This window comes from Oncorhynchus mykiss, chromosome 13 (genome assembly GCF_013265735.2).
Source record: "Oncorhynchus mykiss isolate Arlee chromosome 13, USDA_OmykA_1.1, whole genome shotgun sequence".
NCBI lineage: Eukaryota > Metazoa > Chordata > Actinopteri > Salmoniformes > Salmonidae > Oncorhynchus > Oncorhynchus mykiss.
In genome coordinates, this window is record NC_048577.1 from 12,099,517 (window position 1) to 12,171,605 (window position 72,089).

The window sequence follows — 72,089 nt, forward strand, 5'->3', positions numbered from 1 at the left end:
GCAATAGAGCCCCCTTCATCTCTCCACTGGCCCTGTCACTCACTGCAATAGAGCCCCCTTCATCTCTCCACTGGCCCTGTCACTCACTGCAATAGAGCCCCCTTCATCTCTCCACTGGCCCCGTCACTCACTGCAATAGAGCCCCCTTCCTCTCTCCACTGGCCCTGTCACTCACTGCAATAGAGAAGTAGAGAAAACAGCCCCCTTCATCTCTCCACTGGCCCTGTCACTCACTGCAATAGAGAAGTAGAGCAAACAGCCCCCTTCATCTCTCCACTGGCCCTGTCACTCACTGCAATAGAGAAGTAGAGCAAACAGCCCCCTTCCTCTCTCCACTGGCCCTGTCACTCACTGCAATAGAGAAGTAGAGAAAACAGCCCCCTTCATCTCTCTACTGGCCCTGTCACTCACTGCAATAGAGAAGTAGAGCAAACAGCCCCCTTCATCTCTCTACTGGCCCTGTCACTCACTGCAATAGAGAAGTAGAGCAAACAGCCCCCTTCATCTCTCCACTGGCCCTGTCACTCACTGCAATAGAGAAGTAGAGCAAACAGCCCCCTTCCTCTCTCCACTGGCCCTGTCACTCACTGCAATAGAGAAGTAGAGAAAACAGCCCCCTTCATCTCTCTACTGGCCCTGTCACTCACTGCAATAGAGAAGTAGAGCAAACAGTCCCCTTCATCTCTCTACTGGCCCTGTCACTCACTGCAATAGAGAAGTAGAGCAAACAGCCCCCTTCATCTCTCCACTGGCCCTGTCACTCACTGCAATAGAGAAGTAGAGCAAACAGCCCCCTTCATCTCTCCACTGGCCCTGTCACTCACTGCAATAGAGAAGTAGAGAAAACAGCCCCCTTAATCTCTCCACTGGCCCTGTCACTCACTGCAATAGAGAAGTAGAGAAAACAGCCCCCTTCATCTCTCTACTGGCCCTGTCACTCACTGCAATAGAGAAGTAGAGAAAACAGCCCCCTTCATCTCTCTACTGGCCCTGTCACTCACTGCAATAGAGAAGTAGAGCAAACAGCCCCCTTCATCTCTCTACTGGCCCTGTCACTCACTGCAATAGAGAAGTAGAGCAAACAGCCCCCTTCATCTCTCTACTGGCCCTGTCACTCACTGCAATAGAGAAGTAGAGAAAACAGCCCCCTTCATCTCTCCACTGGCCCTGTCACTCACTGCAATAGAGAAGTAGAGCAAACAGCCCCCTTCATCTCTCCACTGGCCCTGTCACTCACTGCAATAGAGAAGTAGAGAAAACAGCCCCCTTCATCTCTCCACTGGCCCTGTCACTCACTGCAATAGAGAAGTAGAGAAAACAGCCCCCTTCATCTCTCCACTGGCCCTGTCACTCACTGCAATAGAGAAGTAGAGAAAACAGCCCCCTTCATCTCTCCACTGGCGCTGTCACTCACTGCAATAGAGAAGTAGAGCAAACAGCCCCCTTCATCTCTCCACTGGCCCTGTCACTCACTGCAATAGAGAAGTAGAGCAAACAGCCCCCTTCCTCTCTCCACTGGCCCTGTCACTCACTGCAATAGAGAAGTAGAGCAAACAGCCCCCTTCCTCTCTCCACTGGCCCTGTCACTCACTGCAATAGAGAAGTAGAGCAAACAGCCCCCTTCATCTCTCCACTGGCCCTGTCACTCACTGCAATAGAGAAGTAGAGCAAACAGCCCCCTTCATCTCTCCACTGGCCCTGTCACTCACTGCAATAGAGAAGTAGAGAAAACAGCCCCCTTCATCTCTCTACTGGCCCTGTCACTCACTGCAATAGAGAAGTAGAGAAAACAGCCCCCTTCATCTCTCTACTGGCCCTGTCACTCACTGCAATAGAGAAGTAGAGCAAACAGCCCCCTTCATCTCCCCACTGGCCCTGTCACTCACTGCAATAGAGAAGTAGAGAAAACAGCCCCCTTAATCTCTCCACTGGCCCTGTCACTCACTGCAATAGAGAAGTAGAGAAAACAGCCCCCTTCATCTCTCTACTGGCCCTGTCACTCACTGCAATAGAGAAGTAGAGCAAACAGCCCCCTTCATCTCTCCACTGGCCCTGTCACTCACTGCAATAGAGAAGTAGAGAAAACAGCCCCCTTCATCTCTCCACTGGCCCTGTCACTCACTGCAATAGAGAAGTAGAGAAAACAGCCCCCTTCATCTCTCCACTGGCCCTGTCACTCACTGCAATAGAGAAGTAGAGAAAACAGCCCCCTTCATCTCTCCACTGGCGCTGTCACTCACTGCAATAGAGAAGTAGAGAAAACAGCCCCCTTCATCTCTCCACTGGCCCTGTCACTCACTGCAATAGAGAAGTAGAGCAAACAGCCCCCTTCCTCTCTCCACTGGCCCTGTCACTCACTGCAATAGAGAAGTAGAGCAAACAGCCCCCTTCCTCTCTCCACTGGCCCTGTCACTCACTGCAATAGAGAAGTAGAGCAAACAGCCCCCTTCATCTCTCCACTGGCCCTGTCACTCACTGCAATAGAGAAGTAGAGCAAACAGCCCCCTTCATCTCTCCACTGGCCCTGTCACTCACTGCAATAGAGAAGTAGAGAAAACAGCCCCCTTCATCTCTCTACTGGCCCTGTCACTCACTGCAATAGAGAAGTAGAGAAAACAGCCCCCTTCATCTCTCTACTGGCCCTGTCACTCACTGCAATAGAGCCCCCTTCATTCCTTCATTGTCTGAGGCTAACATGCTAACTGGCTTCCAGTGAATGGGAAACCTAGTTTTGGCTATGGGGGCTATGGGGAAGATCCCTGGTCTGCACTCTCCCTGCCTGGGCTGAGCTCCTATTGTTCAGCCCTCTGGGTACCAGGGTTACATCCATCCTGGTTCTTAGGGAGGAAAGAGCTCCCATAGTTCCTGACCAATAGATTGATTTGGTAGATTAGGCAATGAGGATACTGGACTGGGCCATGGGTGGTTGATGGAATTAGAGAGATAGATTGGGCTACTCAGACTGGGGTGGGGGTAGTGTGTGTGTGGGGGGGGGGGCTTCCTATGTGTGTGTGAGTGTCTCTCCAGTTTAAACGGTCCCCCCTAACTGCACCACCAAAAAGCTTTCTCGCTAAATGGGGCGGTTAAAATGTCAGAGTGATGTGAAGTGGGCGGATCATGAGGCCTAGATGATGATGTCGCTGTTGTCTGGGGCAACACTCCGGCTTTAGAATCCTCAGAATGATTAATAGCTACCCAGACCGCTTCACTCCCACCACTGACTGGGTCAAAGTAACTGCAAGATTTTGGAGGGGGACTCGTTCTGATCTCTTGTTTAGATTATTCAATTATTTCTGTATTTGTATTGTGTTTGCCAGACATTCTACTGTTCCATTGGAGCTGGTAACATAAGCACTTCACTGCAACCGCTACAACAACAGCAAATCTGTTTACGAGACCAATAAACTTAGATCTGATAACGGACTAAGAGATCCGTCAGCGTACTATAACTAACTCATTCTAAACGTTAGTGCTGTAGTTCCAGAGGTGTTACAGTCGGATGACAGTCGTATTACAGCCTGATCCAGCTGAAAGCTTCCTCCAGACAGAGGAAGTCCTTGGAACTGACGACCCATTGGTTGGTAAATATGGGATCATTTGCATGTCAATCTCTTTCTCCAGACAGCAGCGCTTAACTTTGGGCCTCTTCTTCTCCCTACCCTTACACACCTCGACACACACACACACACACACACACACACACACACACACACACACACACACACACACACACACACACACACACACACACACACACACACCCACACCCTAAACACACACACACACACCCACACCCTAAACACACAGCCAGGCTGGCTGCTTGCATGCTCGTCCTCCCTCCCCTCTCCTCTCCCGCTGGGCTGAGTCTTAACCTAATGGGATAGCCATGGTGGAAGTCTCTCCCATAATGGAATAATGAAATCAGAGAGGAGCCAGGGAAAGGTTACCACTCTACAGCGTCCTCAATCTCCAGACTGCAGAGTCTGTCCTTCACCGGGGACAGGAGGGGAGAGAGATATTGGAGAGAGAGATATTGGGAAGGAGGAAGAGGGTATTTAGGTGCGACTTTTTGTCCTGTGTTTCAGAGAGAGGGAGAGAGTAGAGAGAGAGAAAGGGTGGAATGGGGGAGGAGGAGCTACACGCTCTCACAGTCTCACGTCAAGATTAGACGTTCATCCCATGTTTCTCAAACATAACATTTCTAAGTTGTTCATTACATTACATTTCTTAGTGTTGAAGGTTACGTTCAGGCATTAACTTTGAATTTTTAAGGTTAGGGTTAAGTATAGGCAGTAGCTCGGAATTCTTAAAGTTAGGCATTAAGTCCGAATGGTTAAGGTAAGGGTTAAGGGTTAAGGGTTAAGGATTGGCTTAAAACAAAAATATATAAAAACAACTTTCTATTGCTGGATTTGAACACAAAACCTTTGGAATCCACCATCCCCATCCACAACACCCTAGAAAAACCGAAACCTACTTGAAGGTAACAGCGCTCACTGTTGCCCCTGGTGGCCAGTTCCCACCTCATCTCCCGACGTCCCCAGACATGGATGGACGTGGAATACTGACTTGTATCACGGGGGACCTGGCTGGGAGGAGTATGTTGAGAGAAGGACAGAGGGATAGTGGGAGAAGGAGTGAGAGAATGGGAAAGGATAAGTGTGGGTTGAATGTGTTGGTTTAATCAAATCACCACCAGCCAGCCATCTTCCATGCATTGACTCATCACCATTAGACTGGTGAACAGGAATTGAATGTACCCATGGAAAGGCCAAACTTAACATCATTGAAGAGCATAGCTTTCCTAGATAGACTCACACTGCAGCAGTTGTTTTTCGTCTGTACTCTAGTGAGCTGTTTGTCATGAAACCTGAAAATGGACTGTGTTTACACTAAAGGAATAAAACGAGACAATGGAAACATTGAGGGAGAGAAACACATAAAGGTACTTGGCCCAACTGGGAAATAAGAAGAAAACGCCACCAATGGCACGATGGAGGATCACGCTCGATCCGTGCTTGCGTGTGTGGGTGTGCCGATGTGTGTCTGTGTTCATGCGTGTGTGTGTGTCTGTGTTCATGCGTGTGTGTGCGCAATCGTCAGGATTTCATAAGGGACAGGAAGTGGGAGTGGTGACGAGTGGAAGGGCTGTGAAAACGACAGAGGGAGGATTCCCACAGCACTCCTCCTCTCCTCTCCTCCTCTCTTCCTCCTGTTCTCATGTGGGTCCACTCAGCACTTTAAGAATCACACCATATATGTCTCAAGGGCCACCGACTCTAACTCAGGAATTACAGAGAAATGAGAGAAGGAAAGAGAGGAGGAGGGGAAGAAAGAGATATAGAGACAGACTGAGACAGAGACAGACAAAAAGGAGTCTGAGCAAGGGAGACTGAGAGATGACAGTCTCCCTTTCCTCCCTCCCTGCCTTCGCTCTTCCATCCCTTCCTCCCTCCTTTCCTCCATCCCTCCCCCAATCCATTCCAGGTCATTAGCAGCTCTTTCAACCTGTTCTCTCTCTCTTTAATCTTCTCCTCTTCCCCTCTAATTTGCACAGAGAGACACACCGCCAATGACTTCCTGGTTAATTCTGCTGGACAGGACAGGAGGAACATTTTAAGGAAGCGCACGGTCAGTAGGGAGAGAGAGGGGGGGGGTGAGAGGATCAGAGAGAGAGGACAGAGAGAGAGAGCGAGAGAGAGAGGGGGGGGGGGTGAGAGGATCAGAGAGAGAGAACAGAGACAGAGAGAGAGAGAGAGAGAGAGGAAGGAGACAGAGAAGGAGAGAGAGAGAGCAGTCTGAGGGCAATGTAAACATACGTTTCCCATGCCAGTAAAGCCCTTAAATTGAATTGAATTGAGAAGGAAACAGAGAAGGAGAGAGATATAGAAAAAGAGAGAGAGGGGGGGGGGAGATAAAGACAGCAGTCTGAGGGCCTGTGGCTGTTGGTTGATGACAGGTTAGCTGAAAGACCAAAGCAAACCGTTTCATTATGAGAGGAGAGGTGACATGCTGAGTGTGTGTCTGTTCTTTATGTCTCTCTCAGTGTGTGTCTGTGTCTCTTCTGTATTGCACTCACTTTATCTAGGTCTCTGTCTGTCTGTCTGTCTGTCTGTCTGTCTGTCTGTCTGTCTCTCACTCTCCCTTGAAAGTGCTTGTATGTGCGTGTTTGTGTGTGCTCTTGGACATGCATGCGTGACTTTGCCTTTGTGTTTCTCTCTCTTTGTGTGTGTGTGTGTGTGTGCGTGCGTGCGTGCATAAGGGTGTGTGTGTAAGGGTGTGTGAGGGGCAGGGTGTCTTTCTTTCCTCTTTCCCATTGTCACCAGATGTCACTTCATGGGAACATACTGAAACAATGGTCACCACAAGCAAAAGGCCAATTGCCTGGGGACAGAGAGAAGTCACTCTCTTCCAACAGGTTTCCATTTTCTACAGGTTGGGGGTGGGTGGGTGGGTGGGTGGGTGTGTGTGTGTGTGTGTGTGTGTGTGTGTGTGTGTGTGTGTGTGTGTGTGTGTGTGTGTGTGTGTGTGTGTGTGTGTGTGTGTGTGTGTGTGTGTGTGTGTGTGTGTGTGTGTGTGTGTGTGTGTGTGTGTGAGTGAGTGCAGCGTGTGTGACTGTGTCTGTGAGAATGAACATCGAGTCACAATGAAAACAGTCGTAATGAAAATAGAGTCACAATGAAAATGCGAGTTGTAGCCTAGCAGCAGAGTATTGGGGACTGGAGTTGTAGCCTAGCAGCAGAGTATTGGGGACTGGAGTTGTAGCCTAGCAGCAGAGTATTGGGGACTGGAGTTGTAGCCTAGCAGCAGAGTATTGGGGACTGGAGTTGTAGCCTAGCAGCAGAGTATTGGGGACTGGAGTTGTAGCCTAGCAGCAGAGTATTGGGGACTGGAGCTGTAGCCTAGCAGCAGAGTATTGGGGACTGGAGCTGTAGCCTAGCAGCAGAGTATTGGGGACTGGAGTTGTAGCCTAGCAGCAGAGTATTGGGGACTGGAGTTGTAGCCTAGCAGCAGAGTATTGCGGACTGGAGTTGTAGCCTAGCAGCAGAATATTGGGGACTGGAGCTATAGCCTAGCAGCAGAGTATTGGGGACTGGAGCTGTAGCCTAGCAGCAGAGTATTGGGGACTGGAGTTGTAGCCTAGCAGCAGAGTATTGGGGACTGGGGCTGTAGCCTAGCAGCAGAGTATTGGGGACTGGAGTTGTAGCCTAGCAGCAGAGTATTGGGGACTGGAGTTGTAGCCTAGCAGCAGAGTATTGGGGACTGGAGTTGTAGCCTAGCAGCAGAGTATTGGGGACTGGAGTTGTAGCCTAGCAGCAGAGTATTGGGGACTGGAGTTGTAGCCTAGCAGCAGAGTATTGGGGACTGGAGCTGTAGCCTAGCAGCAGAGTATTGGGGACTGGAGCTGTAGCCTAGCAGAAGAGTATTGGGGACTGGAGTTGTAGCCTAGCAGCAGAGTATTGGGGACTGGAGTTGTAGCCTAGCAGCAGAGTATTGGAGACTTGAGCTGTAGCCTAGCAGCAGAGTATTGGGGACTTGAGCTGTAGCCTAGCATCAGAATATTGGGGACTGGAGTTGTTTTAATACTGTATCACAAGGAAGAGAGTGAGAATATCCTTTAAGCCCAAGATAATATACAGGAAGTCTTTCAGGAAGACCTATTAGCCAAACAAAAGAAAATGGGCCTGACTGACTGATATCTGATAGCTAGCAGTCACATAATTGGAGAGATTAACATCTAGGGTACAATCCCTGACAAATCAGAGAGACCCGTAGGTCTATAGCTTGTTGGGCCCATGGGAAAACAAGCTACATTGATTAGCTGACGTAACTGTTAGCTAGCTAGCTGGTGTCAACGGGAGGTCATGTGAAGTGAAAAACTCCCACCAACAAAACACTTTGTCACTCCCACTGTTGTGTTGCTTTTATGAGAAAGCGCCGTCATGACGGACGATGTCTCTGAATGCCCGTGGGATAGAGTACACACAGACACCTGTACAAGCTAGCGTGTATTGGCTTTACTTAGTGTGGGTGTCAGTCAATGAAACAAACAGAGACAAATCATGTAACTTATTTGTTTTCAGGAATGGGCAAACAAGATTTGTGTGTGTGTGTTTGTGTGTGTGTGTGCTTCTTTACGCGTGTGTGTGCTTCTTTGAGTGTGTGTGTGTGTGTGTGCGTGCGTGCGTGCGTGTGTGTGTGTGTGTGGAGTAGACCTCCATCGTCCATCGCTCACACATAAGCCGGGTATTAAAGTCAATAATCATTACAATCATGTAATTAAGCATATGGACAAAACAACAACACAACGACTAAGAGGAAACCTTGTGCTTTTTACAGCACGAGATAGTTATTTTTACCCGGTACATAGTCTACATGTTGAGACATGTACATGTTATTTTAAATCTACTTCAAACACACACACACACACACACACACACACACACACACACACACACACACACACACACACACATACACACACACTGAGGGGTTAAACAGGGTCCCTGTTAACAACACTAGTGGACAAGAGGACAGACCAAAGAGGAAGAACAGAGTTGATTTACACACCTGTTTTAAATGGGCTTTGGGGTCAAAGGGTGTTGGGAGTGTGACACTAAAACAGAAGAGTACTTTTGAGGGCTTGTGTGGGGTCAAAGATAGGACTTTAGGGATGTAAAAAGGCCTGTTGAGTGACAGCTCTTACGTGTCGTAACTGAGGTCAATCTGAAGGGTCATGTTTTCCATCAGAAGACATCAAATCAAATCCAATGCTATTCGTCACATGCTTCATAAACAACAGGTGTAGACTAACAGTGAAATGCTTACTTACGGCCCTTCCCAACAATGCAGAGAGAAAGAAAACGGACAAAGAAAAGTAAAACGTAATAATAAAAGTAATAATAGTGTAGATACACAGTAGTGATAATGTGTCTATATACACAGGTACTAGTGCCGAGTCCATGTACGAGGTAACTGAGGTAGATATGTACATATAACTCGGAAACAAAGCGACAGATCGTAAACAGCAGCAGCGTCATGTGACATGTCATGTGATGAGTTCTCTCTCTCCCTCTCAGTGAGTTAAAATGTCGGTAGCTAGATAACTGACGGATGTTAGCTAATTACCCATAAACAGCCAGTGCTGTAGGTGTCCTCGGAGGAGAATGATGTGAATCGCTGACATTTACCAAAATGTCACTGAGGTTTTGCAGGGAAGTAATAATAAAGTTTGTTTTATATTGTGTCAGTGTATCTCTCTTTCTTTCTTTCTTTCTTTCTTTCTTTCTTTCTTTCTTTCTTTCTTTCTTTCTTTCTTTCTTTCTTTCTTTCTTTCTTTCTATCTATCTATCTGTCTCTCTGTCTCTCTGTCACTCTCTCTATCTCTCTCTCTGTGTCTTACCCTCTGTAGAGGTTTCCTCTTAGTCGTTGTGTTGTTGTTTTGTCCATATCCTCAATTACATGAATATAATGATTATTGACTTGAATTCCCTGCTATGTATGAGCGACGGACGATGGAGGTCTAAACATAGACACATACACACACTCTTTCTTTCTCTCTCTCCCCCCTCTCCCCCTCTCTCTCTCTCTCCCCCTCCCCTCTCTCTCTCTGTCTCTCCCTCCCCACTCTCTCTCTCCCTCTGTCTCTCTCTCTCGCTCTCTCCCCTTCTCTCTCTGTCTCACCCTCCCCACTCTCTCTCCCTCTCTCTCCCCCCCCCTCTCTCTCTCCCTCCCCACTCTCTCTCTCTCTCCCTCTCTCTCTCTCTCTCTCTCTCTCTCTCTCTCGCTCTCTCTCTCTCTCTGTCTCTCCCTCCCCTCTCTCTCTCTCTCTCTCTCTCTCTCTCTCTCTCTCCCTCCCCTCTCTCTCTCTCTCTCTCTCTCTCTGTCTCTCTCTCTCCCTCTCTCTCTCTCTCTCTCTCTCTCTGTCTCTCTCTCCCTCTCTCTCTCTCTCTGTCTCTCCCTCCCCACTCTCTCTCTCCCTCTCTCTCTCTCTCTCTCTCTCTGTCTCTCCCTCCCTCTCTCTCTCCCTCCCCTCCCCTCTCTCTCTCTCTCTCTCTCTCTCTCTGTCTCTCTCTCCCTCTCTCTCTCTCTCTCCCTCCCCACTCTCTCTCTCTCTCCCTCTCTCTCTCTCTCTCTCTCTCTCTCTGTCTCTCCCTACCCTCTCTCTCTCTCTCTCTCTCTCTCTCTGTCTCTCCCTCCCCTCTCCCTCTCTCTCTCTCTCTCTCTCTCTCTGTCTCTCTCTCTCTCTCCCTCTCTCTCTCTCCCTCTCTCTCTCTCTCTGTCTCTCCCTCCCCACTCTCTCTCTCCCTCTCTCTCTCTCTCTCTGTCTCTCCCTCCCCTCTCTCTCTCCCTCCCCTCCTCTCTCTCTCTCTCTCTCTCTCTCTCTCTGTCTCTCTCTCCCTCTCTCTCTCTCTCTGTCTCTCCCTCCCCACTCTCTCTCTCTCTCCCTCTCTCTCTCTCTCTCTCTCTCTCTGTCTCTCCCTACCCTCTCTCTCTCTCTCTCTCTCTCTCTCTCTCTGTCTCTCCCTCCCCTCTCCCTCTCTCTCTCTCTCTCTCTCTCTGTCTCTCTCTCTCTCTCTCCCTCTCTCTCTCTCTCTCTCTCTCTCTCTCTCTCTCTCCCTCTCTCTCTCTCTCTGTCTCTCCCTCCCCACTCTCTCTCTCTCCCTCTGTCTCGCTCTCTCTCGCTGTCTAACCCTCTCTTCATTCCCAAACCCATAACTGTGTGTTATTGTGAGCCATATGGATATTATATGTTCAATGTTGTTTTTTATGCTCCTTTCCTGCAAAACCAATTGCCCTCTGGGACAAATAAAGTTGAAACCTGATTATTACTGTGTTTTATATTGTGCCAATGCATCTCCCCTCTCTCTCCCCTCTCTTTCTCCCTGCCTCTATCCCTCCTGCCCCTCTCTCTCTCTCTCTCTCTCTCTTTCTCTCTCCCCCACCTCTCTCTTTCTCTCTGTATCTCTCTCTTTCATCAATGCTTCTAATATGTCCCTTCCACAGAGACACTGAAGTGTGAGGATGACAAAAAAATGATGCAAAAACGGGTCAGGAAATAAGAGGCTTCCGGTAAATTCACCAGCAGTGGACAAAATGATGGGATCCTGAAACTAAATGCTAACCACCTACTCAGACATTAACAGAGATTGTTTCCCCAACATTACTGAAGGTGTTTCATGCCCCCAGTTTCCATTACAGCCCACTGTTTTTAATCAAAACAAGTTAACTGATATGACGTGACTCATTTAATGTGTTTTGACAAGAATTCCGGGCTGCAATTTTCATTACAAAAACAGCCCTAATATCCCCAATTGAGACATTAGTCTTGGCATAGCATTTCAACATGTTTAGGGACAATCTGAAATGGCCCCCTATTTCCTAGTGTACTAGTATAACCCCTATAGTGCACTACTAGGATGCCATTTCAACAGTCTGAGTCTGTCCTTAGGGCTCGCTGTAAGGGATGAGCTGGTTGTTATGGTCGCCAGTTAAGCCTAGAAGAATGAGCTGTAGTTATTGGAATAGTTGACCTGGGTTATCCACTGGTGCCCTGGTGTTGGGGGACCCACCCTGCATGGTTTGTTAGTCATCATCTATGGCTTAAAGCAAGGGTGTGTGTGTGTGTGTGTGTGTGTGTGTGTGTGTGTGTGTGTGTGTGTGTGTGTGTGTGTGTGTGTGTGTGTGTGTGTGTGTGTGTGTGTGTGTGTGTGTGTGTGTGTGTGTGTGTGTGTGTGTGTGTGTGGTGCGTGCGTGCGTGCGTGCGAGTGTGTGTGTGTGTGGGAGTGTGTGTAAGCTAGGCTCCCTTGTTTTGTCACGGGAATTACCCTTTAATTAAAGAACATAGAGCTTGTTTTAATTTAAATGATAACTTGGAGGGGAAGGGTTGACCCGTGTCATAAGAGGAGGGTTGGAGGGTTGTAAACAGCATGACTCCACCCCTTGGTGGTGGGTCAGGGGTGTGTGTGTGTGTGTGTGTGTGTGTGTGTGTGTGTGTTTTGTAAGGGGCATGGTTCCACCCCTTAGTGGGTCAGTAGTGTGTCTTTGACACCACTCAATCAGCCCCAAGCTATGGCCTTCTCATAAGCCTTTTTCCCACAGCCAGCGCTGTCTGTCTGTCTGTCCACTTTAGCAATTGAAAGTCTGACTCCTATGATTTGGGATATTCCATTGTTCCATCTTGGATATCTGATTGGTCAAATATTAGACTTCATATTACAATGAACAAACTGCACCCATTTACCTCGAAACACAGGGAAGTTATTTTGATTAATTTATTTTTTATTTAACCTTTATTTAACTAGGCAAGTCAGTTAAGAACAAATTCTTATTTACAATGACGGCCTACCCAAAGGCAAAAGGCCTCCTGCGGTGACGTGGGTCTGGGATTAAAAAAAATAAAAAATAATGCAATATAAATATAGGACAAAACAGACATCACAACAAGAGGGACACAACACTACATAAAGAGAGACCTAAGACAACAACATAACAGCAAAACATGACAACACAGCATGGTAGCAACACAACATGACAACACAGCATGGTAGCAACACAACATGGTACAAACATTATTGGGCAAAGCCAACAGCACAAAGGTCAAGAGGGTAGAGACAACAATGCATCACACAAAGCAGCCACAACTGTCAGTAAGAGTGTCCATGATTGAGTCTTAGAATGAAGAGATTGAGATAAAACTGTCCAGTTTGAGAGTCTGTTGCAGCCTGTTCCAGTCGCTAGCTGCAGCGAACTGAAAAGACGAGCGACCCAGTGCTTTGCTCTGAGGACCTTTAACAGAATGTGACTGGCAGAACGGATGTTGTATGTGGACGATGAGGGCTGCAGTAGATATCTCAGATAGGAGGGAGCGAGGCCTAAGAGGGTTTTATAAATAAGCATCAACCAGTGAGTCTTGCAACGGGTATATAGAGATGACCAGTTTACAGAGGAGTATAGAGTGCAGTGATGTGTCCTATAAGGAGCATTAGTAGAAAATCTGATGGCTGAATGGTAAAGAACTCATAGAATTCTGAATTTGAAACTCCTACATAAGCTACTCGTATATAGGCCTACTAATATTCTGGAGCGTTTTATTTATAGATCCATTCATTTCATAAATGCAACACCTTCAAACAAGGCCACTGAGCCAGAGCAGACCAGACCAGGGCAGCTAGCTCTGTCCCTCAAATGGCTTACGTCCTTTCCTTCCTCTTTTCCCTCTACGCAGCAGGGCATGACAGAGAGGGGATGGACTCTGTCGTGGTTCCCTTGTGCGTTGGACTTAAAACCTTTCTCTGTGAACCTTACATCAAACACCCATGGCCCACTGCTGCTGCTTTGAAGTGGTGTGTGTGTGTGTGTGTGTGTGTGTGTGTGTGTGTGTGTGTGTGTGTGTGTGTGTGTGTGTGTGTGTGTGTGTGTGTGTGTGTGTGTGTGTGTGTGTGTGTGTGTGTGTGTGTGTGTTTGAAGTAGATTTCAAAGAGGAGAGAGCTCTGTCTCAACATGTAGGCTATGTACCGGGTAAAAAGAACTATCTCGTGCTGTAAAAAGCTAAAAGGCTCCTGGGAAATGGGCAAAGAATCAAGGGTAATCAGTTCCTTCCATTCCAGGCAGTCACACAAAAAATTGAGTACTTTTCCCTCTTTTTCAAAGGAATGCTCCTTCCTGGTTGAAGTTCGAGAAGACTGGAGTTTTTTCTAGCCTATTCAGGCAGGCCATACATCAAAACTCATTTTATTTGTCACATGCGCCGAATACAACAGCTGTAGTAGACCTTACAGTGAAATGCTTACTTACAAGCCCTTAACCAACAATGCAGTTTTAAGAAAAATACCTAAAAGATATATAAATAAAAGTAACAAATAACTAAAAAGCAGCAGTAAATAACAATAGTGAGGCTATATACAGGGGGTACCAGTACAGAATCAATGTGCGGGGGTTAGTCGAGGTAATATGCACATGTAGGTAGAGTTATTAAAGTGGTTATGCATAGGTAATAACAGAGAGTAGCAGCAGAGTAAAAGAGGGGAGGGGGGCAATGCAAATAGTCTGGGTAGCCATTTGATTAGCTGTTCAGGAGTCTTATGGCTTGGGGGTAGAAGCTGTTTAGAAGCCTCTTGGACCTAGACGTGGTGCTCCGGTACCGCTTGCCGTGCGGTAGCAGAGAGAACAGTCTATGACTAGGGTGTCTGGAGTCTTTGACAATTTTTAGGGCCTTCCTCTGACACCACCTGGTATAGACCTGGATGGCAGGAAGCTTGGCCCCAGTGATGTACTGGGCTGTACACACTACCCTCTGTAGTGCCTTGTGGTCGGAGGCCGAGCAGTTGCCATACCAGACAGTGATGCAACCAGTCAGGATGTTCTCGATGGTGCAGCTGTAGCACATTTTGAGGATCTGAGGACCCATGCCAAACCTTTTCAGTCACATGTTGCACACACCTGGACCTGGTCCAGAAAGACAACAATAGTCTGAATATAGACTAAATGAATGTGACCTATCCTCCCAATTGCTGATAATATTAAAGTAATCCTTCATTCACATTACCTTAGTGATTTGAACAAAACAGCCTCCATGAGTCAAAAGGAACACCAAAATATAATCGTATTGCATACAGTGCTTACAGCCACCTTATCCACCAACTCTAATAGTTTTCATTCTGTTGCTATCATAAAGAAATATTGGAGTAATATTGTCTGTAGTCTACAAAATCTGGGGGCCAAAGAGACGTAGAGACAACCGTCGGCAGGAACGTACCTTGAAAAGCCGGCGCCAGGACCATGCGGCGTTCATCAGGCAGATGCAGGCTCTCCGTGTGCCCCATGCGCCACAATCCTCCAAGCACCGTTTCGTGCATTGTAACCTGCATTCATAAAAGCCCTATCACCACCAAGAAGCAAAGGAGCCTCTACTGCTAGCTGCCTTTCAGTTTATTTTCCTACTGGAAAAGTAGCCGGCAAAGCAGTCCAAGTGAACGAAAATGGCCAGAAGTGATAGGCAGAAAAGAGAGTTGAAGAGCGAATATGTGTTTTTGGACTCCGAAACGTCTATGGATCGGCAAGATTTTGATATGTCTAGATGCTCTATCAATGACGTATTCAACTCCAGAGACTGCGCTTCTTCTCCATTGAGTCAGATTGATACTTTTCTGAAAAACGTTCAAGTTTTGCTGGAAGCAGCAAGTTTTATCGAGAACGCCGAGAGGAAGGATGGAAGTAAGTTTATTTTGTGTAACGTTTCCCCCCCCCCAGTAATATTCAGGGAAACAAGAGTTTCATTGTCAACAGACGCGAGACAACAAAGGGCTGAGTTCATTCAACTGATCTACTTATTATTCTCATGCATTATTATGCACTCGCGCTGATATTGCACTGCACTAATAGCATAATATTCTGAATGTAATACATTATCTATTACTTTCCCTGTAGCCTAGATTTCTGATATGATTAAAGATATATTTATTTTTGTTGGTTGTACGTTTTTCTACCCCTACAAAGCATAATTTGCTTTGCACCTGCTCACTGTAACAATTTCATAATTTATCCTAAATTCCTATTTCACCACATAGGCCTATTTCACCACATAGGCCAGGCCACTGACAAAGCCTAGATTGATTAAACCCCACAATGGTTTTGGGTGTGGGTGCACAGAACATTGTATTGGCCACTACTTTGAGATTAGATATATCTGACCACAGCATCGCAGCGCCCTCCAACTCATTTTTGGGTGACGTCATAGTGCCCCGCATCCTTCTCTGTAGCCTAAACAGCTCAATTGTTAGGGGGGAGAGATAGGCCTATTGTTAGATGCTTGCACATATTTTAAATAGGATGCTTTTTCTCACTATTTTGACGCTAGCCTAGAGCACCTGGTTTCAGTTGTATTGCTTTATATTTAGGTTCATTGTGCAATAGTTTCACAATCTGTAAATCTCAATCTCAAAATGATTTTGTTGATTAGATGCTTGCCTACATTATTCGATTTTTAAAATAAAAAATACTTTCTTTTGTACACTATTTATGTATCAGGTTATTGCAAAAAGTGTAATATAATAATTAAGTTTCAAAGTTACACAAAATGGATTACTGTTCTCTTATTATCTAACAAATAATGAGATCTTTCGTGCAACACTTTCATCTCCTCTTTTTCCTACCCGATTGTTGTTGCTTCCTGATACTTGCGGGTTTTCCACATGGCGCGAAATCCCTTTGTGATTGGTCAAGTGCAAGTTCGCATGAGATGCCTGTCACAAGGTATCACCAATCGAGCGTCTCCTTTGCGGTGATGTAATTTGTTGCTGGGCCTGGCTTCAGTCGGCTGGTACACCCCCACTCTGGTGTTGATTCATGGGACTTGCAGTCTTTTTTTGCCAGAAATTAAAGCGAGAAGAGATATGATCATCGAGAATAGCATACAGACCTGCAGTCCAGTGGACAATATTCATGTTTGATGTATTTATATATATAATATGACATTTGTAATGTCTTTATTGTTTTGAAACTTCTGTATGTGTAATGTTTACTGTTAATTTGTATTGTTTATTTCACTTTTGTATATTATCTACCTCACTTGCTTTGGCAATGTTAACACGTTTCCCATGCCAATAAAGCCCCTTGAATTGAATTGATCAGTAGAATAAAGACTTCATATCCCATAAAGCTTTGCGTCGAGACCAGCCCCCAGCTTGTGATAGGTCTCCGCCCCTCAGCTGTGGAGCTGGGTAAACAAACTGGGAGGACTGAACACAGGCAGCAGCAGGGAGTTTTCAGGCTTTGGGTGGACATTTGATGTAGTTTCTATTCATTTTATACCATTTGTAACTGTTTTTCCTGAATACTTTGCCACACTCGTTTTTCGATTTTTGAAACGGCTGAAAACCTGAATCACTAGGCTGCTAGCTACCTGCGTTGCATATTAAAACTGGGCAGATATTTTTCGACAGGGCTTTTAATTACAGAGCCAGCAAACTAAACAGCTAACGAGACGAAGACATTCATGAAGTAACGTTTTGTGTTATACTCAACGAGGAACAATTATTCCGATTTTGGATCTTGAACCGCAATAGTACCTGTCTTTGAAATAGTATCACAAGTTGTATAAAGGTTTCGCTAACGTTCGCTAGCTCCAGCAGAATGACGGCAGTGCAGTTGATGAACATCCAGAGGTTATTGGAAGCGGCAGAATATCTTGATAGAAGGGAGAAAGGTATGCAAAATAAAAACACGTTACACATTTGTGGTTAGATGACGTTCATTTGATTATGTAGGTTAATTTGTGTCGTTTCAGAGTTGTAAATAATTTGCTTGTCATGTTTGACAACTTTAAAATACACCACAGACAAATGTAGCTAGGCTATGTGAGTGTTCTGTGTGTGTGTTGATGCTGTTTTCAAGCGTCATCGCCGAAAAACAAACTATTCATTCCGTAAACGGTAGATGTGTGGGTGGCATGAGTTGCCCCATATATTCAGATGACCTAGCACCGACATTGTATATATTTTTCCGTTGTTTACAAAATGTTGCATGTGGTGGGGGACGGTCCAACTCGCCCTAACCACAATTGTATTTCAACAGAGTGTGAACACGGATATGCATCGACGTTTCCGTCGTCAATTCAGAACACGAACTACCAGAGGCAAAATAAATGTCGAAACAAGAAGTTCCACAATAACCATAACAGGTAAGAAAAACGGCACTTTTGTTGATCAATAGCTTCATGCATGCGATGCCAATGTGTTATTTACCTGGTTATGTATGTTGATCTAAACAAATAAATTAACTGTCATTCATTTGACTTTCTCAATAATAAGCTGAATGACCGATAACAATGCTGCCATAATGTGATATCACTCGACTGTCAGTGCAACGTTGTAGCCTAACTGCTGGTAAAACAAGCCTAGATGTGGTTGCCACAACACCACTTGAGTGTCTTAACCTACTTCTGCCCTCTGTCGCAGCATGTAAGCTCACTTATAGAACATCGTGGCATGTTATAAGCGGGAGTTAACATATATTCAGAGAAATTGTCCAAGCATAAAATATACACGTGGAATAAAGACCGTGTAGCCTACAGAGAGTGAATGTTAGGGCACTCTTTGCTTGGGGCATGGGGTAGCACTAGCAGATCGAGCTGCTATCATCAGCTGATTGTCAAACTGATGGAGGTTAGGGACTGGGAGAAAATTACAGATGGAGATGGAAAAACAGATGAACACCACAGGGTTTTAAATTATTTTATGTACAAAACAAATCATACTTGGTTATAATATAGTCATTATTACAGTCTTACAACTGTTTGCCATTTTACAGTGTTGAAACATTGGTTAATTCTATATGTTGCTATACTCTTCCCAAGCTATAATATTTGGTTACTTTAATCCCCAACCCTGAAGGGAAAAAGCTCCTATTTGCTGCTGGTGTTATATGTAGGCAGGCTGGTGTTATATGTAGGCAGGTTGGTGTTGTATGTAGGCAGGTTGGTGTTGTATGCAGGCAGGCTGGTGTTGTATGTAGGCAGGCTGGTGTTGTATGCAGGCAGGCTGGTGTTATATGTAGGCAGGCTGGTGTTGTATGTAGGCAGGCTGGTGTTGTATGTAGGCAGGCTGGTGTTGTATGTAGGCAGGCTGGTGTTATATGTAGGCAGGCTGGTGTTGTATGTAGGCAGGCTGGTGTTATATGTAGGCAGGCTGGTGTTATATGCAGACAGGTTGGTGTTGTATGTAGGCAGGCTGGTGTTGTATGTAGGCAGGCTGGTGTTATATGTAGGCAGGTTGGTGTTATATGTAGGCAGGTTGGTGTTATATGTAGGCAGGCTGGTGTTATATGTAGGCAGGCTGGTGTTGTATGTAGGCAGGCTGGTGTTATATGTAGGCAGGCTGGTGTTATATGTAGGCAGGCTGGTGTTGTATGCAGGCAGGCTGGTGTTATATGTAGGCAGGCTGGTGTTGTATGTAGGCAGGCTGGTGTTATATGTAGGCAGGCTGGTGTTATATGTAGGCAGGCTGGTGTTGTATGTAGGCAGGCTGGTGTTGTATGCAGACAGGTTGGTGTTATATGTAGGCAGGTTGGTGTTATATGTAGGCAGGTTGGTGTTGTATGCAGGCAGGCTGGTGTTGTATGCAGGCAGGTTGGTGTTATATGTAGGCAGGCTGGTGTTGTATGTAGGCAGGCTGGTGTTATATGCAGACAGGTTGGTGTTATATGTAGGCAGGTTGGTGTTATATGTAGGCAGGTTGGTGTTGTATGCAGGCAGGCTGGTGTTGTATGCAGGCAGGTTGGTGTTATATGTAGGCAGGCTGGTGTTATATGCAGGCAGGCTGGTGTTATATGTAGGCAGGCTGGTATTGTATGCAGGCAGGCTGGTATTATATGTAGGCAGGCTGGTATTATATGTAGGCAGGCTGGTGTTGTATGCAGGCAGGCTGGTGTTATATGTAGGCATGCTGGTGTTGTATGTAGGCAGGCTGGTGTTGTATGTAGGCAGGCTGGTGTTGTATGTAGGCAGGCTGGTGTTGTATGTAGGCAGGCTGGTGTTGTATGCAGGCACAAGCAAGGTGAATACATAGAACCTTTTAAAAGACTGTCGATGTGGCTTTATGACCCCCCCCCCCCCCCCCCCCCCATTTATATGTGTAATCTGATTATAACTTAAATGTCTATGCAGTTTATTCTAATGTATAAACATTAGCCATTAGAATGACATTCTACAAAGAGCCTTAGATCAGATTGATACTACTGCACGTAATGCTCTTTCAGAGGAAAATGCATTGAAGACTAGAGGCTGTATAGACTCTAATAGCGTAAGGTGGTGTTTTCGGGTTAAGAACATGGACCGACTATTGTCCTCTACTTATACATCCATCATGGACAGCCAGCCATGATTCAATCCTACTGAGAGACTGAGGGTCTTTTTCATCTTAAACGTGAGAGGAATGAAAAACAGGAACCAACATTTGACTCACAGCTATAGTGTCGCCTAGTTATGCATGGCAACGATAGTGATCAGATTGGCTCCGGTGTGTGTGTGGCCAGGTAAGGCCTCCTCATTTGTAGCATGTTGAGGCTTATAGGTGACGGGCTTATCTCACTCTCTCTGTCCCTCTTTCGCCCTATACAGCAGGAACATGTTTATCTCATCTTGCAGGGATCCTCCATTCCTCCATTCAAGTCATCCGTATCTGTTGAGCTATAGCTACAGACATTCTGATCGCTCTCTGATAGCTGATTTGATGTGTCCTGTAAACCTACTGTAGAGGGTGATTATACACTATTGTCTACTGTGTAGGCTAGTGCAACCTTTCCCGAACTCAGTCCTCGGGACCCCAAAGGGTGCACGTTTTGGTTTTTGCCCAAACACTACAAAGCCTGAACCAGGGTTCAAATACTATTTGAAATGTTTCAAGTAGTTTTAGAATTAGCTCAAAATGATTTCACTATTCAAATAAATATCACAAATGTATTTTGGGGAGAGGGATATCCAGATAGTCAACATTCTAAATAATCTTGACCAGTGATGCAAAATGCCACATCAGCACACCGTGCACAGTTGTTTTCATGGTGCTGTTATGTTTTTTGTTGGCCAACAGTAGCCTGGGCTAACAACAACAGTGGAAGAGGAGTCTGACGCTCGCCATCATGGAAATGATACTGTGTTGTGTATTGATCTAGGTCATGTCTGATGGACCCTCCGTTGGTGCGTGGCGGGCTGGGGATGTCACTGATTCAGACTGTTGGTCGTCAGCCGCCATTAGAACAACTCAATAGCAGCAGACACAGTTTGTCTGCACCCCTTTAATAGCTCTCCGTCATTTTTTTACAGGGGAGAAATAAACTGTCAGGGGCATAAAGTTTTAACGTTGTATACCAGACGGCTTTGTACAGTTTATGAGCCGAGCTGTAAATGTTGTGGTATTTACACAAATACATGGAGTCTGGCTCCTGGCTGGCTGGTGGACTATAGGCTCTATAGATAAAAACGTTTTGGATTCATCAAGATACGCTTGTGTGTGTGGTGGGTGTAGGTTGTGTGTCCATGAGTGTGTTGTGTAGCCTAACACGCAGAGCCCAGCACTGCTGTTTATTTATACCACAGAGTTGCAAAAATATTTTGGGTTGAGGATGACGTTTTTCTACATAATTATTTAAAGTTAGCACAGGAAATTGGTTGCAATCTTTGGTCTTGCTCGGCAATGATGGCAGGCTTAGCAGAGACCGGCTTCCCTGGTCCTGAGACCCTGTTAATGAGAAATGACTGTCGCGGTTCAGTTGTTAACCCAGTCTTGCATACACAATAAACACACGAGCAGAGGCGGTGGTAATGTATTCTAATGGAGACATATGGTCTTTTTTATTTACATCAATAATTAAACATAAAAAAAGGATTTGGAGTCGCTCTGAAGAGGTGCCAACTTCCCAGAATCCCTTGTAACCTGGCAGCGTCTTTTTTCCTCCAACTCTGTCTTTCTCCTTCCTCTCTTCCGCGCTCGTCCCTTGTTCCCTGTAGCAGGACAGTCAGCTATCCAATCAGGTCAGCCACTGCAGGCAGAGGCCATTTTTTTGTGTGTGAAAATGTTGCGACTGTAATAGTCCCCCTCCAATAAAGAGAAGTGCCCATATGACCTGGGAACCAATAAACGGTTCCTCCCTGCGGCGAGTGGGTTGAGGAGCTGAGGAGGAGTTTGTTTAAAAAGACACACACACTCTCATACACACACACACACTGGGCGGGCAGGCAGGCCATTTAGGCCAAGGCAGGAGGGCCTGATTATCTTCAATGTGTTGCCATACAAAGAGGCTCTTAGGGGACCACTGAATCACTTTGCATTATTAACACAGCACTGAGTCTGAGGCCTGGACTGACACACACACACGCCACACTCAGGCAGTCATATACATGGGGCTACATGGGCTATGCACTGTTGGAGGAAGAGGAGGTTGAAGTGTGTGACGATACAGGCCCTTTGTATGGGACTGAAGCCTGGCCGGGCGTATCGACCAATCGCACAGTTCATAGTGCACACTGACTCTCAGGCACGGTCTTGGTATGGTACATCACAGTCCAGCTGGCCCGTGTGTGTGTGTTGTTGGTTTGTACAGTACTTCTCAATTGGGATTAATTGATCAGTCCAATTCATTCTAATCAGACCAAGTCAAAGTAAGTGCATTATGCCACCAATACACTGTCGCCCTCATCTGAATCCGTGGCTGTTTGTTAAAATAGATAGGCCTATTGACTTTTGCATTGAAGCTTGTTTAATTATTGGATGTGTTGAAATGTCACAGGTCTTTGCGATGTGTTGGTTCCTTGGTTAACAAGTTCCTTTCTTGTTTTTCTGTTTGCAGGTCTACACATAATGAGTTGGAGAAGAACAGGTGAGTTGGTCTTTCATTTTCATACTTATTAGACTTAAAACAAAAAGTAAACTTGTCCAAATCTATACTGAAAAGTCCAACTAGCCCCTCAAAAAAAAAAAAAAAAAAGCACTTGCTCTTAGCTTGCCAGTTTGGAGCTTTCCACCAGGCAACTTTACCCAGCAACAGGTTATTAAAACCAAAAGTAAGATTTGACCTAGTTCCTCTTAATCTAAGGACATTCCCTTCCTCTCTCCTATACTCCGCCTCTCTCTCTCTCTGCCCTCTCTTTCTCCCTTTCTCTGTCTCTGTGTTGTCTCTATCTCTGCCCTTTCTCTCTCTCAATCTCTATGCCCTCCCCCTCTCTCTGCCCTCCCCCTCTCTCTATCTCTGCCCTTTCTCTCTCTCAATCTCTATGCCCTCCCCCTCTCTCTGCCCTTCCCCTCTCTCTCTCTCTCTGCCCCCGCTCTCTCTCTGTCCTCTCTCTTCTCTCCCTCCTCTCTCTCTCTCTCTGCCCTCTCTCTCTGCACCCTCTCTCTCTCTGTCTTCTCTCTTCTCTCCCTCCTCTCTCTATGTTGAGTCTCCACTGTACAGTACATTGGGTTCACTACTCTACAGTACATCGGGTTATGCAATGGGGCCATTGCTAAGGGCTTTGAGTTACACAGTTACAGCTAGGCAGGGTAGGGTAGGGTGCAAGCACAGCAGACTGGGCCTGAAACCAGAGGCATTTGCAGCGTCTCAAATGGCACCCTATTCCCTATAAAGTGTAATACTTTTCATCCGGCCCCATAGGGCACTATATAGGGAATATGGTACAATTTAGTCCCCTGTCAAAAATAGTGCACTGCTTAGTAAATAGGGTGCCATTTCAGACACACCCAGGGTTTCATGGTTGCTTTGTACAGACAGAACCCAGTGGATCCTTAGAAGCCCTTATCAGATTTGGAGTTCAGCCGCCCACTTTGGAGTGTTTAGTCTTCATCAATCGCCTGACAGGAGAGGAAGGTCTGGAAGGGTTCACCTGGAAACCATCAATAATACGAGGCTGCGGAGGATGTCTAGTAAAAACAAGCCCACTCATCTCATAATGTAGCCACAAGCAATCTGTTTAATTACATACCACCTCCTTATTTATTTTGTGACTTTTCTAAATGACAGGGACATTGGGAGAGGAGATGTGTTGGATGACCAACTAACTAGTTAAACAGACATGGTTATGATGTCATATCATCTCATGACTGTCCTGTGTTCTTGTGATACCATGCCATCCTACCATCCTGCCACAGAGACTGGTTCTGGCAGATAGTGCCCACATGGCTTTGCATCGTCAGTGCTGATGCAGCGTGTGGCTCTGTGTGGGTTGTGGCCGAGATAAGTGATGAGGAGACGTACAGATGTAGGATCTTCATTTGAGCCAGTTTGCTACAGCAGGAAAATAATCCTGCAGCAACTGAAAATGTGAATGAATATGTGGATTATAATTAATGGATGTTTTTGTAAGGGAAATCAAGTCTGAAATGTCAAAGTGGAAATGACAAACTTCAGAAGCCTTTTTAAACCTCAAATACACTACAAGTAAAAACAAAGGGAAGATCTCCTACGACAGGGTGATCAAATTAAGCTCCTACGTCTGTAGGCTTTTACCGGTGTAACTAAGTGATGTGCTTGCCTAGCTGGTTTGGAACATCCCCTGCTCAGTGCAGAATGCTAAAACAGCACTGTAGCAGCCAAGTGCACCTGCTAGTTGCTGTTGACAAGGTCTTCAACCCACCACATGACATTCAGACCTAGGCCACAGCGAGTGGTGTTGTTGCAGGGTATAAATCAATATTAAATGAGAGAAATTAGTTTCATTCATGGAGCAATCATAAACCGGCCCTTTAAGAAAAAACACGAAAAACTCTGAATATAACTTCTAATCCCTATATTTGCATGCCGTAAGCAAATAACGTACTTTATATGTCACGGGCCTGATAAGCCCGTTTGGCAGTGAATTGTCCAAGCCAGCCGCACTGCACTCTGGATTCTGGCATGGAACACTCACCAGTTCCATTTTGTCAAGTTTATCAAACAGACTAGTTCCATTCCATTCTTCTTGCTCCCGCAGCAGGTCCGTGAGGTGATAACCCTGTAGTGACAGAGCGACTAGTTCCATTCCATTCTTCTTGCTCCCGCAGCAGGTCCGTGAGGTGATAACCCTGTAGTGACAGAGCGACTAGTTCCATTCCATTCTTCTTGCTCCCGCAGCAGGTCCGTGAGGTGATAACCCTGTAGTGACAGAGCGACTAGTTCCATTCCATTCTTCTTGCTCCCGCAGCAGGTCTGTGAGGTGATAACCCTGTAGTGACAGAGCGACTAGTTCCATTCCATTCTTCTTGCTACCGCAGCAGGTCCGTGAGGTGATAACCCTGTAGTGACAGAGCGACTAGTTCCATTCCATTCTTCTTGCTCCCGCAGCAGGTCCGTGAGGTGATAACCCTGTAGTGACAGAGCGACTAGTTCCATTCCATTCTTCTTGCTCCCGCAGCAGGTCCGTGAGGTGATAACCCTGTAGTGACAGAGCGACTAGTTCCATTCCATTCTTCTTGCTCCCGCAGCAGGTCCGTGAGGTGATAACCCTGTAGTGACAGAGCGACTAGTTCCATTCCATTCTTCTTGCTCCCGCAGCAGGTCCGTGAGGTGATAACCCTGTAGTGACAGAGCGACTAGTTCCATTCCATTCTTCTTGCTCCCGCAGCAGGTCCGTGAGGTGATAACCCTGTAGTGACAGAGCGACTAGTTCCATTCCATTCTTCTTGCTCCCGCAGCAGGTCCGTGAGGTGATAACCCTGTAGTGACAGAGCGACTAGTTCCATTCCATTCTTCTTGCTCCCGCAGCAGGTCCGTGAGGTGATAACCCTGTAGTGACAGAGCGATTAGTTCCATTCCATTCTTCTTGCTCCCGCAGCAGGTCCGTGAGGTGATAACCCTGTAGTGACAGAGCGACTAGTTCCATTCCATTCTTCTTGCTCCCGCAGCAGGTCCGTGAGGTGATAAACCTGTAGTGACAGAGCGACTAGTTCCATTCCATTCTTCTTGCTCCCGCAGCAGGTCCGTGAGGTGATAACCCTGTAGTGACAGAGCGACTAGTTCCATTCCATTCTTCTTGCTCCCGCAGCAGGTCCGTGAGGTGATAACCCTGTAGTGACAGAGCGACTAGTTCCATTCCATTTTTCTTGCTCCCGCAGCAGGTCCGTGAGGTGATAACCCTGTAGTGACAGAGCGACTAGTTCCATTCCATTCTTCTTGCTCCCGCAGCAGGTCCGTGAGGTGATAACCCTGTAGTGACAGAGCGACTAGTTCCATTCCATTCTTCTTGCTCCCGCAGCAGGTCCGTGAGGTGATAACCCTGTAGTGACAGAGCGACTAGTTCCATTCCATTCTTCTTGCTCCCGCAGCAGGTCCGTGAGGTGATAACCCTGTAGTGACAGAGTGACTAGTTCCATTCCATTCTTCTTGCTCCCGCAGCAGGTCCGTGAGGTGATAACCCTGTAGTGACAGAGCGACTAGTTCCATTCCATTCTTCTTGCTCCCGCAGCAGGTCCGTGAGGTGATAACCCTGTAGTGACAGAGCGACTAGTTCCATTCCATTCTTCTTGCTCCCGCAGCAGGTCCGTGAGGTGATAACCCTGTAGTGACAGAGCGACTAGTTCCATTCCATTCTTCTTGCTCCCGCAGCAGGTCCGTGAGGTGATAACCCTGTAGTGACAGAGCGACTAGTTCCATTCCATTCTTCTTGCTCCCGCAGCAGGTCCGTGAGGTGATAACCCTGTAGTGACAGAGCGACTAGTTCCATTCCATTCTTCTTGCTCCCGCAGCAGGTCCGTGAGGTGATAACCCTGTAGTGACAGAGCGACTAGTTCCATTCCATTCTTCTTGCTCCCGCAGCAGGTCCGTGAGGTGATAACCCTGTAGTGACAGAGCGACTAGTTCCATTCCATTCTTCTTGCTCCCGCAGCAGGTCCGTGAGGTGATAACCCTGTAGTGACAGAGCGACTAGTTCCATTCCATTCTTCTTGCTCCCGCAGCAGGTCCGTGAGGTGATAACCCTGTAGTGACAGAGTGACTAGTTCCATTCCATTCTTCTTGCTCCCGCAGCAGGTCCGTGAGGTGATAACCCTGTAGTGACAGAGCCGTGCGGCAGACAGAGATGACAGGGTAGGAGATGAAAGGGACCTGAAACCCAGAAACCACATTCCAGATGCTCACATACTGTAGCAACAGCCTCCACCGCCACCAGACTAGATAACGCCTCGGTTTCACATTCTTTGATTATTTAGCTGCCTCTTATAAACCAGTTTGGCTCATACATGCAGACGTGAAATTAGAGACTACTGCATTAGAGCCAGAGTTTAAACTGGTTGGTTTAGCTTGTTTGTTAGGGTATGCTGGGTGCTTCCCAAAACGTCAGTTAACATTACACAAAACAAATAGTACCTAAGACAAATTATAAACTGGGTGGTTTGAGCCCAGTACTGATTAGCTGAAAGCCCAGGTACAGTTGAAGTCGGAAGTTTACATACACTTAGGTTGGAGTTATTTAAACTCGTTTTTCAACAACTCCACAAATTTCTTGTTAACAAACTATAGTTTTGGCAAGTCGGTTAGGACATCTACTTTGAGCATGACACAAGTTCATCTCTACAAACAATAGTACGCAAGTATAAACACCCTGGGAACACGCAGCCGTCTTACCGCTCAGGAAGGTGACGCGTTCTGTCTCCTAGAGATGAACGTACTTTGGTGTGAAAAGTGCAAATCAATCCCAGAACAACAGCAAAGGACCTTGTGAAGATGCTGGAGGAAACAGGTACAAAAGTATCTATATCCACAGTAAAACAAGTCCAATATTGACATAACCTGAAAGGCCGCTCAACAAGGAAGAACCCACTGCTCCAAAACCTCCATAAAAAAAGCCAGACTACGGTTTGCAACTGCACATGGGGACAAAGATTTTGGAGAAATGTCCTCTGGTCTGATGAAACAAAAATAGAACTGTTTGGCCAGGAAAAAGGGGGAGGCTTGCAAGCCAAAGAACACCATCCCAACCGTGAAGCACGGGGGTGGCAGCATCATGTTGTGGGGGTGCTTTGCTGCAGGAGGGACTGGAGCACTTCACAAAATAGATAGCATCATGAGGGAAGACAATTATGTGGATATATTGAAGCAACATCTCAAGACATCAGTCAGGAAGTTAAAGCTTGGTCGCAAATGGGTCTTCCAAATGGACAATGACCCCAAGAATACTTCCAAAGTTGTGGCAAATGGCTTAAGGACAGCTAAGTCAAGGTATTGGAGTGGCCATCACAAAGCACTGAGCTCAATCCTATAGAACATTTGTGGGCAGAACTGAAAAAGCTTGTGCGAGCAAGGAGGCCTACAAACCTGACTCAGTTACACCAGCTCTGTCAGGAGGAATGGGCCAAAATTCACCCAACTTATTGTGGAAAGCTTATGGAAGCTACCCGAAACGTTTGACCTAAGTTAAACAATTTAACGGCAATGCTACCAAATACTAATTGAGTGTATGTAAACTTCTGACCCACTGGGAATGTGATGAAAGAAAATAAAAGCTGAAATAAATCATTCTCTCTACTATTCTGACATTTCACATTCTTAAAATAAAGTGGTGATCCTAACTGACCCAAGACCTAAGAATTTTTACTTGGATTAAATGTCTGGAATTGTGAAAAACTGAGTTTAAAAGTATTTGGCTAAGGTGTATGTAAACTTCCGACTTCAACTGTATATCAGACCGTATGACAAACCTTAATTTTTACTGTTCTAATTACATTGGTAACCAGTTTATAATAGCAATAAGGCACCTCAGGGGTGCCACGGCTAAGGGCTGTATTGTCCATATACCACACCGCCTCAGGCCTAATTGCTTAATTATACCATTCGATTGTTTGTTTGTGGGGTGCTTCCTTGCTAGAGTAGTATGTCAGTTAGCATTTTGCTTACCAAATAGCCTAGCCCCTAATGCACCACTTAGTATTCTACTAACTAAACCCTACCATTAGCTTGTTTGCTATGCGTGATGCTAAGCTAAGTATTGAATGTACGGTATACATGCTGCTAGTGAGGGATTCAATGACAGTAGTCCCTATTGAACCAGCTGTGTGTTCAACAGGCCATGTTGTTTTATGATGTCTCTGTTTATGGGTAATCAAGAGGGCCAGGCTTTTACTCTGGAACATAAATCTAGAGATGCCGTCTCTCTCACCCCTCCCTATTCATTTCAGATTGTGTATTAGGCCAATAATACACCAGACAATAATAAAAACTCCCTAAAATGGGAGGTGGTGGTGGTGGTTGGGTGCCGCTGAAATGATGTTTAGTTTTTACCCTCTACGCTTTATGACAACGGGTTGTGCAAACACACTCTCTCTCACACGCCTTTCAGCAAACAGATGTCTGTGGTATATTAAGGGTACAATCTGCAATATTTACTGCAGTTCAATTGCCATTTCAATTACCCACTACCCAATTACCCATTACCCATTGATTCTTGAAGTGGTCAGGGCTGCCATAGGAGTTCGGGGTTGTCCCTTTGCACTCATCTTTTCCCCATTGCGTCTGTCTGTCTGTCTGCCAACCCCTTTGGTGGCATCCTGTCTGGTAAGGATATGCATCGTTCCCTTTCAAAGTGAATCGATACATATCTATACATCGGCTCTGATACAGGAATTATATGTTTTGGTTTGAAACAATTTGTTGGGATTGGGATTGATGAGAGAACGATACGATACACCAACATTTTCCATTCTAAATTCAAATCTGCTGCTGATGGAGCCCATGAGCTGAGCCTCTCTGAGCTGGATCTGTGTGTGTGTGTGTGTGTGTGTGTGTGTGTGTGTGTGTGTGTGTGTGTGTGTGTGTGTGTGTGTGTAAATGATGTATGTCTATGGTGTATACTATGTAGGCCTCTGATCTGAACCATAAGGGAGACTAGGCATCTACCACCCCACTATCAGATTAGGGGGGTAATGTGTTTTTTGTGTGTGTAAATTATGTATGTCTATGGTGTATACTATGTAGGCCTCTGATCTGAACCATAAGGGAGACTAGGCATCTACCACCCCACTATCATATTAGAGGGGTAATGTGTTTTTTGTACCGTCACTGTGTTTGAGCCAGTAATGTCAAATCTCCAAATCCAATGGTTTTCACCGCTTGGACGTTTTTCGTAGCAATCCCAGATCCGGGAGCGTAATCATAGCCTTAAACGAATTAGCATAACGCAGCGGACATGAATACCCCTAGAAAATTTTCCTATTCATGAAAATCACAAATGAAATATATTGAGACACAGCTTAGCCTTTTGTTAATCACACTGTCATCTCAAATTTTCAAAATATGCGTTACAGCCAACGCTAGACAAGCATTTGTGTAAGTTTATCATGGCATAATGCTATGCTAGGCTCTGCTGGCAGCAGGCAACATTTTCACGAAAATAAGAAGCAATCAATAAGCAATCAAATTAAATCATTTACCTTTGAAGAACTTCGGATGTTTTCACTCAGGAGACTCCCAGTTAGATAGCAAATGTTCCTTTTTTCCAAAAATATTATTTTTGTAGGCGAAATAGCTCCCGTTTGTTCATCATGCTTGGCTGAGAAATCGACCGGAAAATGCTATGACTACAACGGCAAACTTTTTTCAAAATTAGCTCCATAATATCGACAGAAACACGACAAACGTTGTTTAGAATCAATCATCAAGGTGTTTTTAACATATATATTCGATAATATATCCGTCGAGGCAATTGGTTTCTCATAAGAAGCGATTGGAAAAATGGCTACCTCAGTATTTTACGCAAGATTTTATGCGGGAGACATCATGTGACCACTTGCTAAATGTGGTCCCTTACGGCTATTCTTCAACAGAAATGCAAATGCCACAGGTTGTCACGCAACTAATAAAGCCTAATGTTTGCGCAAGATCAGCTGCCTACCTGGTGCTGGTCAGCACTCCAAGCTGGGCACAGTGACTAGGCTTGGTTTGACTAGGCTTGGTTGTTCTGCATGAAAAATAACTTGTAGGTCAATGACTGTCAACACAGTAACAGGCTCAGTTTGACACTGAAGGAGAGGACGCATCAGTTGTCACAAAATATGAGAGGTATTTTCAGAAGGTAAAAACTAATATGAGCAGAACATTGTAGAGAACCGGCGATTCGTTACGTTTGAATCCATTTTCTGACCGATGAATGCTACATTTGAATCGGTTCTGAATCGGCTACAGTCTTATCTTAATCATTTGAATCAGTCTTATCTTAATCAATTGAATGGGGAACGATGCGTATCGGTGACTTGTTACATCCTTACTGCCTGGTGTTTGTTTTGGCTGGCCCACAGTCTGATGAGAATGTCCATGGCTCATTACCAGGGGACATTGGAATGGTGTGGGACAGAACGACGGCTGCTTCTGTTGTCACTCAAAACATTTCTTAGTGTCTGCATTTCTTTGTGTCTGCTCGTGTTATAAATTGGATAGCATGCATGTGATGTTCTGAACAATGCTGATGAAGCTTCTAATATAAAACTGTATGCCATGGCATTGTTGAATACTTTCTGATTGGCTTGAAGGGCATTCTAGAGTGTGCATTATTCCCCTATAACACACAATATATCAGCATGGTGGTATGTAATGGCTTTAGTTCATTCTTACATGTTCTATGTTTGAGCTGCTTTTAAAAGCAAGCTAGGACTGATGGTTTGGTTAGCGTAATTACCAAGTCTTATTTGTTTGGTTTCCAAGGCAACTACTGTAGCTATCTAGTTAACTAAGCTACTTCAGTGGAGGCTAAACACATTTCTACATACAAATACAAATGAACACATTTGTAGCTGCACATGTGTTAAATTATAGCCATGGTATAAAAGAGGTAGTCAACTCTGGGTTCTGTGCGTCCTCTGGAAAAGAATGCAACTCCGTGGACGGTCAGTTTCACTCCGCGGACGGTCAGTCTCTCCCCCCTCCCTTTTCCATTGGACGCATTGCCCCTCATTGATTATCCCTTATGTGTTGCATTCAATTGAACATAAGTTCAGAAGAACCTCTCGTCTTCTCTCAGCGGAGTATTCAGAATGACTTTAGGGGAGCACAATAAGACAATGAGACACAATACCAAAGTCGTGACTTCACATTGACAGCTGTTTTTGTCTTTTGGCCCAGGCTTTAGTACTCTCACGTGCTTGGGCCTACATCCTTCATGGCGTGTGAGAGCATAGTTTGCCCCAATTCTCCTCCGACCATAGCAACAACAATACCCACCCTCCCTGTTGTCAGGCCTTGCAGCCAGGCCCAAACTGACCCTAGTTGGGCTTCATCCCAAATTGCAACATATTCCCTATATAGGGCACTACCCTATCAGCTCTGGTCAAAAGCAGTGCACTAAATAGGGAATAGCATGTGATTTGGGACCTATTTGTTCCTAGTCAACCAACTTGATGCCTTGTGAGCTTTTCTTGGCTCAGAAAAGCAGCTTAAGGGACTTGATCTTTGGTCTGGCGAGCACAGCAGAGTCAGAGTGGAGCACAGCAGAGTCAGGGTGGAGCACAGCAGAGTCAGGGTGGAGCACAGCAGAGTCAGGGTGGAGCACAGCAGAGTCAGGGTGGAGCACAGCAGAGTCAGGGTGGAGCACAGCAGAGTCAGGGTGGAGCACAGCAGAGTCAGGGTGGAGCACAGCCGAGTCAGAGTGGAGCACAGCAGAGTCAGGGTGGAGCACAGCAGAGTCAGGGTGGAGCACAGCAGAGTCAGGGTGGAGCACAGCAGAGTCAGGGTGGAGCACAGCAGAGTCAGGGTGGAGCACAGCCGAGTCAGGGTGGAGCACAGCAGAGTCAGGGTGGAGCACAGCAGAGTCAGGGTGGAGCACAGCAGAGTCAGGGTGGAGCACAGCAGAGTCAGGGTGGAGCACAGCAGAATCAGGGTGGAGCACAGCAGAGTTCAATAGGCATTTCTAGCCGTTAGCATTAGCAAAGCTAGCAAAGTTATATTCTGTTATAGGAGTTAGTTAGCGGTTAGCATAGTGTAGCATTAGCTGATCTGGCTGTGAGAGTGTGCAGGGTGAATAGAGACAGAGAACACCTGTCTCACGAAGGGCCTGACTCTGAATGACACATCGCGTGCACTTATCCACTCACATACACAAACCTAGATGTACTGTGTACACACAGTCCTACATCAGCTCATTACACACACACACTCCGTCGAGGAGACACAGGAGAATCTCTAGGTCATCCTCGTTACGCATGTCTTTCTGACTGCCCTACATTCTCCCTCTGCTGAGTCGCTCTGTAAGAGCACGCTGGTTTAGTGAACACACACACACACACCCTCCAGCTGGATTAGGTGCCGGACACTCGTCCTTTCTTACCTGACCTTTGACTCCGGATATATTTTCACCTCCTTGTTGTGCCCTTACACAGGGGATGTTTGTGTTTATACAGGATATTTGCATTAGCTCGTACAGCATTCCAAGATGTGCAGGATACGGGAGGGCCAGTTTGTTTCGGGATTACACACTGATGTTTGTTTAGAAGGATAGAAATAGAAACGTGTGTTGATTTGTTTTTGGAATATCTCCCTGATAAGTCTGTAAAAAGCTTTCAAATGACACAAATTGATACCGACAGTGCTTTCAATCAAATCAACATCTCTCCCTCTTTCGCCTTTTACCACAACTGATACCTTATGTGGTGGCATTTTAACAAGCACCCCGTAACGATCGTGGGTCACGCTTCTTGACAATCCAAACCCACATCCCAAGGGGCTGTTTAGTTGGAGTGTTCCAGGACGGAATGCACTAATGTTCCGTCCTCTCCGCTACTGCTGCTGCTGCTAGTCTAGATTTGTGTCCCAACTGGCACCCTATTCCCTATGGGCCTTGGTCAAAAGTAGTGCACTGCATAGGGAATCGGGTGCTATTTGGGACGCACACTAGAGAAGCGTGTCAGTCGGTTAGCATTCCAGCTAACCAAATCATCCAACGTTAAAGGAAGAACTAGAAGCCTGTTGGAAATGAACCACCTCAATAAATCTGTCTGTGGTCTATATTTAGACAGCTAGAGGGGAAACTGCTCCGTTTCCACCAATCATGGATTTTTAAGGATTGTTGCCCTCCAATCAAAATGCGGTATCTTCTGACGCCATCATATCCTTCCTGGTTGGTTTGCGTGGGCGGTGGAGTGTCATTGTTTACAGTTAGTGGTCCGGAACAGGGACAGAGCTTATAGGGTCCTGGGTTGGTGAACTACTGTATCTAGACTCTGTTACAAGGCAGGGTTAAGTGGATATGCTTTTAGGCTTTGATGCGGGGGTGGAGAGACAGCTGTGTGTGTGTGTGTGTGTGTGTACAGTATTAGCATAAACCAGAGCAGCGTGAGATGAGAGAGGATAGCAGCAGGACAGTTGTGCCCCAGAAGCCAACATCTGGTTGGTTGGATGTCGGAGGGATCTCCCTTGGTTTTATCTGTTTCAGCCCAAAGCAGTGTTTTAGGACAGTAAAGCCTTCTGGGTATTGGAGTTTAATCTAAAGCTCCTCTGACCTCAGGTCACTATAGAAGGGGGGGATGGAGGCATGGTAAGATAGGGAAGCATGGGACGAGAAGGAGGGATGGATGGGGGGTGATAGAGAAGAGAAAGAGATGAATGGATGGAAGAAGGGGAAGTAGGGAACGATAAATGAAGGGATACGGGTCACCGTGGAGATAGAGATTGAGGAGGGAATGCCACACTTCTTGTTTTGAGTAGTAGAGGGTTTGTGGACGCCAGAATCACATGGGTCTGCTCTCTCTCTCTCTCTCTCTCCTGTCCCTCCCCATCTCTCCACCCCTCCATCCCTCTCTCCAGTGGACCAGATTAACAGCTACAGAGCAGAGTGATATTAGGCACGTGTGAACTAATCCATGTGTGTTAGTGATGGGCTTCAGCTCCAGCCCCTTAGTCCCAGTCTCACTGGGGCCCTGCCTGCTATAACCTCCTGGACACTGCACAGCTGGCATAGCCTGCAGAACTCCCCCCTCTAGTCATCCCCCACTCTGACTATTTCTAACTCTCTCTCTCTCTCTCTCTCTCTCAATGCAAAAGGCCAAAGCAAGTGACAATAAACAAGTATCTCTCTCTTTCACATGCCTACCTCTCTCTCTTTCTTCAAGCTCTCTCTTTCTCTTTCACTCACTTGGTTTTTAGTTTTTACTGTACACCAGCTCTCTATCCCTTACATTCCACCCTCTCTCTTCTCTCGTAATGTTTCCTTCTCATCCCTCCCTCTCCGTGTTGCTCTGTTGCCATGCGTCATTGCAGATTCCTCTCTGTGGTTTGGCATGGGTTCAGTGAGCAGGCGTGACGTGAGGTGGAACAGACTACGGTGTATATCTGCCCGCCAATTATCCTACAATTGGATTTATTTACCAACCAACCCTCTTCTGTGCGAGTGAGTGATGTGGTGCGGGGTTCCCGGATATTCCAGGTGTCCCGTGTTGATTCATCCCAGTGGTTTTGAACGCAGTTCCACTGTGGCTCCAGACTAAACAACCCAGTGGTTGTCGGGATGGATCCACAGGATATGCTGCTCTCGACCAGCCAATCAAATCTCAAAGGAATGAAGAAGTCTAAAAAGGGAATGATTGATAGCCAAAAGAGAGACACACACACACACACACACACACACACACACACACACACATACTGAATACCACCATACCCACACACTCAGTGATATATCCCACCTCCACAGAATAGCTATATTCCCAATGTTTCTCTGTCATTCCGACATGGAATTTGGGTCACCATCCGACTTTATTCCGAGAGGGAATTCCGACTCCTGAGACTTATTAATCAGCCTCTCAGATCCCCAGTGAGTGCAGTAGGCTGTTACACTTCTACACTGAACACATTCCACATTCCTTTCATTCTTCAGTGCTGTTTGTTACATATATAACAATTGCCTGTCAGTGAAGAACTCAAAAGGACGATTGTCCTCACAGGACGTCCCCGACTCAGAAGACAGCGAAGGAGGGATCTCTCTCTTTCTCTCATTTACTATGTACCAGTCTAAGAGTCCCAGATCGTTTCTTTCTGTCGCTAGTCAGCTAGACAGGCTTCATGTCCTTGTGTTTGTTGTCTTTTGTCCTATTGGCTTAATGAGGGTTTTCACTATACAAGGATGTTGTCTATGTTATCTCGACCGCGAAGAGCTGGAGCACTCTGTCTTTAGTAGCCCAGCTAACGACGCAACGTTCCATACATTTCTGTAGGCTTCAGATGCTAGTTTCTGGGCAGATTACACAGAGACGGACGAGTTAGATCTTTAATGACTGTCTCTCCCCCCTCCCTCTCTCTCTCTTTCTCCATCTCTTTTTCCCCCCTCTCTGTTTCTCCCCACCTCTCCCTCCCCCACTACTTATTGTATGCCCCCCCCTTCTCTCTCCCTACATCCATCTCTCTCTCCCATCTGTCTATGTTTTATAATAGATAACAGTAAAGTGTCCTCCAGTCCTTTAGTGTAAAGAAGCCATTGGCAGGACAGGCCTATATTCGTCTGAGAGAGTTGTGTGTGTGTGTGTGTGTGTGTGTGTGTGTGTGTGTGTGTGTGTGTTTAAGCCCAGAAACGTGGCAGATCACGATGTCACCACTCACCACTGGGCCAGATATTACAGTCCACCGCTCGCCAGGAATATCAATGTATTTCTTTATTTACATTCACGTCTTAGCTGTCGCTCGGATTTACATCCAATTTGCTTTGAGGGGGGACAGTGACACTTCCTATTGTCCTATGGGAAGGTGGCTCTGTGTCGATCAGCTGTATGATCTGTCATTGGCATAGAATAAATAGCCTTTTACTAAGGAATCAAATAGGGAATCGCACAGTAATGAATTGAATCAAATAGATCATAACATGTTTATTTAGCTCTTTGATGATCATGGCAGTATGGTTCTTTAGGACATTCTGTTCCGTTTAGAAAACCATGTGTTTGCTACAAATAAAACATTTTATAAACTGGGTGGTTCGAATGCTGATTGAATGCTGATTGGCTGATTGAATGCTTGAATGATTGAATGCTGATTGGCTGACAGCTGTGGTATATCAGACCGTATACCACAGGTTTGACAAAACATGTATTTTTACTGCTCTAATTACGTTGGTAACCAGTTTATAACAGCAATAAGACACCTCGGGGGTTTGTGGTATATGGCCAGTATACCACGGCTAAGGGCTGTGTCCGCGTTGCATCGTGGATAAGGACAGACCTTAGCCGTGGTATGTTGGCCATATAACACACCTCATTGCTTATTAGCATTGCTTAAATATAACATTGGAAAAGGTCAACCTAGTACAGAACCTCGAAGTGACATTGACTGACTCTTCCTGGTGTGGTCGTCCTATGGGAAGGAGGTGATATGTTGAGATGAAGGTGCTTTTGGGAGTTAACCATGTGGGTGCTTCAAAACAAAGACTAAGTGGGAGTTAACCATGTGTTTTAAGCATGGAGAACAAACTGTCCATTAGGCTACGTGACATTAAGCATGGAGAACAAACTGTCCATTAGGCTACGTGACATTAAGCATAGAGAACAAACTGTCCATTAGGCTACGTGACATTAAGCATAGAGAACAAACCGTCCATTAGGCTACGTGACATTAAGCATGGAGAACAAACCGTCCATTAGGCTACGTGACATTAAGCATGGAGAACAAACCGTCCATTAGGCTACGTGACATTAAGCATGGAGAACAAACCGTCCATTAGGCTACGTGACATTAAGCATGGAGAACAAACCGTCCATTAGGCTACGTGACATTAAGCATGGAGAACAAACTGTCCATTAGGCTACGTGACATTAAGCATGGAGAACAAACTGTCCATTAGGCTACGTGACATTAAGCATGGAGAACAAACTGTCCATTAGGCTACGTGACATTAAGCATGGAGAACAAACCGTCCATTAGGCTACGTGACATTAAGCATGGAGAACAAACCGTCCATTAGGCTACGTGACCTGTTGAGCATGGAGAACAAACCGTCCATTAGGCTACGTGACATTAAGCATGGAGAACAAACTGTCCATTAGGCTACGTGACATTAAGCATGGAGAACAAACCGTCCATTAGGCTACGTGACATTAAGCATGGAGAACAAACCGTCCATTAGGCTACGTGACATTAAGCATGGAGAACAAACCGTCCATTAGGCTACGTGACATTAAGCATGGAGAACAAACTGTCCATTAGGCTACGTGACATTAAGCATGGAGAACAAACTGTCCATTAGGCTACGTGACATTAAGCATGGAGAACAAACTGTCCATTAGGCTACGTGACATTAAGCATGGAGAACAAACCGTCCATTAGGCTACGTGACATTAAGCATGGAGAACAAACCGTCCATTAGGCTACGTGACCTGTTGAGCATGGAGAACAAACCGTCCATTAGGCTACGTGACATTAAGCATGGAGAACAAACTGTCCATTAGGCTACGTGACATTAAGCATGGAGAACAAACTGTCTATTAGGCTACGTGACATTAAGCATGGAGAACAAACCATCCATTAGGCTACGTGACATTAAGCATGGAGAACAAACTGTCCATTAGGCTACGTGACATTAAGCATGGAGAACAAACTGTCCATTAGGCTACGTGACATTAAGCATGGAGAACAAACTGTCTATTAGGCTACGTGACATTAAGCATGGAGAACAAACTGTCCATTAGGCTACGTGACATTAAGCATGGAGAACAAACTGTCCATTAGGCTACGTGACATTAAGCATGGAGAACAAACCGTCCATTAGGCTACGTGACATTAAGCATGGAGAACAAACTGTCCATTAGGCTACGTGACATTAAGCATGGAGAACAAACTGTCCATTAGGCTACGTGACATTAAGCATGGAGAACAAACCGTCCATTAGGCTACGTGACATTAAGCATGGAGAACAAACCGTCCATTAGGCTACGTGACATTAAGCATGGAGAACAAACTGTCCATTAGGCTACGTGACATTAAGCATGGAGAACAAACCATCCATTAGGCTACGTGACATTAAGCATGGAGAACAAACTGTCCATTAGGCTACGTGACATTAAGCATGGAGAACAAACTGTCCATTAGGCTACGTGACATTAAGCATGGAGAACAAACCGTCCATTAGGCTACGTGACATTAAGCATGGAGAACAAACTGTCCATTAGGCTACGTGACATTAAGCATGGAGAACAAACTGTCCATTAGGCTACGTGACATTAAGCATGGAGAACAAACCGTCCATTAGGCTACGTGACATTAAGCATGGAGAACAAACCGTCCATTAGGCTACGTGACCTGTTGAGCATGGAGAACAAACTGTCCATTAGGCTACGTGACATTAAGCATGAAGAACAAACCGTCCATTAGGCTACGTGACATTAAGCATGGAGAACAAACTGTCCATTAGGCTACGTGACATTAAGCATGGAGAACAAACCGTCCATTAGGCTACGTGACATTAAGCATGGAGAACAAACTGTCCATTAGGCTACGTGACATTAAGCATGGAGAACAAACTGTCCATTAGGCTACGTGACATTAAGCATGGAGAACAAACTGTCCATTAGGCTACGTGACATTAAGCATGGAGAACAAACTGTCTATTAGGCTACGTGACATTAAGCATGGAGAACAAACTGTCCATTAGGCTACGTGACATTAAGCATGGAGAACAAACTGTCCATTAGGCTACGTGACATTAAGCATGGAGAACAAACCGTCCATTAGGCTACGTGACATTAAGCATGGAGAACAAACCGTCCATTAGGCTACGTGACATTAAGCATGGAGAACAAACTGTCCATTAGGCTACGTGACATTAAGCATGGAGAACAAACCGTCCATTAGGCTACGTGACATTAAGCATGGAGAACAAACTGTCCATTAGGCTACGTGACATTAAGCATGGAGAACAAACCGTCCATTAGGCTACGTGACATTAAGCATGGAGAACAAACCGTCCATTAGGCTACGTGACATTAAGCATGGAGAACAAACCGTCCATTAGGCTACGTGACATTAAGCATGGAGAACAAACCGTCCATTAGGCTACGTGACATTAAGCATAGAGAACAAACTGTCCATTAGGCTACGTGACATTAAGCATGGAGAACAAACTGTCCATTAGGCTACGTGACATTAAGCATGGAGAACAAACTGTCCATTAGGCTACGTGACATTAAGCATGAAGAACAAACTGTCCATTAGGCTATGTGACATTAAGCATGGAGAACAAACCGTCCATTAGGCTACGTGACATTAAGCATGGAGAACAAACCGTCCATTAGGCTACGTGACATTAAGCATGGAGAACAAACTGTCCATTAGGCTACGTGACATTAAGCATGGAGAACAAACCGTCCATTAGGCTACGTGACATTAAGCATGGAGAACAAACCGTCCATTAGGCTACGTGACATTAAGCATGGAGAACAAACTGTCCATTAGGCTACGTGACATTAAGCATGGAGAACAAACCGTCCATTAGGCTACGTGACATTAAGCATGGAGAACAAACTGTCCATTAGGCTACGTGACATTAAGCATGGAGAACAAACTGTCCATTAGGCTACGTGACATTAAGCATGGAGAACAAACCGTCCATTAGGCTACGTGACATTAAGCATGGAGAACAAACCGTCCATTAGGCTACGTGACATTAAGCATGGAGAACAAACCGTCCATTAGGCTACGTGACCTGTTGAGCATGGAGAACAAACCGTCCATTAGGCTACGTGACATTAAGCATGGAGAACAAACTGTCTATTAGGCTACATGACATTAAGCATGGAGAACAAACTGTCTATTAGGCTACGTGACATTAAGCATGGAGAACAAACTGTCTATTAGGCTACGTGACATTAAGCATGGAGAACAAACTGTCCATTAGGCTACGTGACATTAAGCATGGAGAACAAACTGTCTATTAGGCTACGTGACATTAAGCATGGAGAACAAACCGTCCATTAGGCTACGTGACATTAAGCATGGAGAACAAACTGTCTATTAGGCTACGTGACATTAAGCATGGAGAACAAACTGTCCATTAGGCTACGTGACATTAAGCATGGAGAACAAACTGTCCATTAGGCTACGTGACATTAAGCATGGAGAACAAACCGTCCATTAGGCTACGTGACATTAAGCATGGAGAACAAACCGTCCATTAGGCTACGTGACATTAAGCATGGAGAACAAACTGTCCATTAGGCTACGTGACATTAAGCATGGAGAACAAACCGTCCATTAGGCTACGTGACATTAAGCATGGAGAACAAACTGTCCATTAGGCTACGTGACATTAAGCATGGAGAACAAACCGTCCATTAGGCTACGTGACATTAAGCATGGAGAACAAACTGTCCATTAGGCTACGTGACATTAAGCATGGAGAACAAACCGTCCATTAGGCTACGTGACATTAAGCATGGAGAACAAACTGTCCATTAGGCTACGTGACATTAGGCATGGAGAACAAACTGTCTATTAGGCTACGTGACATTAAGCATGGAGAACAAACTGTCTATTAGGCTACGTGACATTAAGCATGGAGAACAAACTGTCCATTAGGCTACGTGACATTAAGCATGGAGAACAAACTGTCTATTAGGCTACGTGACATTAAGCATGGAGAACAAACCGTCCATTAGGCTACGTGACATTAAGCATGGAGAACAAACCGTCCATTAGGCTACGTGACATTAAGCATGGAGAACAAACCGTCCATTAGGCTACGTGACATTAAGCATGGAGAACAAACTGTCCATTAGGCTACGTGACATTAAGCATGGAGAACAAACTGTCCATTAGGCTACGTGACATTAAGCATGGAGAACAAACTGTCTATTAGGCTACGTGACATTAAGCATGGAGAACAAACTGTCCATTAGGCTACGTGACATTAAGCATGGAGAACAAACTGTCTATTAGGCTACGTGACATTAAGCATGGAGAACAAACTGTCTATTAGGCTACGTGACATTAAGCATGGAGAACAAACTGTCCATTAGGCTACGTGACATTAAGCATGGAGAACAAATTGTCCATTAGGCTACGTGACCTGTTGAGTCAGTTAGTTGGTCAGGTGCTGCTGGCACAACATGTGACCTGCACCATAGCAGTCACCACGTGACAGCACAGTGAGCAGTCGGCCTAAATGAAAGAGAAAGAGAACAACAAACACACACACACACACTGAACCACACAGGGCATCCTTACCAGAAAAACAACATCGCCATTGTGTTGGTAGCGTGATTCAACATTGGAGCCTGTGTTCGTGTTCGTGTGCGTGTGTGTGTGTGTGTGTGTGTTTGTGACTATGATACAGTAAGCTATCTTAGTTGTGTGTTTTTATAAGACAGGTGGGCGTGCACGTGACAGAGAGCAGGGTTCATGTACTCACACGGCTGCATGTATGTAATATTTATGTAACATGTATGTGGGCTGTGAAGAGTGACTGCCACATGCATATTGCATTTCACCATCTGCAAAATGTATGGGGGGTGGATCAACGCTCTGCATGTTTGGCCCATATATTCATTCCAGATTATTTCATATGATCTACAGGGGCATATAGCGATTTCCCAAGAGTACACAGCTAAGCCAACATGCCCTGTTTGATATTTTCTGTGCTTAAATTATAGATTTAACCTACACTTGAGTGTACAAAACATTAGGAACACCTGCTCTTTCTATGTCATAGACTGACCAGGTGAATCCAGGTGAAAGCTATGATCCCCTATTGATGCCACTTATTAAATCCACTTCAATCAGTGTAGATGAAGGGGAGGAGACAGGTTAAAGAAGGACTTTTAAGCCTTGAGACAATTGAGACATAGATTGTGTGTGTGTGCCATTCAGAGGGCGAATGGGCAAGACAAAATATTTAAGTGTCTTTGAACGGGGTACTGTATGGTAGCAGGTGCCAGGCACACCGGTTTGAGTGCGTCAAAACTGCAACACTGCTGGGTTTTTCACACTCAACAGTTTCTTGTGTATCAAGAATGGTCCTCCACCCACGGAACATCCAGCCAACCTGACACATGGAACGCTTTCCACACCTTGTAGAGTCCATGCTTCAACGAATTCTGAGGGTTCTGAGTGCAAAACGGGGGGGGGGGTGCAACTCAATATCAGGAAGGTGTTCCTTATGTTTTGTACACTCAGTGTATATATATTTTTAAATGTCCGCTTCATTGAAATCATACAGAACATCTGTGTGTGTTTGGTGTGTTTAGCTCTCAATCTTACTGCTCAGTAAAATACATAAAAATAGTTCCAGTCTATTTGGATTTAGGCTGTGGCTGTGGGGCCTCAGATAAGGCTGGACGAAGTGGTGGATTTTATTATCCTTCCTATCCCTGGAAAGAGACATGGTGATATTGGTCAGCGTCATGCTAACAAGAGAACATGTTCATAATGATTGTGTTTGCATCCCAAATGGCACCCTATTCCCTATGTTGTGCACTTCTTTTGACCAGGGCCAATCAAGGTTCTGGCCAAAAGTAGTGCACTATGTAGGGAATAGGGTGCCATTTAGGGCGTAGTTCATAATGACCATGATGTCTCCATTTCCTGACTGCCTTGTCAGCTTGGAGATTTTCCACCGCGCTCCACCAAGGATCTGGAATAGTATAATATCCTGGGGTGCGTGCCAAATGGTGCCCTTTTCACTACATAGTGCACAACTTTTGACCAGAGCCTGGTCAAAAGTAATGCACCGTGCCATTTGGGTGCCATTTGGGATGCCTGCAGCCTATGTGAAGGATCTGTAATTAGTTTAATATCTATGTGAAGTCTCACTTGTCAGCTCGCTACATACATAACTAGGTCATATGGGAGGTGGGGTTGAGGGTGTGGGGCAGAGTAGCAATGTGATCTGTGTTGATTAATCAGGAATGAGTGTTTTAATGTCATTACCCTCTATTCATAGGCCTACATCATTGAAACTGACCTACCGCCAAACCAATACTTTTCCTGATGTTCTATACTGTCCTGATCACATCCTTCAAATGTATGGCGTTGTGTCTGTAGCCAGGGTCTGAACGGTCCCTTTAAGAACCTATGTAATGTATATCAGACATCTTGGATGGCCCGTGCCGTCAAGTCATTCATTATTTAAGACTTGTTCAAAAGTTCCAGGAAATGTAGGCCAGCTATAGTGTAAAGCTCCTTTATCTCTCTGCCTCATGTGTGTTCCACGAAATACTGTCACAACTAGCAGGACTTGATGTCCTCAGCCAGATCAGTGTTTTACCCATGGAAAAAAATCTATTTCTAAAATAAGCTCTTTCTTTTTTAGGTTTGGGGTTATTAGACTACACCTTGGCTCTAGGTTTTTCCTGTGTTTGTTTCTCAAACAAACCCACCTTTAATTAGCCTTATCTGCAAAACATTACAGAAGCTACTATTTAAGCTACTCTGTTAAACTGGGAGACAGCATCCTGCGTTAATGTGATGCTGCAAGCCACAGACCATAATGAAACAGTCTACACAAAGACCACTCACATCTACCCTCTAACCTCACAAAGACCTCTCACTACCTCTACTACACCAGTTACCTCACAACCATAATGAAACAGTCTACACAAAGACCACTCACATCTACCCTCTAACCTCACAAAGACCTCTCACTACCTCTACTACACCAGTTACCTCACAACCATAATGAAACAGTCTACACAAAGACCACTCACATCTACCCTCTAACCTCACAAAGACCTCTCACTACCTCTACTACACCAGTTACCTCACAACCATAATGAAACAGTCTACACAAAGACCACTCACATCTACCCTCTAACCTCACAAAGACCTCTCACTACCTCTACTACACCAGTTACCTCACAACCATAATGTAACAGTCTACACAAAGACCACTCACATCTACCCTCTAACCTCACAAAGACCTCTCACTACCTCTACTACACCAGTTACCTCACAACCATAATGTAACAGTCTACACAAAGACCACTCACATCTACCCTCTAACCTCACAAAGACCTCTCACTACCTCTACTACACCAGTTACCTCACGGCCATAATGAAACAGTCTACACAAAGACCACTCACATCTACCCTCTAACCTCACAAAGACCTCTCACTACCTCTACTACACCAGTTACCTCACAACCATAATGAAACAGTCTACACAAAGACCACTCACATCTACCCTCTAACCTCACAAAGACCTCTCACTACCTCTACTACACCAGTTACCTCACAACCATAATGAAACAGTCTACACAAAGACCACTCACATCTACCCTCTAACCTCACAAAGACCTCTCACTACCTCTACTACACCAGTTACCTCACAACCATAATGAAACAGTCTACACAGACCACTCACATCTACCCTCTAACCTCACAAAGACCTCTCACTACCTCTACTACACCAGTTACCTCACAACCATAATGAAACAGTCTACACAAAGACCACTCACATCTACCCTCTAACCTCACAAAGACCTCTCACTACCTCTACTACACCAGTTACCTCACAACCATAATGAAACAGTCTACACAAAGACCACTCACATCTACCCTCTAACCTCACAAAGACCTCTCACTACCTTTACTACACCAGTTACCTCACAACCATAATGTAACAGTCTACACAAAGACCACTCACATCTACCCTCTAACCTCACAAAGACCTCTCACTACCTCTACTACACCAGTTACCTCACAACCATAATGAAACAGTCTACACAAAGACCACTCACATCTACCCTCTAACCTCACAAAGACCTCTCACTACCTCTAAAACAGCAGTTACCTCACAACCATAATGTAACAGTCTACACAAAGACCACTCACATCTAACCTCACAAAGACCTCTCACTACCTCTACTACACCAGTTACCTCACGGCCATAATGTAACAGTCTACACAAAGACCACTCACATCTAACCTCACAAAGACCTCTCACTACCTCTAAAACAGCAGTTACCTCACAACCATAATGTAAGTCTGTATACAGACCTCTCACTACCTCTAAAACAGCAGTTACCTCACAACCATAATGTAAGTCTGTATACAGACCTCTCACTACCTCTGAAACAGCAGTTACCTCACAACCATAATGTAACAGTCTGTATACAGACCTCTCACTACCTCTAAAACAGCAGTTACCTCACAACCATAATGTAAGTCTGTATACAGACCTCTCACTACCTCTAAAACAGCAGTTACCTCACAACCATAATGTAAGTCTGTATACAGACCTCTCACTACCTCTAAAAACAGCAGTTACCTCACAACCATAATGTAAGTCTGTATACAGACCTCTCACTACCTCCACTACACCAATTACCTCACAACCATAATGTAAGTCTGTATACAGACCTCTCACTACCTCCACTACACCAGTTACCTCACAACCATAATGTAAGTCTGTATACAGACCTCTCACTACCTCTAAAACAGCAGTTACCTCACAACCATAATGTAAGTCTGTATACAGACCTCTCACTACCTCTAAAACAGCAGTTACCTCACAACCATAATGTAAGTCTGTATACAGACCTCTCACTACCTCTAAAACAGCAGTTACCTCACAACCATAATGTAACAGTCTGTATACAGACCTCTCACTACCTCTAAAACAGCAGTTACCTCACAACCATAATGTAAGTCTGTATACAGACCTCTCACTACCTCTAAAAACAGCAGTTACCTCACAACCATAATGTAAGTCTGTATACAGACCTCTCACTACCTCTAAAACAGCAGTTACCTCACAACCATAATGTAAGTCTGTATACAGACCTCTCACTACCTCCACTACACCAGTTACCTCACAACCATAATGTAAGTCTGTATACAGACCTCTCACTACCTCCACTACACCAGTTACCTCACAACCATAATGTAAGTCTGTATACAGACCTCTCACTACCTCCACTACACCAGTTACCTCACAACCATAATGTAAGTCTGTATACAGACCTCTCACTACCTCCACTACACCAGTTACCTCACAACCATAATGTAAGTCTGTATACAGACCTCTCACTACCTCCACTACACCAGTTACCTCACAACCATAATGTAACAGTCTGTATAAAGACCTCTCACTACCTCTAAAACAGCAGTTACCTCACAACCATAATGTAAGTCTGTATACAGACCTCTCACTACCTCTAAAAACAGCAGTTACCTCACAACCATAATGTAAGTCTGTATACAGACCTCTCACTACCTCCACTACACCAGTTACCTCACAACCATAATGTAAGTCTGTATACAGACCTCTCACTACCTCTAAAACAGCAGTTACCTCACAACCATAATGTAAGTCTGTATACAGACCTCTCACTACCTCCACTACACCAGTTACCTCACAACCATAATGTAACAGTCTGTATACAGACCTCTCACTACCTCCACTACACCAGTTACCTCACAACCATAATGTAACAGTCTGTATACAGACCTCTCACTACCTCTAAAACAGCAGTTACCTCACAACCATAATGTAAGTCTGTATACAGACCTCTCACTACCTCCACTACACCAGTTACCTCACAACCATAATGTAACAGTCTGTATACAGACCTCTCACTACCTCCACTACAGCCTCTGTAGCTGCAGGAGGTGACGGTTGAAAAGAGCAGTGTTAAAAACACCAACCACAATAAAGGCTTGCTGCCTGTCTGTGTGCACAGCTGAGCATCCTTTCAACTCTCTTTTCAACCTCTCTTCAAACCATTTTTCAACATCTTGTCGGGGCAGTTTTTTATTTTTTATTTCCTTTCAAACTCTCTCTTGATCCGATGAAAGAGAAAGAGAGAAGAGTAAACGAGGAACCTGTGGAGGGATGAATAGAGAGAGAGAAGGAGTGCGTAGGCCAGGAGCCGTGAGCAGTGCTTGGGGCGATTCTGCCGGGTTACGAAGGAGGGTTTAGAAGTGCGGAGGGCCTTTTTCTCTGAAGGGTTAGCCCTTGTGTTGGAGGCAGGCTTGCGCGTAGGAAAGAGAGGAAGATTGATGGATAGAATAGAGGGAAAGAGAGAGGTGGAGGTTAGACAGCGTGGAAGACCATCTCTCCACACAATTTGTTTGTTTGTACCATCATCATGCAATCAGCGTCACAAACTACAACATTACGCATCCATTTACCTTTGTTGTCATTCAACATCCAGGCTTTGATTTCCTTTGTGTGAGTTCTGAGGACTTCGTGGTAGCATCAGCATGCTAGCAGCACGCATTATGTAATCTGCATGATGCAGATGGGAGCCCCATACACGTAAAGCTAACGCTAGGTAATGCTATTCATGGGATGACCCGGAGAACAGGGCTCTTTGGCAGGCTAACGTTAGCACACGTTCTAGGCTATCAATAGCTAAAGCAACAAGGCTCATTGGCGGACTAACGCTAGCAAGCGCTAGGCTATTCATAAGGAGTGGTGCTAATGCCATCCAACCCCCTGCAGTGCTAAATTAGCTTAGCAGGTTATCTATACCCAGCACACTACTAACACTGAGGTTAGCGTCCTGGCATGATCCTTCCGGTAGCTAACTCTGGTGTGTGTGGTGTTGCAGTGTCCTACCACTGCAAATTAAATCCAATGCCATTTATGTAACGAGATAGGCGTAGCAGGGTTGGGGTTAATTCCATTGCATTCAGGAAATAAACAGAAATTCTAATTCCAATTTTTACTCTGCATTTCAGTTGACTTACCAGTTTGACTGAATTGAACCCAACCATGAGACCGAGTCCCCGTTACCAGGTCTATATTCCCTGTTTGCTATTTTGTCCTCCGGAGGCCCCAAAGGAGATTACAGTGCAGAATGCCTGTGTTTAAAGTCCCACTCGGGTATTTAAGCCCACAAACGACTCATTCATCTTTTTTGTCACCTATTAGGGCATAAGCCCAGGTCTTTGACCCGACCGATAAACAACTTCCCAGCATGCTTTAGGGATTACCACCATTAACTCTTAAACCTAACTGGTAAAGAACCACGCTTTAGAGGGTTAGGAACATTTAACCCTTGGTGGACATTGTGTATGGACAGTGACAGAATTATAGGGACATACTTCTCTATCTCGTTCTCACTCTCTCTCTACTTCGCTCTGTTTGTCTCTCCCCTTGTTTTCCCCTCTGCCTCTGTCGATCTCTGTCTCTACCTCTGTCAATCTCTCTCCCTCTCTTTCTCCTTCTGCCTCTCGTGCCCCTTCTTCCTCCTCTCTCTCTCTCTCTCTGTCCCCCCATCTCTCTCTGGAGGAGGGGAAGGAGAGCGATATTAACCTTAGTTACATTGACCTTGCGTGTGTAGAAATCAAGGCTGAGAAATGTGCTTTGAGAAGTCATCACATGGGTGTGGAGGTGTCTGTGGTTAGCTGCTGTGACTCACTATCAGAATAGGCCTACGCATTCAAACTTTATCCAGCCAAGTTCTGTGTGTGAAAGAACAGGAGGCCGTGACTATATAGACCTACAGTGATTGTGGTTAACTAGCCTTAGCCTACTCATGAAGAGGTTAACCTTCACTTGAGACAGATGGACAGATAGGTCTGTGAACGGTGCCTGCCGTCTTCCCCCCCTCTCCCTCCCTCCCTCCAATAAGGGAGGGTTATCTAGGGTCACCTGCTGAGACTGCAGTAGAGTGCATGGTTGTCTTTATCAGTGAGAGGTGGAGAGGGGCGGGGCGGGGAGGGGAGGGGGGAGTAGAGGCCTGTAGAACTACTGTCTGGAGGAGCTCCATTCACCTCACACGCTGTAGCCTGACAGGCATGTCTAGACTTGTCTAGGATACCCCTCCCTTCTTTTCTTTCTCTGTGTGTGTGTGTGTGTGTGTGTGTGTGTGTGTGTGTGTGTGTGTGTGTGTGTGTGTTCAGCCAGCTCAGCTTTACTGACGTGCTACAGCCATCTTCCAGGTCAAATAGTGTGATAACCCAGAGGTCTCCAAACCTGTCTGTAACCTGCTGTTAGCGCTATACAAGCAGCACTCTCCTAGCCACGCCAGCCTCACCCTCATGTGGGTGCTAGCAAGCACGCTAAGTAGTGCTACGTATCAACAGCCATTGTCAGCCAATCCAGTAGAGGTTGGAAGCTGTGGTGAGCTTCGATTGGTCACTAACGTCACGCGACATCCCAGAGGATTTGAATAAAGTTCAGCTTTCCCCAACTTAAGTCCCGCCCTGTTCGGCTCCCTGGCTTTCCTTCCGTTTGAAGTGAATGGCTTCCGATGTTTCACTGTGCGATGCCGCTCCCGAGTGTAACCTCAGAGTAAGGCCTGGGGCACCGCTATGCAGAGGACACCCACACACATGCTAGAGATCAGAGATGAATCTGATCGTAGTCCGTCTCTGTGTAGGCCTGCTGGGTGAGAGGAGATGGTCACACACTACGTGCTGCACTAGGATAACTGAGATAAAGACTGAATGTGGGCTGGCCTGCCCTCTGAATGGGGCTGTTTACTGTCAGAGACAGACAGATATTTATCATATATAGAGACGTGTGTACGTGTTTTTGTACGTGTGTGTGCTCGTGTGTGTGTGTGTGTGTGTGTGTGTGTGTGTGTGTGTGTGTGTGTGGAGAGTCGTTTCTGAGTAGTTGCTGGTGTCTTTAGGTTGTAATCTAGCCTCAGGGCCGAGACACTTTGAATGTCCTAGTCTGAGCAGCCTAATGCCCTAGGTTAGCTAAAATAACCCTTCACTACAGCCTAATGCTCTAGGTTAGCTAAAATAACCCTTCACTACAGCCTAATGCTCTAGGTTAGCTAAAATAACCCTTCACTGCAGCCTAATGCTCTAGGTTAGCTAAAATAACCCTTCACTGCAGCCTAATGCTCTAGGTTAGCTAAAATAACCCTTCACTACAGCCTAATGCTCTAGGTTAGCTAAAATAACCCTTCACTACAGCCTAATGCCCTAGGTTAGCTAAAATAACCCTTCACTGCAGCCTAATGCTCTAGGTTAGCTAAAATAACCCTTCACTACAGCCTAATGCTCTAGGTTAGCTAAAATACCTCTTCACTACAGCCTAATGCTCTAGGTTAGCTAAAATAACCCTTCACTACAGCCTAATGCTCTAGGTTAGCTAAAATACCTCTTCACTACAGCCTAACGCCCTAGGTTAGCTAAAATAACCCTTCACTACAGCCTAACGCCCTAGGTTAGCTAAAATACCTCTTCACTACAGCCTAATGCTCTAGGTTAGCTAAAATACCTCTTCACTACAGCCTAATGCTCTAGGTTAGCTAAAATACCTATTCACTACAGCCTAATGCTCCTGGTTAGCTAAAATAACCCTTCACTGCAGCCTAATGCTCTAGGTTAGCTAAAATAACCCTTCACTGCAGCCTAATGCTCTAGGTTAGCTAAAATAACCCTTCACTACAGCCTAATGCTCTAGGTTAGCTAAAATAACCCTTCACTACAGCCTAATGCTCTAGGTTAGCTAAAATACCTCTTCACTACAGCCTAATGCTCTAGGTTAGCTAAAATACCTATTCACTACAGCCTAATGCTCTAGGTTAGCTAAAATAACCCTTCACAGCAGCCTAAAGGACAGGTTATTTTGTTACACCCTCAGTGATCTCTCTCTACCTCTCTACTCAGCCATTACCTAGGTATACTGTCCTACCTTCAGTAATGTAGTCTAGCTAGCTATGATTATAATGAGCCAGAGAGGGAGAACTGCAAGGGGATGAGGTGCAGGAAATGCCATTACACCTCTCTGTGTCATTTGAGATTGTGCGTGTTGTGGTGTAATTCGGGCTCAGACAATTTCATTTACATCTTATTAGTCAGGTCATGTGGTCAGCCACGGAGGGGGGAAGTAAAACTGAGTAGGGTGCAGGAAACACCATTACATCTCTCTCTTTCTCTCTCTCTCTCTCTCTCTCTCTCTCTCTCTCTCTCTCTCTCTCTCTCTCTCTCTCTCTCTCTTTCTCTTTCTCTTTCTCACTCTCTCTTTCTCTTTTTTCTCTCTCTGTCTCTGTCTCTCTGTATGTCTCTCTCTCTTTCTCTCTTTTTTTCTCTCTCTCTGTCTCTGTCTCTCTGTATGTCTCTCTCTCTTTCTCTCTTTTTTTCTCTCTCTCTGTCTCTGTCTCTCTGTATGTCTCTCTCTCTCTATCTGTCTATCTCTCTGTCTCTGTCTCTGGGTCTCTCTCTCTCTCTCAGTATCATCTGGACCTATGTGTTGTCTTGTTATCTACTGTATCTGGCTCCTGAATCCTTCAATATTATGTCTCTAACCTCTCTCCTCTCTCTCTCTCTCTCTCTGTGTTCCTCTCTTCCAGGAGAGCCCATCTGCGTCTGTGTTTGGAGAGGTTGAAGGCCCTCATCCCTTTGGGAAAAGACTGTAACCGCCACACTACCCTGGGGCTGCTCAACAAAGCCAAATCACATATTAAGGTAACTATACCGCACGGACACACACACGCATACTTATGACCTGTTCAAGTCTAAAAAACACACATACACACTTATGACCTGTTCAAGTCTAAAAAACACACATACACACTTATGACCTGTTCAAGTCTAAAAAACACTCATACACACTTATGACCTGTTCAAGTCTAAAAAACACACATACACACTTATGACCTGTTCAAGTGTAAAACACACACATACACACTTATGACCTGTTCAAGTCTAAAAAACACACATATACACTTATGACCTGTTCAACTGTAAAACACACACACACATACTTATGACCTGTTCAAGTGTTAAACACACACACGCATACTTATGACCTGTTCAACTGTAAAACACACACACGCATACTTATGACCTGTTCAAGTGTTAAACACACACACGTATACTTATGACCTGTTCAACTGTAAAACACACACACACATACTTATGACCTGTTCAAGTGTTAAACACACACACGCATACTTATGACCTGTTCAAGTGTTAAACACACACACGCATACTTATGACCTGTTCAACTGTAAAACACACACACACATACTTATGACCTGTTCAAGTGTTAAACACACACACGCATACTTATGACCTGTTCAACTGTAAAACACACACACACATACTTATGACCTGTTCAACTGTAAAACACACACACACATACTTATGACCTGTTCAAGTGTTAAACACACACACACTTGTGACCGGTTCAAGTCTAAAACACACACACTTATGACCTGTTCAAGTCTAAAACAGCTCTCCAAATGCTTTAAATATGTATGACAAATATTTGACATTTTCCATTGATTTATTTGAGTTATGAAGCTTTACTATTTGAACTCCAACAACACATTTGAGTAGTAACCAATGTTCCCTCTGAGCCGAGTTTCCCCGTTAGTTAACTCTATCGACGTTTCCCTTCACTGTGGGAATAGTGATCGAATCAGAGCAGCCATTATTAGCCACTTTCAACACAACATACCGAAACAAAACAAACTGTGCAAGAGACTGTGTCGTACGCAGAGCGCGTCAGATTTCAATTGCACTGACAGGCACGTGTCACGATCGTCGAAATAACTTTCGGACCAAGGCGCAGCGTGATATGGGTACATCTTTTTATTCGCGAAACGCACAAAACAATTTTAAAAAGCAAACGATACGTGAAGCTATGAAGTGCTCACAGGCAACTACACATAAACAAGATCCCACAAAACACAGTGGGGAAATGGCTGCCTAAATATGATCCCCAATCAGAGACAACGATAAACAGCTGCCTCTGATTGGGAACCATACCAGGGCAACATAGAAATAAAACGACCTAGATTACCCACCCTAGTCACACCCCACCCTAACCAAAATAGAGAGTAAAAAGTCTCTCTATGGTCAGGGCGTGACAGCACGACTCTACACAGTCCGGTACTCTACACAGTCCAGTACTCTACACAGTCCAGTACTCTACACAGTCCAGTACTCTACACAGTCCGGTGCGCCATAACCAATCAGAGCTTCAAGAGGCCTATATACAAATAGACCATTTTCAAATATGGTTTTGTGCCATTCACTTTGACCTGGACTGTTTTACAGCATGAGCAGCTGTGATCGTTATGCGCTTGTTTTGAGATCAAAGCCAGAGCTGCATGTAGCCACGTGAGCACATTTGTTCACATTCTTCGCTAGTTAGTGAGTTGTTAGCCCAGTTATAGATCATTTGTAGTCAGCAACGTGGCAGTGATTGCTTCCTTCAAGAGAACAAAACGTGTACATTTCTTGGCATGTTTGAACGCCAGTCGGGTAAAGAGCTTTTTTATGGCAGTTTTTTTATTTTCAGACGGTCTTGAATAAGCTAAGTAGCCAATAGGCAGAGGGTAGCATCCTTTGTCTGATTCTCTGTGATAATGGTATGGAAATAATCATTCATTTTATTTTGGAAAGTGGTTTCTTGCATCAAACAACAAATTGTTCAGGATAAACAGGTTCATGTCAAGCCCTGCATGTGTTTTTCAAACGTCTCATGGAATGTAGGCCGACATTGAACACCACACATTGGCTGCTACTGTAGGCTGAATGATAGAACAGCCATTTCCATGTTTAAATGTAATGTGATACATATTCTCCCTATTTGTTTATGTTAGGCCACTCTGGTAGTCCTACATTATGATCAAATAGCCACAGTGGTCACTCAGCCACCTGGTCACTGTTAAAACTGTAACGTAAAGCGGGTACAGCCTCAGTGTTCACAGTAAACGCTCAGCCTCAGTGTTCACAGTAAACCCTCAGCCTCAGTGTCCCACTAAACACTCAGCCTCAGTGTTCACAGTAAACGCTCAGCCTCAGTGTTCACACTAAACGCTCAGCCTCAGTGTTCACAGTAAACGCTCAGCCTCAGTGTTCCCACTAAACGCTCAGCCTCAGTGTTCACAGTAAATGCTCAGCCTCAGTGTTCACAGTAAACGCTCAGCCTCAGTGTTCACAGTAAACGCTCAGCCTCAGTGTCCCACTAAACACTCAGCCTCAGTGTTCACAGTAAACGCTCAGCCTCAGTGTTCACAGTAAACGCTCAGCCTCAGTGTTCACAGTAAACGCTCAGCCTCAGTGTTCACAGTAAACGCTCGCTGAAAGTTGCACAGAATTTTCACAACGTTCAAGTTTGCGCTCAGCAGACCTGAAATTCTCTCACTGCCGGAAAAAAGTGAGAGGGAACATTGGGCTCTTAATGAGAAACATGTTGTTTGTTCTGAATCTATGGCCCCTGCAGCTTCCCCACTACTGACAGCCACCTGAATGAGGTTAACATGGGAGTGAAGATCAATAACATCGACCCTGACAATGACACAGAAACATGGAATGAAGGGTCGCATTGTTGTCGCATGTCTCTCGTTCGCTCTTTCTCTCTTCCCCCTCTCTCTCTCTCTATTTCACTCTCACCCCTCCCTCTTTCACTCTCACCCCTCTCTCTATCTTTCACTCTCACCCCTCCCTCTTTTTCTCTTCCCCCTCTCTCTCTCTCTTTCACTCTCACCCCTCCCTCTCTTTCACTCTCACCCCCTTCTCTCTCTCTCTCTCTCTTTGTCTCATCCCTCTCTCTCTCTCTCTCTCTCTCTCTCAACCTTACCCGCTAAAATATATACATTCAAATCTAGGCATAACCACGCTCTCTCGTCTCTTTCTTCTCTCCTCTCCCTCCTATAGAAACTTGAACACACCTGGTAAAATATCCTTTTAAATAGATAAAGGAACACACAAAGGATAGCAACTCGTCATCTCTCTGAGGGTGTGGTGGAGGAGGCAGGTGCTCTTTGGAAACAGGTATACAAATCCAGTTTGTTCAAGATAACTAAACACATGCTCTCTCTCTCTTCTCTCTTCTCTCCTCTTTCTCTCTCTTCTCTCCTCTTTCTCTCTCTTCTCTCCTCTTTCTCTCCCTTCTCTCCTCTCTCTCCCTTCTCTCTCTCCCTTCTCTCTTCTCTCTCTCCCTTCTCTCCTCTTTCTCCTCTCCTCTTTCTCTCTCTTCTCTTCTCTTTCTCTCCCTTCTCTCTCTCCCTTCTCTCTCTCCCTTCTCTCTTCTCTCTTCTCTCTCTCCCTTCTCTCCTCTTTCTCCTCTCCTCTTTCTCTCCCTTCTCTCCCTTCTCTCCTCTCTCTCTCTCCCTTCTCTCCTCTCTCTCTCTCCCTTCTCTCCTCTCTCTCTCCCTTCTCTCCTCTCTCTCTCCCTTCTCTCCTCTCTCTCTCCCTTCTCTCCTCTCTCTCTCCCTTCTCTCCTCTCTCTCTCTCTTCTCTCTCTTCTCTCTCTCCCTTCTCTCCTCTCTCTCTCCTCTTTCTCCCTTATCTCCTCTCTCTCTCCCTTCTCTCCTCTCTCTCTCCCTTCTGTCCTCTCTCTCTCTCCCTTCTCTCCTCTCTCTCTCCCTTCTCTCCTCTCTCTCTCCCTTCTCTCCTCTCTCTCTCTCTTCTCTCCTCTCTCTCTCCCTTTTCCTCTCTCTCTCCTCTCTCCCTTCTCTCCTCTCTCCTCTCTCTCTCTCCCTTCTCTCCCTTCTCTCCCTTCTCTCCTCTCTCTCTCGTCTCTCCTCTTTTCTCTCCCTCTTCTAGAAACTTGAAGAGGCGGACCGTAAGAGCCGTAACCAGCTGGACAGTCTGGAGAGGGAGCAGAGGCACCTCCAGCGCCAGTTGGACCTGCTGCAGGGGGGCACCGGGGCCGGGGTAGGAGGCACTGGGCCGGGGGAGGGAGAAAGGATACGCATGGACAGCGTGGGCTCCACCCTCTGCTCCTCCGAGCACTCGGACTCAGACCAAGGTGAGCGACCGTGACCGCCGAAAGGGATCTTTGTCAGATTCCAGTCTTTATTTCATTGTATCACACACATAAGCACATCAGTTAAAGAGATGTGGACTTTGTACACTTGTACCCTATTCTTAGGATAACCAGAAAGCTAGATTCTGTGTGGAAACAAACCAAACTTCTCAGTTTAGTAGTGTTCCTGTTTAGTTCCAAGGAGCTCTTGTTTCAAGTGTGTTATTCCAACGTTCTGCTCTTCTCTTACTCCCTCTCTCTCTCTCTCTCTCTCTCTCTCTCTCCTCCTTCTCCCACCTCCCTCGCCCTCTACAGAGGAGATTGAGGTGGACGTGGAGTCTACAGAGTTCTCGGAGCACGGGGAACTGGACTCGGTTTCTACGGCCTCCACCAGCGATCTAGACGACCACAGCAGCCTTCAGAGTCTAGCCAGCGACGAGGGCTACTCCAGCTGCAGCATCCTCAAACTCTCCTCAGCCTTCTCCGGATCCTCCTCATAGGAGATGGCTGTTGGGTGTAGACTCCTCCCCCCCGGCTCCAATCTGCAACCTCGGGGGGCTAAATCAACATCCAAAGACCAACCACCTGAACCTGTCCAGCGACGAAGGTTACGAGGGCAGACGTTAATCCAGCGTCCTCGTCAAACTCAGCGCCTTCTCTGACTGGCCGATTAGAGTTGTCTCCAATCCCAGCTCCAACCTGCAAAAAACCTTGGCCTCCCACCTCCATCCACCACCCCTGTTGTGTGTCGTCATGTCACCCATCTACATGTATCATCGCCGACTACACCATCGCCATGGCATCCCTCAAGTGGCGCCCTGACATCCTTCTAACTTCCTGTCTGTAACCCCTCGCCATCGCACCATCCGTCGCTCTGCTCCAACTCGCTGCTGATCCTCAACCCCCAGTCCCCCCCCCCCCCCCCCCCCCTCCGTCCCAAGCAGAAGGTCCAACCCCCCGTATCGTCCCGATAACGGGTACATGAAGAACAGAGATCGATCCAAACACAGAACCAACCTTTATTTTGAGAATCTGAATAAGAGCAATGGTTAGAGATTAGATTTTGACTTGGGTGGTTTTATGAATGATTGAAACTGAAGATGAAAAAGGATGTATTTTTATATGCTGGGATCAGCATTATCTTGGTTTTATTGCAGACATACCTGTAATCGAAGGGAATTAGACCCCCCTTTTTTTTTAAATCAAACAATTGATTAAGTTATTTTAGAATCAAACAAAAAAAAACAACCCCATATTTTAGCATCAGAAATGCACTTACATGTCTAATATATATTAGAATATTTTCTGTAGAGTTTTCAGAGTTTCTAAACCTTGTTTGGTTCTATGTGTTTGAGTGTTTGCTCTGGTCTTGTGTCTGCAGTCAAGGCAATGTTCTGCTGGACTTAAAAACCAATTTGGGAACAAGTGGTAATTTGGACACAGACTCTGTGGAATGTCAAGAAGTCTACTTGTCATATCAACACATTTTGGCCCTTTTTTTTTTTTTTTTTTTTTTTTTTTTTACCTTTATTTAACCAGGCAAGTCAGTTAAGAACAAATTCTTATTTTCAATGACGGCCTGGGAACAGTGGGTTAACTGCCTGTTCAGGGGCAGAACGACAGATTTGTACCTTGTCAGCTCGGGGGTTTGAACTCGCAACCTTCCGGTTACTAGTCCAACGCTCTAACCACTAGGCTACCCTGCCGCCCCTTGATCGACGTTCCTATTTATTTTACATTTCTTGTCTTTGTGGGTTTTTTTAACCACTGTGCAACCACAGCACTGCATCCAACAGACACTTGAAATGGTGCTACCTGAAACAGCAACAACAAACCCATCCACAACGCAGCTCAAACGCTTGTACAACCAACGATCCTTGTCTGCCGTGTCATACAGGACGTTTCCATCCAAACGAATGGAGGAGAAACAAAAACATGGATCATATGCATTCCCATGGAACGTGGGCGGTGCTCCGTGTGGAAATCAATCTTCAAATGTGTTTTTACAACAACGCAGCTACCACAACAAGCTGTCCTGCACCTGCCTACCTTATAGCTGTCTATAGAAACACATCGGCACAATCTAAAAAGAAGGAATAGCAAGGAACTTTGGACTATAGAGACAACATCCATCCTTTCTCTCTATCCAGCAGTAACAAGCAATAACCATTTCTAGTATTTAAAAAAATATTATTTAAAAAAAGATTCGACCATTTTGACCTCCTGTTTTTTCCCCCTCTCTTTTCCAAGGCAACAGACCTGTGGCCGTCCAAAAAAAAAGCTCTTTCAACTTGCTTTGTTTTTTTGTACATAATTAAATAGCTTAATAAATTAACGATGAAAAAAGGAGTGTAAAAAAAAATAAGTTAGAAAACTTGTGTATAGAAAAAACCTATTGCCTCTGTTGCTGTTTTTGACCTTGTGTTTTTGTGCATTTTAAATGATATTTTTGAAAAGATGTATTCTACTTCTCTCAGAGTGTGACTGGCAAGCGGTCAGTCAGTCGTCCACGTGGCATGAATTGGACAGTATTGCTTTGTTCATTTTGCTGGTTGAAACGTTCAAAGGTTACCATTCTGTAGCTGTCCCCCATCAACCCCAAGAGAAGTTCCACTTCATAGTACTTAACTTAAAGTTCAAGACACGACAACAAGAGAACAACAACTATATGGCTGTAATACAAAATGGCCGCCTCCCCAGGACATCTTCTGTTCATAAATACAGAGTTTGTGTGGCACTCTTATTTATTCAAATTAGTTTGTTTCATACTTTTATTTTGAAAACTCCTATATGGCATTCCACTGGTGGTATCTCGTGAGCTGTGGTGGAACTCGAGTCTGAAGTGACAGCACCAAGGTGTATGAGGATGTCATTGACTGTGTGTGTACATCCGTAGCCCTTGTTACTGAAGCCCAACTTGCACTTTGAAAAGTCTTGTTATCCACGGGTATTCACATATCTCTTCATATGAAAGAACAATCCCACCCTGACCCTTGAGTTTTTGAAGTTTATATATTTATTAGCCTATTTCTCCATCCCTCACAGAACCAACGCAGAATGGAAAAAAATGAAAAAAGTTAACTTATTTAGTTTCTGTCTTATCATATTACTCTCCCTATTTTTTTATGATTTTATCCCATATTTTAAGATTTAATTTTTTAAAGTGAAACAATTGTTGTTTCCTAAATGGCACCCTATTCCCTACATAGTGCACTACTTTTGACCAGACTCTGTCAAAAGTAGAGCACTAAGTAGGGAATAGGGTGCCATTTGGGAAACAGACCATGGTGAATCGTAGTGAAGTCAGTCAGGATACCAGGCTAATGTTGTTTTGTTAGACGGACACTTGAAATGTAATCAGCCCCCAAGCTGCTCCCAGTACTGAGCCTTGCCTCTCATGCATCCACGGTCGAGTTCCAAACTGACCCCAGGCTGTATGGTCATCTTCTCCTTCTCTGATAGGCTGGTTGGAGTTTTTGTCCTAACAGTTTACACCTATCCAATAATCCTAGAATTTGCTAGGAGGGGATGGGGGTGTAGGGTCAAGGGGTTGATTTTGGACTCACAATAGCCAAGTCTAATGGGCAAATACTGAGCCAGCTACTATACAAAATGGGGGCTAACTAACTAACTCCACACTCTAGTAGGAAGACAAGTAGTAGTCTTTACTAGATTATGTTTTAGTCAACAAAATGTGTCTTACATTTACAAAAAGCCTCAGATGAATATTATTGAGAACAAAAACCTATGGTTTCAACGAAGGACATCATTCAAGGTGTAAAGTTAGAGTGTAATCTTGAGGGATTTCATGATCTCCTCAAATTTGGATGGTTCACTGACGATGGTGCTTTCTCGACAGAAACAAATAAGCCAAACGACCTCAGAACACCAACAGTGTCCTCTTCTCTTTCACAGGGGGCAGATTACTTCACTCTCCTTCATTTACACTTTTATCTTCTAGCGCTTTTTGTTTGTCGTTTTCTGAACCTGCACTATGAGAAAAAAGGGCCCATATTTAATGAAAAACTGTGTTTTTCCCCCAATACCCTCTCTCTTTTGTGTGTGTTGTCTGGTGTCCTTAGTGCGGCCATATAAGTGATACCTGCTTTTGGCTGTGTATGGCTAGCAGTATGTTGTTATATCCAGATTTGGGGTCTATTCTAACTCAGTTCCAATCTGTTGAGTTCAAGATGGGAATTTCTTACCTGGTATCCAAACTGAATTCACATTCCATTTTGCAGATGGAATTTAGATGGAATTGACCTCCACCCTGAATAATGTCACTCCAGTGTACTAGGTATTGGTCTTATAGACAATGACTCGAAGGGGGGGAACGAATAGCCTGGGACCCAGATCTGTTTGTGCTGTCTTTCCAACTCCTGTGGTCATTCTGGTCAAGACAGCACAAACAGATCTGGGAACCAGGTTAAGGCAGAATGAATGGGTAAAAGTAGATACAACTATTCCCACCTCCAAACAGGACAGACCTAGCCTGGGTTAAACTAGGCTGAATGCTGTGATACGAGTTAGCGTAGCATTCAGTCTGGTTTAACCAGGCTATAGGAGAGACTATAGTCCCCTTGTTGTTCAGATGAACTCTGTGGCCATCAATCCTTTGTAGAACATACTCTCTGATGATGATGATTCTCGCTGTGTAAGTTTGAAAATGCAATACTTACAATAAAACACCAAGATTTTCAAACCGGAACTTGTTGACTTTGTCTACTATCTATATTGTTATTTCCAAGATAGTTTTTAATCCATTCTTCGTTCATTTTGAGGAAGTCAGACACTTCTTGTCGGTTGGGTTCCTGTCAGTCAGCGATGCACTGAGTGTACGAAACATTATGAACACCTGCTCTTTCTATGTCATAGACTGACCAGGTGAATCCAGGTGAAAGCTATGATCCCTTATTGATGTCACTTGTTAAATCCACTTCAATCAGTAGGGGAGGAGACAAGTTAGAGACACATTTTTAAGCCTTGAGACAGTTGAGACATGGATTGTGTGTGTGTGTGTGTGTGTGTGTGCCATTCAGAGGGTGAATGGGCAAGACAAAATATTTAAATGCCTTTGAATGTCAAGAACAGCAACACTGCTGAGTTTTTCACGCTCAACAGTTTCCTGTGTGTATCAAGAATTGTCCACCCACCACCCAAAGGACAACTAGCCAACTTGACACAACTGTGGGAAGCATTGGAGTCAACATGGACCAGCATCCCTGTGGAAAGCATTCGACACCTTGTAGAGTTCATGCCCCGACGAATTGAGGCTGTTCTGAGGGCAAAAGGGGGTGCAACTCAATATTAGGAAGGTGTTCTTAATGTTTTGTACACTCAGTGTATCTTAAAGGGTGAACTGGGTAAACAAGACCCTGTGCAGATTACAGAATCTTAGTTTATATATTGTATGTACATATCATATGCAGACTTTTGCCAGGCACCGTAAAGATCTGATAAACCTCTGCAGAAATGCACAGACTGGAACGAGCCCAAGTAGGTGTCTCAAAGTTAACTGTAGATACACTATATAGCTATATATATATAGCTATATATATATATATATAAATATATATATAATGTTTGGGGTCACTTAGAAATGTCCTGGTTTTTGAAAGAAAAGCACATTTTTTTGTCCATGAAAATAACATCAAATTGATCAGAAATACAGTGTAGACATTGTTAATGTTGTAAATGACTATTGTAGCTGGAAACGGCTGATTTTTTAATGGAATATCTACGTAGGTGTACAGAGGCCCATTATCAGCAACCATCACTCCTGTGTTCCAATGGCACATTGTGTAAGGTAATCCAAGATGATAATTTTAAAAGTCTAATTGATCATTGGAAAACCCCTTTGCAATTATGTTAGCACAGCTGAAAACTGTTGTTCTGATTAAAGAAGCAATTAAACTGTCCTTTAGACTAGTTGAGTATCTGGAGCATCAGCATTTGGGGGTTTGATTAGAGGCTCAAAATGGCCAGAAACAAACAACTTTCTTCTGAAACTCGTCAGTCTATTCTTGTTCTGAGAAATGAAGGGTATTCCATGTGAGAAATTGCCAAAAAACTGAAGATCTCATACAAACCTGTGTATTACTCCCTTCACAGAACAGCGCAGATTGGCTCTAACCAGAATAGAAAGAGGAATGGGAGGCCCCGGTGCACAACTGAGCAAGAAAACATGTACATTAGAGTATCTAGTTTTAGAAACAAGTCCTCAACTAGCAGCTTCATTAAATAGTACCCGCAAAACACCAGTCTCAACGTCAACAGTGAAGAGGCGACTCCGGCATGCTGGCCTTCTAGGTAGAGTTGCAAAGAAAAAGCCATATCTCAGACTGGCCAACAAAAATAAAAGATTAAGATGGGCAAAAGAACACAGACACTGGACAGAGGAAGATTGGAATAAAGTGTTATGGACAGACTAATCTAAGGTTGAGGTGTTCGGATCACAAAGAAGAACATTCGTGAGACACAGAAAAAAATTAAAAGATGCTGAAGGAGTGCTTGAAGCCATCTGTCAATCATGGTGGAGGCAATGGGATGGTCTGGGGGTGTTTTGGTGGTGGTAAAGTGGGAGATTTGTACAGGGTAAAAGGGATCTTGAAGAAGGAAGGCTATCACTCCATTTTGCAACACCATGTCATACCCTGTGGGCGGTGCTTAATTGGAGACTATTTCCTCCTACAACAGGACAATGACCTAAAGTACAGCACCAAACTATGCAGGGAAGAAGCAGTCAGCTGGTATTCTGTCTATAAGGGAGTGGCCAGCACAGTTTTTTTATTTATTTTACCTTTATTTAACCAGGCAAGTCAGTTAAGAACAAATTCTTATTTTCAATGACGGCCTGGGAACAGTGGGTTAACTGCCTGTTCAGGGGCAGAACGACAGACGACCTTGTGAGCTCGGGGGTTTGAACTCGCAACCTTCCGGTTACTAGTCCAACGCTCTAACCACTAGGCTACCCTGCCGCCCCGGATCACCGGATCTCAACCCTATTGAGCTGTTGTGGGAGCAGTTTGACCATAAGAAGTGCCCATCAAGCCAATCCAACTTGTGGGAGGTCCTTCAGGAAGTCTGGGGTGAAATCTCTTCAGATTATCTCAGTAAATTGACAACTAGAATGCCAAAGGTCTGCAAGGCTGCAACTGCTGCAAATGTAGGATTATTTGACGATAGCAAAGTTTAAGGACATAATCATTATTTCAATTTAAATTATTTATAACCTTGTCGAAGTCTTGACTATATTTATATTTGCAACTCATTTCATGTATGTTTTCATGGAAAACAAGGACATTTCTAAGTGACCAAACTTTTGAACAGTAGTGTATATTTAAAAGTATGTGGACACCCCTTCAAATTAGTGGATTCGGCTATTTCAGCCACACCCGTTGCTAATAGGTGTATAAAATTGAGCACACAGTCATGCAATATCCATAGACAAATATTGTCAGTAGAATGGCCTTACTGAAGAGCTAATTTAATTTCAACGTGGCACCGTCATGTGATGCCACCTTTCCAACAAGTCATTTTGGCAAATTTCTGCCCTGCCCTAGCTGCCCTGGTCTACTGTAAGTGCTGTTATTGTGGAAAGTGGAAACATCTAGGCACAGCACTGGCTCAGTCACGAAGTGGTAGACCACACAAGCTCACAGAACGGGACCGCAGAGTGCTGAAGCATGTAGCACGTAAAAATAGTCTGTCCTCAGTTACAACTCTCACTACCAAGTTCCAAACTGCCTCTGGAAGCAACATCAGCACAACAACTGTTCGTCTGAAGCTTAATGAAATGGGTTTCCATTGCCGAGCAGTCGCTCACAAGCCTAAGATCACCACGCACAATGCCAAGCGTCGGCTTGAGTGGTGTAAAGCTCGCCGCCATTAGACTCTGGAGCAGTGGAAACGCGTTCTCTGGAGTAATGAATCACCACACTTCACCACCTGGCAGTCCAACGAACTAATCTGGGTTTGGCAGATGCCAGGAGAACGTTACCTGCCCGAATGCATAGTGCCAACTGTAAAATTTGGTAGAGGAGAAATAATGGTCTGGAGAGGTTTTTCATGGTTCAGGCTCCTAAATTCCAATGAAGGGAAATCTTAACGCTACAGAATACAAAGACATTCTAAACGATTCTGTGCTTCCAATGTTGTGGAAATAGTTTGGAGAAGGCCTTTTCCTGTTTCAGCCCCCGTGCACAAAGCGATGTCCACACAGAAATGGTTTGTCGAGATCGGTGTGGAAGAACTTGACTGTCCTGCACAGAGCCCTGACCACATCAAACACCTTGAGATGAATTGGAACACCGACTGCGAACCAGGCCTAATCGCCCAACATCAGTGCTCAACCTCACTAATGCTCTTGTGGCTGAATGGAAGCAAGTCCCCGCAGCAATGTTCCAACATCTAGTGGAAAGCCTTCCCAGAAGAGTGGAGGCTGTTATAGCAGCAATGTTCCAACATCTAGTGGAAAGCTTTCCCAGAAGAGTGGAGGCTGTTATAGCTGCAAAGGGTGGACCAACCCCATATTAATGCCCATGATTTTGGAATGAGATGTTCGACGAGCAGGTGTCCACATACTTTTGGTAATGTAGTGTATATCATAATATCGCTCAAATGTATGCACTCCATGTACTTTCATTCACTTTATATTATAGCGTAGCTAGCTAGAGATTTAGTTCAGCCACTTGTGCCATGAGGTTCACATGGCTTGTGGGGAGGGTTAGAAGGCATTACAAACCACATGAACAAACCACATGAACATGATGCACTGCTACTACACCATATTGAAGCGGTCACATCTTGTGAAACATGGCTAGGAAGACCCAAACCTCCCAAGAAGAGCTGAACCATAAAATAACACATTGAGATGTTCCTTTCAGCTGGGCATAATTCTTTAAAAAGTGACATTTTGTTTTTTTGGGACACGCATCTGGAGAATATATGGTGGCTGTTTCATAAACAATCCCCTATGTTGTCGGACGAGGTCCTGGAATTCTCCTCTGGCCTCCTCACTGGACCCCAAAAAACTTCCTGGCCCTATCTGCCCCAAGCCATAAGACTCTTAGATAGTTAACCAAATAGCTACCAGGACTGTTGGCATTGACCCTTTTTTTGCAGGAACTGTTTTTACTCGTCACATACGCTGCTGCTGTTGCTGTTACGATCTGTCACTTTATTCCTAGTTGTATGTACATACAGTTGAAGTCGGAAGTCTACATACACCTCAGCCAAATACATTTAAACTCAGTTATTCACAATTCCTGACATTTAATCCTAGTAAAAATCCCCTGTCTTCGGTCAGTTAGGATCACCACTTTATTTTAAGAATGTGAAATGTCAGAATAATAGTACAGAGAATTATTTATTTCAGCTTTTATTTTTTTCATCACATTCCCAGTGGGTCAGAAGTTTACATACACTCAATTAGTATTTGGTAGCATTGTCTATAAATTGTTTACCTTGAGTCAAACATTTCAGGTAGCCTTCCACAAGCTTCCCACAATAAGTTGGGTGAATTTTGGCCCATTCCTCCTGACAGAGCTGGTGTAACTGAGTCAGGTTTGTAGGCCTCCTTGCTCGCACACACTTTTTCAGTTCTGCCCACAAATTTTCTATAGGATTGAGGTCAGGGCTTTGTGATGGCCACTCCAATACCTTGACGTTGTTGTCCTTAAACCATTTTGCCACAACTTTGGAAGTATGCTTGGGGTCATTGTCCATTTGGAAGACCCATTTGAGACCAAGCTTTAACTTCCTGACTGATGTCTTGAGATGTTGCCACAATATATCCACATCATTTTCCTCCCTCATGATGTCATCTATTTTGTGAAGTGCACCAGTCCCTCCTGCAGCAAAGCACCCCCACAACATGATGCTGCCACCCCCGTGCTTCATGGTTGGGAGGGTGTTCTTCGGCTTGCAAGCCTCCCCCTTTTTCCTCCAAACATAACGATGGTCATTATGGCCAAACAGTTCTATTTTTGCTTCATCAGACAAGAGGACATTTCTCCAAAAAGTACGATCTTTGTCCCCATGTGCAGTTGAAAACCATAGTCTGTCTTTTTTATGGTGGTTTTGGAGCAGTGGCTTCTTCCTTGCTGAGCGGCCTTTTAGGTTATGTCGATATAGGACTCGTTTTACTGTGGATATAGATACTTTTGTACCTGTTTCCTCCAGCATCTTCACAAGGTCCTTTGCTGTTGTTCTGGGATTGATTTGCACTTATCGCACCAAAGTACATTCATCTCTAGGAGACAGAACTCGTCTCCTTCCTGAGGGGTATTGTCACGTTCTGACCTTAGTTCTTTTGTTATGTCTTTGTTTTAGTATGGTCAGGGCGTGAGTTGGGTGGGTTGTCTATGTTCCTTTTTCTATGTTTTGGGATTTCTGTGTTTGGCCTGGTATGGTTCTCAATCAGAGGCAGCTGTGAATCGTTGTCCCTGATTGAGAACCATACTTAGGTAGCCTGGTTTCACTTTTGAGTTGTGGGTGATTGTTTTCTGTTTTGTGTCTACACCAGACAGGACTGTTTCGTTTCGTTCGTTCTCCTTTGTTATTTTGTTTAGTATTCTCGTGATAATAAATTATCAATATGGACACTTACCACGCTGCGCATTGGTCCTCACCTTCTTCCACCACAGACGAGCGTTACAGAATCACCCACCACCAAAGGACCAAGCAGCGTGGTAACGGGCAGCAGCAGCGATCTCAGGACTCCTGGACATGGGAGGAGTTTCTGGACGGCAAGGGACCCTGGGCAAAGGCTGGAGAGTATCGCCGCCCAAAGGCAGAGCTGGAGGCAGGGAAAGCCGAGAGGCGGTGGTATGAGGAGGCAGCACGGCAGCGCAGTTGGAAGCCCGGGAGGCAGCCCCAAAAATGTATTGGTGTGTGGCTAAGTCAGGTAGGAGACCTGAGTCAACTCCCCGTGCTTATCGTGGAGAGAGAGGGACCGGGCAGGCACCGTGTTATGCCGTGAGGCGCACGGTGTCCCCGGTGCGCAGGCATAGCCTGGTGCGGTACATAGCAGCGCCTCGTATCGGCCGGGCTAGAGTGGGCATCGAGCCAGGTGCCATGAAGTCGGCTCAGCGCATCTGGTATCCAGTGCGTCTCCTCGGGCCGGGGTACATGGCACCAGCCCTACGCATGGTGTCCCCGGTTCGCCAGCACAGCTCAGTGCGGGCTATTCCACCTCGCCGCACTGGCCTGGCTACGGGGAGCATTCAACCAGGTAAGGTTGGGCAAGCTCGGTGCTCGAGACCTCCAGTGCGCCTGCACGTCCGGTCTATCTGGTACCACCTCCACGCACCAGCCCTCTGGTGGCAGCCCCCCGCACCAGGCTGTCTCTCCGTCTCCTCCCTACAGGTGCTCCCATCTGTTCTGAGCTGCCAGAGTCTCCTGTCTGTCCTGAGCTGCCAGAGACTCCCGTCTGTCCTGAGCTGCCAGAGCCGCCCGTCTGTCCTGAGCTGCCAGAGCCGCCCGTCTGTCCTGAGCTGCCAGAGCCGCCCGTCTGTCCTAAGCTGCCAGAGCCGCCCGTCTGTCCTGAGCTGCCATAGCCGCCCGTCTGTCCTGAGCTGCCAGAGCCGTCCGTCAGCCAGGAGCTGCCAGAGCCGCCCGTCAGTCAGGAGCTGCCAGAGCCGCCCGTCAGCCAGGAGCTGCCAGAGCCGCACGTCAGTCAGGAGCTGCCAGAGCCGCTCGTCAGTCAGGAGCTGCCAGAGCCGTCCGTCAGCCAGGAGCTGCCAGAGCCGTCCGTCAGTCAGGAGCTGCCAAAGCTGCTCGTCAGTCAGGACTGTCGCGTTCTGACCTTAGTTCTTTTGTTATGTATTTGTTTTAGTATGGTCAGGGCGTGAGTTGGGTGGGTTGTCTATGTTCCTTTTTCTATGTTTTGGGATTTCTGTGTTTGGCCTGGTATGGTTCTCAATCAGAGGCAGCTGTCAATCGTTGTCCCTGATTGAGAACCATACTTAGGTAGCCTGGTTTCACTTTTGAGTTGTGGGTGATTGTTTCCTGTGTCTGCGTTTGCACCATACGGGTCTTTGTTATTTTGTATTTTGTAGTGTTCAGTTTTACATATTAAAATGGACACTTACCACGCTGCAAATTGGTCCGATATCTCTTACTCCTCGTTAGAAGAAGAGGACGAACGTTACAGGTATGACGGCTGCGTGGACCCATTGTTTAAATACTTGCATACTATTGTTTGTACAGATGAACGTGGTACCTTCAGGCATTTGGAAATTGCTCCCAAAGAATAACCAGACTTGTGGAGGTCTACACATTTTTTTCTGAGGTCTTGGCTGATTTCTTTTGATTTTCCCATGATGTCAAGCAAAGAGGCACTGAGTTTGAAGGTAGGCCTTGAAATACATGTCACGTTCTGACCTTAGTTCTGTTATTATATCTTTGTTTTAGTATGGTCAGGGTGTGAGTTGGGTGGGCAGTCTATGTTTGTTTTTCTATGTTGGTTTTTGAGTTTGGCCTGGTATGGTTCTCAATCAGAGGCAGCTGTCAATTGTTGTCCCTGATTGAGAATCATACCTAGGTAGCCTGGGTTTCATTTTTGGGTTGTGGGTGTTTGTTTTCCATGTGAGTGTTTGGTCCACACGGTACTGTTTTCGGTTTTGTATATTCACGTCATCGTTTGTTGTTTTGTTCGAGTGTTCTATTGTCTTTATTAAAAAAACATTATGGACACTTACCACGCTGCGCATTGGTCCTCCGATCCTTCTCTCTACTCCTCCTCAGAAGAGGAGGACGAGAACCCTTACAGAATCATACTTAGGTAGCCTTTTTCCACCTGTGTTTCGTGGGTGTTTATTTTCTGTTCTGTGTTTTGTTTCATCGTTCAGGACTGTTCGTTTTGTCATTTTATTGTTTTGTTTAGTGTTCAGTATTTCTTATTAAAACAAGATGTACACTTACCACGCTGCACCTTGGTCCTCCTCTCTTTCTCCCAACGACGAGCGTTACAATACATCCACAGGTACACCTCCAATTGACTGAAATTATGTCAATTAGCCTATCAGAAGCTTCTCAAGCCATGACATCATTTCTAGAATTTTCCAAGCTGTTTAAAGGCACAGTCAACTTAGTGTATGTAAACGTCTGACCCACTGGAATTGTGATACAGTGAAATAATCTGTCTGTAAACAATTGTTGTGAAAATGACTTGTGTCATGCACAAAGTAGATGTCCTAACCGACTTGCCAAAACTATAGTTTGTTAACAAGAAATTTGTGACATGGTTGAAAAAATATTTTTAATGATTCCAACCTAAGTGTATGTAAACTTCTGACTTCAACTGTATTTCCATCAATTACCTCGTACCCCCTGCAGATGAACTCAGCACTAGTACCTGTGTATATAGACACATTATCACTACTCATTGTGTATCTACACTATTATTACTTTTATTATTACGTTTTACTTTTCTTTGTCCATTTTCTTTCTCTCTGCATTGTTGGGAAGGGCCGTAAGTAAGCATTTCACAGTTATTCTACACCTGTTGTTTATGAAGCATGTGACGAATAGCATTGGATTTGATTTGATTATGGACATCAACACTAAGAATAATTTTGTTTATTGTAACAGCAGGCTGTTGTGTAAATCCTCACATGTACCATACTTAAGGAGGTGCTCCCCCTAGTGGTTGAATGTAGTTGTGAACCTCTCATTTATACAGTGCATTTGGAAAGTAATTCAGACCCCTTGACTTTTTCCACATTGTTACGTTACAGCTTTAGTCTAACATTGATTAAATAGTTTCAATCTACACACAATACCCCATAATGACAAAGCAAAAACAAGTATTTAGATTTTTGAAATTTTAAAATGTATTACAAATTTACATAAGTATTCAGACCCTTTGCTTTGAGACTCTACATTGAGCTCAGGTGCATCCTGTTTACATTGATCATCCTTGAGATGTTTCTACAAATTGATTGGAATCCACCTGTAGTAAATTCAATTGATTGGACATGATTTGAAAAGGCATATACCTGTCTATGTTTAAGTCCCACAGTTGACAGTGCATGTCAGAGCAAAAACCAAGCCATGAGTTCGAAGGTATTGTCCGTAGAGCTCCGAGACAGGATTGTGTCGAAGCACAGATCTGGGGAAGTGTACTCAAAAATGTCTGCAGCATTGAAGGTCCACAAGAACAGTGAAAACATAATTGTTAAATTAACACATCATTCTTAAATGGAAGAAGTTTGGAACCACCAAGACTCGTCCTAGAGCTAGCTGCCCGACCAAACTGAGAAATGGGCCTTGGTCATAGAGGTGACCAAGAACCCAATGGCAGAACCCGATGACAGAACTCCAGAGTTCCTCTGTGGAGATGGGAGAACCTTCCAGATGGACAACCATCTCTTATTTTTTATTTTTTTACACCCCTTTTTCTTCACAATTGGAATTTACAGTCTTGTCTCGTCGCTGCAACTCCCGTACTGACTTGGGAAAGGCCAAGGTCGAGAGCCATGCGTCCTCCGAAATACGACCCTGCCAATCCACACTGCTTCTTGACACACTGCTCAGGGCTCCTGAGTGGCACAGCGGTCTAAGGCACTGCATCTCAGTGCTAGAGGCGTCACTACAGACCCTGGTTTGATTCCAGGCTGTATCACAACTGGCTGTGATTGGGAGTCCCATAGTGTGGTGACAAATAGCTGGGCCGGAAGCCAGCCACACCAATGTGTTTGGGGGAAACACCGTACAACTGGCGACCGAAGTCAGCGTGCAATCACCTGGCCTGCCACAAGGAGTTGGGAAAAGGACATCCCGGCCGGTCAAACCCTCCCCTAACCCGGACAACGCTGGGCCAATTGTGTGCGCCGCCTCATGGGTCTCCCGGTCGCAGCCGGCTGCAACACAGCCTGGGATCAAACTGTGGTTTATAATGAAGACTTAAGATTGCAATGCAGTTCCTTTATTTCGCTGCACCCCTCCTGTGGCCCTAGGACAACCATCTGCAGCACTCCACCAATCAGGCCTTTATGGTAGAGTGGCTAGAGGGAAGCCACTCCTCAGTAAAAGGCACATGACAGCCCGCTTGGGGTTTGCCAAAAGGCACCTAAAGACTCTCAGACCATGAGAAACAAGATTCTCTGGTCTGATGAAACCAATATTTTACTCTTTGGCCTTAATGCCAAGCGTCACATCTGGAGGAAACCTGGCATCATCCCTACGGTGAAGCATGGTGGTGGCAACATCATGCTGTGGGGATGTTTTTCAGCGACAGGGACTGGGAGACTAGTCAGGATGGAGGGAACGATGAACGGAGCAAAGTACAGAGAGATCCTTAATGAAAACCTGCTCCAGAGTGCTCAGGACCTCAGACTGGTGCGAAGGTTCACCTTCCAACAGGATAACGACCCTAAGCACACAGCCAAGACAACGCAGGCGTGGCTACAGGACATGTCTCTGAATGTCTTTGAGTGGCCCAGCCAGAGCCTGGACTTGAACCTGATCAAACATCTCTGTAGATACCTGATAATAGCTGTGCAGCCACTCTCCCCATCCAACCTGACAGAGCTTGAGAGGATCTTTTTTTTAAATGTTTTATTTCACCTTTATTTCACAAGTTCTCATTTACAATTGCGACCTGGCCAAGATAAAGCAAAGCAGTTAGACACATACAGCAACACAGAGTTACCCATGGAGTAAACAGACATACAGTCAATAATACAGTAGGAAAAAAAAGTATATATACAGTGTGTGCAAATGAGGTAAGATAAGGTAGGTAAGGCAATAAAATAGGCCATAGTGGCGAGGTAATTACGATATAGCAATTAAACACTGGAGTGGTAGATGATCTGCAGAGAAGAATGGGAGAAACTCCCCAAATACAGGTGTGCCAAGCCTGTAGCGTCATACCCAAGAAGACTCGAGGCTGTAATCGCTGCCAAAGGTGCTTCAACAAAGTACCGAGTAAAGGATCGTAATACTTATGTAAAAGTATATTTTTTATTTTAAATAAAGGTGCTAAAGAAAAAAAAAATCT

At 45.1% G+C, this 72,089-nt stretch overlaps 1 protein-coding gene across 2 annotated transcripts; it reads left to right on the forward strand.

The window, feature by feature from the left end:
- Window positions 1-14,867: 14,867 nt before the first annotated feature.
- Window positions 14,868-57,194, forward strand: mxi1 (max interactor 1, dimerization protein). 2 transcript variants are annotated; one of them, XM_036940224.1, is made up of 6 exons: window positions 14,868-15,216; window positions 17,575-17,680; window positions 22,342-22,371; window positions 51,675-51,789; window positions 55,885-56,089; window positions 56,402-57,194. In XM_036940224.1, the coding sequence occupies exons 1-6, from the start codon at window positions 14,982-14,984 to the stop codon at window positions 56,584-56,586; spliced, it is 876 nt and encodes a 291-aa protein (XP_036796119.1). In that variant the 5' UTR covers window positions 14,868-14,981; the 3' UTR covers window positions 56,587-57,194. The 2 variants fall into 2 exon arrangements, with proteins under 2 accessions (XP_036796119.1, XP_036796120.1); XM_036940225.1 differs by lacking the exon at window positions 14,868-15,216 and adding an exon at window positions 16,705-17,206.
- Window positions 57,195-72,089: the final 14,895 nt, after the last annotated feature.

Excerpts from the sequence above, each read along its gene's own strand:
- mxi1 (XM_036940224.1), top strand. The coding sequence starts at position 14,982 with ATGGCCAGAAGTGATAGGCAGAAAAGAGAGTTGAAGAGCGAATATGTG. Across the intron at positions 17,681-22,341 it reads TTCCACAATAACCATAACAG|GTCTACACATAATGAGTTGG; the intron begins GTAAGAAAAACG and ends TTCTGTTTGCAG. Across the intron at positions 51,790-55,884 it reads AAGCCAAATCACATATTAAG|AAACTTGAAGAGGCGGACCG; the intron begins GTAACTATACCG and ends TCCCTCTTCTAG.